The 62,941-nt window shown below is 38.4% G+C and overlaps 3 protein-coding genes, 1 long non-coding RNA gene and 1 pseudogene across 6 annotated transcripts in view; 3 read left to right on the top strand and 2 right to left on the bottom strand.

Annotated features, from left to right (window-relative positions):
• The first annotated feature begins 3,648 nt into the window (after positions 1-3,648).
• Positions 3,649-14,849, top strand: LOC131797877 (tetratricopeptide repeat protein 28-like). The gene is made up of 8 exons (XM_066167686.1): positions 3,649-3,696; positions 4,683-4,750; positions 6,505-6,570; positions 9,211-9,279; positions 9,516-9,581; positions 9,938-10,249; positions 12,776-14,331; positions 14,627-14,849. The coding sequence occupies exons 4-8, from the start codon at positions 9,213-9,215 to the stop codon at positions 14,636-14,638; spliced, it is 2,013 nt and encodes a 670-aa protein (XP_066023783.1). The 5' UTR covers positions 3,649-3,696; positions 4,683-4,750; positions 6,505-6,570; positions 9,211-9,212; the 3' UTR covers positions 14,639-14,849.
• Positions 14,850-19,251: 4,402 nt separating this feature from the next.
• LOC131797873 (uncharacterized) lies at positions 19,252-23,336 on the bottom strand. Its single transcript, XR_009341245.2, has 4 exons — positions 23,181-23,336; positions 22,286-22,356; positions 20,209-20,316; positions 19,252-19,654 (listed from the first exon to the last, which is right to left on the bottom strand). It is a non-coding gene; the product is annotated as an uncharacterized lncRNA (long non-coding RNA).
• A 6,305-nt stretch (positions 23,337-29,641) lies between these two features.
• Positions 29,642-45,549, bottom strand: LOC131793007 (uncharacterized). Of its 3 annotated transcripts, XM_066167628.1 has the most exons (13): positions 45,405-45,478; positions 44,699-44,800; positions 40,413-41,355; positions 38,819-39,300; positions 37,760-38,456; positions 36,241-36,340; positions 35,546-35,795; positions 34,263-35,063; positions 32,733-33,966; positions 32,518-32,613; positions 31,453-31,709; positions 30,552-30,819; positions 29,642-30,270 (listed from the first exon to the last, which is right to left on the bottom strand). In XM_066167628.1, the coding sequence occupies exons 3-13, from the start codon at positions 41,338-41,340 to the stop codon at positions 30,266-30,268; spliced, it is 5,118 nt and encodes a 1,705-aa protein (XP_066023725.1). In that variant the 5' UTR covers positions 41,341-41,355; positions 44,699-44,800; positions 45,405-45,478; the 3' UTR covers positions 29,642-30,265. The 3 variants fall into 3 exon arrangements, with proteins under 3 accessions (XP_066023725.1, XP_066023726.1, XP_066023724.1); XM_066167629.1 differs by lacking the exon at positions 44,699-44,800 and having other exon boundaries at positions 36,241-36,337; positions 45,405-45,549; XM_066167627.1 differs by lacking the exon at positions 44,699-44,800 and having other exon boundaries at positions 45,405-45,548.
• Positions 45,550-48,379: 2,830 nt separating this feature from the next.
• LOC136280798 (uncharacterized) overlaps positions 48,380-62,941 on the top strand; it is a 24,399-nt pseudogene continuing 9,837 nt past the window's right edge.
• LOC131769149 (pro-epidermal growth factor-like) overlaps positions 55,827-62,941 on the top strand; it is a 7,573-nt gene continuing 458 nt past the window's right edge. The window contains exons 1-6 of the mRNA XM_066167314.1: positions 55,827-55,921; positions 57,218-57,480; positions 58,345-58,459; positions 59,590-59,715; positions 60,120-60,245; positions 62,617-62,714. Of these exons, the coding sequence (XP_066023411.1) occupies positions 55,849-55,921; positions 57,218-57,480; positions 58,345-58,459; positions 59,590-59,715; positions 60,120-60,245; positions 62,617-62,714 (801 nt within the window). The 5' untranslated portion in view covers positions 55,827-55,848. The remainder of the gene's footprint in view (positions 55,922-57,217; positions 57,481-58,344; positions 58,460-59,589; positions 59,716-60,119; positions 60,246-62,616; positions 62,715-62,941) is intronic.

Below are 62,941 nucleotides of genomic sequence, written 5' to 3'. Positions count from 1 at the left end.
GCAGGAGAAGGGAACCATATACCAAATAAAAGTATAAAGGAATAAAACATTTAATGAAATAAGAGTCAATGATTATTTCATTTTGGTTGGGTAAGTCTGGGTATTCTTTGCATCTTATGAATAAGCTCACAATAAAGAAAAACATTCACCTTAGCGGTGCATAGCCTTACAGGCATTTAAAATACGACGAGGCTGCTTCTTAAAACTGAACGTAATTATTGATCCACAGGACTAAATTTATACAAAAAAATGTGACAAATTACTTGACATAAATTAAGTGATAATACACAACGATATAAACATCAACTTCAAGTACACAATGTAACTAATAAAACATACAAACATTCACGGGTAATTAAAACCTAAACGCGATACACACGAGAAATGGTATGACAATAGTTTCACAGTAATGATAGTGATAATATTGGTAACAATGATAGTGACAATAGTGTTTGGATCGACTTAAATAAGGTTGATCTTTAGCTATATGTATCACTAAGAAGCATCGATCTTCCGGAGGTCAATTCGCGGTTAAGTAGTCTTGTGATACCGAAAATTTGATTAAATCGTCCCTCTTGATGTGAAATGTCATACCGGAAGCCGATTTTCAAGAAGTAGAAAATGTTCTTCAACCTGCTACGAGGCAGGGTTGAAAATGTCGTCGAATCGACTCGATTCGAGAGGAATCGGACGATTCACCTCTTCTAAAGTCATACTCTAATGCTGTTTGCCAAAGATTTAAACAATAATTTAGATAACAATTGAGTGCCAGGATAGGCTCTCAGATGGACCAAGTGATACAACGGGGCCATATCTACCAGTTTATTTATTTATTTATTTTATTTTTTCATCGGGACTTTTTAAAATAACGTAAATGTTGAGCAGTAAGCTTCTATCATTTATTATTTTTATTTACTGAGAAACACTTACACTTCACTGCACGTGATATTTGTAGAAATGAAGTCCAGTTATGAAATAGCCACTAAATTGTCTCACTGACTGATACAATTCCTCTGTAGTGCACCAGTAAAGAGGATCATACAACATCACTTGCAAAGATAAATTTCTATTCGCTATAGAAAATTGAATTCCACAAACTCAGTATCGAAGGAAAAATCTTCGTTTTGGGGCTGGGCAAAACATCAGATTCGCGGAAAGGATTAAAAAACAAAAAAAATATATATGTACTAGACTTAATCATTATTCATAATCCCTCGATAAGGTTCAATAGAAATGGTTTGAATCAATAATAAATATTTATGTAATATAAGAGGTGAAGAGGAACTGGGTTCCAGTCCTCAGGAAATTACCCGCCTGTGACTCAATTGGGCAATTGACTGCCAGCTTGGCTATAGGTCTTACAACCGGCAGCCATATTGTGTTAATTATTCAAACAACAATATATTTTTCACAAATTTGTCTTTAATTCACAAACTTGATCACTTTTTTTATTGTTATTATTTGTCTTTATTTCACTAAAGCACATTATTTTCTTTCAGATAAAATACATATATAAGGCTCACGACTCACTCTTCTGAATCATTACCCGCCCTAATCTCTAAAAAATGAAGAGAAATTTTCAGTGAAGCATCTAAAGTCAGACGAAAATATCTGAGATAGTATGAGATGAAAAAAAAATGCTAGCTTCTGCAGTTGTAAGTCAAATTATTTCACGTTACTTGTAAAAGAAAAAACTACTAACCGGCTGACAGCTCATAGCAACTTGTTCTTCCATCCCCTACGTAAACAAGGTTACAAGAACAGTTGTATGAACTAATAGTGTTAATGGCTGTTCCTCTAAGGCAAGTATGAACACTAACTGTGCATTCATCTACATCTGTAAAACATAAGAAGGAGACAAAATCTTCCTTGAGAAGAAAGTATGGCTTTGGGTTGTTACACTATTGTATCGTCAGCCTTTTATATCAAAACTGCTCGATGCCTTTTCAACTAAAAGTAAAAAAGGGACACTACTGTAGATGATGAAAGTCATATGTCCAAAATGAAGAGCTGACTAGGAAAATATGACAAAAGAGATATAATTGGGCAGATAATCTCCCAGATCAAATTTTTAGTTCTCCTTGCTGCCAACAATACCATTCTTATGATGTTGGTTCAGATAATTTAGTATTGGATCAACTAATTATCCCCAAATTGATATTTTTCTTTATTCTCATCTCTTATCTGGTTGATATTGTATTGATAGTTGAATCACAGAGGGGTTTTTTAGTTGGCTTGACCGAGTATTTCATGTCCACCGCAATCTCATCGTCGTTTTGGCTTTGTTTTGTTTAGTTTTTACTTAAATTATTGATTTTTTCTTGTTTTGTTAAAAGTCGTCCTCGGGCCCGTGCATTCCGGTTACCACGCATTTCACACCAGGCGATCAACCAGCGCTGGTTCCTTGCTGTCACGCTCTTTCAAAATCTCTCTCTCGTCAAATATTGCGGTGTGCCAGAGAAGCCAAAAAAAATGTTCTGTTTCTCTGGAAGATGCAAACCATGGATCCGCTACAGCGATCTGATCTAAATAATTTTTTTCAAATCAATTCACCCAGTAATAAAATCAGAACTGCCAGCTGAAGTAACAATTCGAAGGGTTATTAACCTAACTCGCCTCAATCTTCTATTCCAAAACTTTCAACTCTGTTGTAGTCTTGTATGAGAGGTTCACATCTACCTATAGTGTCATATATAGGTAGCAGTTTATAACGGCGTGAAAATGCACCTGGTTATTACTGCCGTATTACAATTCTTTATTTTTTTTTGTTCCTCGCCAAAAACGGTGAACCCTCTCCTCCCTTGTCCGATTAACCCTTTAACTCCTATGAGTGACCAAAACAGAACTTCTCCTTACAATATCAACACCGAATCAAGCAGACAAGTTGGGAGAATAAAGGAGAAAACTAAATTAGGGGACTACAAGTTGATCCATTACCAAATTCTCCAAATTGAAATCATGAGTATTTTATGGCAGACCGTAGGGAGAATTACTAATGAGATCTTGGGAGTTATTGGGTTAAACCCCCTTCCCACTTGTACTCCTGATCGAAGTTCTAAGGTGATCGATCGATATTTTTACGATGTTCTTTTTAACTGGCTGTAAAAGGACTCTCAGTTTGGCCAAAGAACTCTCAGCTGTGGCACGTTGTATGAATGATTAAATTACAGAGGAGTACTGTGAGTTGTCTGAAGTTGTTAAACGGAATAAAGTTGTGGTCGTTATTTCTAGTACTGAATATTTCGTATTCTCTTTTGTCTCTAATCGTTTCCGTTCAGTCATTCTTTTTGTGTGGTGTACTCTGAAATTCGCACAATATCTTCCCACATCCAGTCTTAGGCTTGAACCCTCGACCTCCCACAAGGCAGTTAGGCGACATACAACCCAAAGAGGCGGCAGTTTAACGACACACCACACCAGCGGAAAAAAATTTGGAAGTTTAGATCATTGTGCGATACTCTGGATTAATGAAAATGAAAAACTAAGAAATGTTATGTGACGCCCAGTCCCAACTTGGCGTTCTAATAGTGAAATAGCATAGCTCCAAAATCAAATCGTGTATCACGAAATAAACAAATGATTTTCTGTTTCGAGTGCGATGAGCTCATATTCAGCTTCTTTAATACTGCTGGTGTTACCAAGTGCACCGTTTTGTTACACACGTGTGGGGCAAGTCACATTTTCACAGGAGTTAAGGTGAGCACAGAATAAGTTAATAGCGACCTAATGCAATTAATTAGATAAACGGGTATTGACTAAAGATACAAATAGAAATAATTTGAAACATGAGTCTAAAGAATGAAAGAAATATCGATCTTATTTACTCATCACGAACGTGGGAGAGAGAATGAATTCACTCGAGAATTCAAATCTTTGACCTTCGGATTTTACGATCTGAAAGTTTGACCTCAGAGCCTTACAGCTCTCGTTAATGAGCCAGGACGTACGCTCTGTTTATATACGCACTCTGCTAAGATCTGAAATGTAGTTAAGTGTCATGTTTGAAAATAGATAAAGAAAGTGAACTTTGAGCTCCATTGTCGCATGAAAAATATTCAAAAATCTAAATCTGTAGGTCTAGACATAAATTCCTCCGAACAGGCTAGATTTTTTCTCTTTTACACACTCGTGAAAATAATCAAAATCGTTCTTTCTCCGACGACCGAGAAAAAAAATTAATCAGTTTAAACTACAAAATTATTTCTCAATGCTGACATATAGATTATCATCATGAAGAGGTCTTAAGGTAGTTTATTTACATACCCATGAAGAATCTATGAAACTAAAAATTACCACGAGTTTATCAACTGATATTCTATTGATATTACTGATTCCAATACCATGTGTGCCGTTTGTCACACATGCACCTCAGTAAATAGACTCAGTTAATAGCCTCAGTTAATGAATTCGAACGCGTCAGAAAATGCTGGGCTTAGAGAAAGAGAGCTAGAGACTCACATTTCTCTTCCACGGTTCCAACCTACGGAAAACTGATTAAAAACATTTAATTCATAAAATTTCTGTAATATGCACTGAGGTTTTCTATGCACAGAGATGCATGGAATTTCCAGGTAGAGAATACTTGTATAACTTCAGCGGATATTTCTCTAGGAAGAGTACATATGGTATTCTGAGTTTAATGTAATCAAAACCCGAAACGATTTGACTCTCTTCTTCGTTAGTTACGACGAGAAGTCGAGTATCCGTCCTGGAAAAGAGCTTTCTTGGAATTTAATGCGGCATTCTTAAGGTAAGGAAAGCTAATGAAATAATGAATAGCATATTGTAATCGAAAGAAGGGGAAAATTGTGAAAAAAATATTCAAGACTACTGTATTATTTATGGCATTTCTTTAAATTTATATCTGCCTCCGCTTATGAACAATGATATGCCACTTGTTCTCATAAAGTAGATTTCAATGCAATATTCAGCCAAAAAAAATTATAATCGTTCAGAACAGAAAAATGTATCTCATAACAGGAAGTATCTTGATGTAAGCAAAATATTTTCTACATGTGAGAGGCAGTTAATGAATGATACATCAGGAAGACGGGTGTCCTTTTAATCTTGTTGGGACTCAACTGCCTGTGAAATCAAATGCAAATCAGGATCTGTTTCTTGGAAGGAAGGAACACATTTTATTGTTTGAAAAATAATCGTATTGGGATGAGATCTATATAGCACCATCATATTTGACTAGAGATTTTTTTCACATTTGACTGCAAACATCCTAAGTGCAGAATTGGCGGGAAGAAGGAATAGGTTCACAGTTCTTATTTTTAGTAACTTTACGAAGTTGTCACGGCAAAAGCGGAAAATGAAAATTGGAGAAAATCGTAACGCTTTTTTCAAGGATAGTTGATAAAAAAAACATTTGTCATATAAACTGCAGTGATTTATATCGCCAATCAGCTGCTTACACGTCACTTGTCTTTCGCGCCACTTTGTCAGGGGGATGAAGGAATATCAAATTCTCATTTTTTAGTATAGTCCACTTTTTTTGCAAGTAAAGGACTATAGTGTTTGTCTAATAAACAAAATAATTCATGGTTTCTTGTAAATATGGAGCTACCCTTCCCGTTATGACCTCGATATCTCGCGACTGAGCTCGGCAAACCAGTAAGATTCGAGGTGATCACTCGAAGAAAAATGATATTGGTACGATATGTAACTCACGGTTTGAAATCATTCTTTTTGATCCAGTAATGGCAGAGAGTGTCCTGCTCTGAGGAGAAAAAGGAATTGCGAGTGTTTTCCACTGAGAGGGAAATAGCTGAATTTTAATCACGGAATGAAATAGTCGTCACGCAGAAACATTTAAACAAATAGTAATAAAAAATAAAAACAAACAAACAACTTTCCTGAAATGGAAAAGGAACTTTTACTCACGACACTGGGCATGGAAAGAGACTAGTAAATGTTTTAAACGAGTGAATATAGAATATTTCATGTTTCTAAGGTGATCGATCGATATTTTTACGATGTTCTTTTTAACTGGCTGTAAAAGGACTCTCAGTTTGGCCAAAGAACTCTCAGCTGTGGCACGTTGTATGAATGATTAAATTACAGAGGAGTACTGTGAGTTGTCTGAAGTTGTTAAACGGAATAAAGTTGTGGTCGTTATTTCTAGTACTGAATATTTCGTATTCTCTTTTGTCTCTAATCGTTTCCGTTCAGTCATTCTTTTTGTGTGGTGTACTCTGAAAGTAATGGCAGAGAGTGTCCTGCTCTGAGGAGAAAAAGGAATTGCGAGTGTTTTCCACTGAGAGGGAAATAGCTGAATTTTAATCACGGAATGAAATAGTCGTCACGCAGAAACATTTAAACAAATAGTAATAAAAAATAAAAACAAACAAACAACTTTCCTGAAATGGAAAAGGAACTTTTACTCACGACACTGGGCATGGAAAGAGACTAGTAAATGTTTTAAACGAGTGAATATAGAATATTTCATGTTTTCATCGATATTGTTGTAAAACAAAACATTGTTCTTGGTATTTTCAGGGATTTAGAAATAACAAAAAGCATCGTTTGGAGAATAGGGAGCTTCAGAGGAAGACAGTTTAACAGGTACGATTCAATTTTTTAAATTCCAGTTTATGACAGCTGTTTAGAGCTCATGTTTTTCAAAATGAAAGCGCGTAATCTAATGTTCCTTGCGCCTGGAAACAATTAGGTTTAATTTCAATCGAGTTTTCTTGATTTACTGCTGTCAGATATGAAATATTTCACTTACATCACGTTAAAAAATTCCATTGATTTCTCTCATATGATTAATAATGGTAATAGGATTGAGTGGAGTCCTATTCGGTCTGTAATCTCACAAAATCGGACGACTGCGATGCGAGAGTCAGATTTGTCAATCACGAGTATGATCTTGGGAGTTAAAAAGTTAACAGTGTGTGATCGCACGTGATGAGAGCGTGACAGAGCTGGATGACCTGTTGTACTTATAGCTCTTGTCAATGTCGAAACCAGCCAATATTTCTCGAAAACGAAACGAAGTAAAATAAAACAAAACAAAGCAAACAAACAAAAATGCAATGCATTTCCATGAAAAAGATCTTTAGATCGCGGCAGCAATTTTTATGTCGCAAAATTCGCTATTTATTGTAACTGTGATAGTATTATAGATTCGCATGGAACAAAAAAATTACATCTATACTGCACGTGTCATTTACATGTACGTCTTCACATGTTAAGATATCAACGTCATGATAATCGGATTTATAAACATTACGGTAATACTTTCCGAAACTGCTTTTATCTACGAACGTTTCTAAGATTGAATTCAACTTTAAATAAAGAGAAGTATTTCTTGTAACAAGATTTTGTCAAATTTTAATGTCCGAATTAGAGGTAGCTTTTCGGCGAGGTGAGTTTCAGTGCGGTAGATCTCTCCCGCGCTGTTCGGTGCTTTTAAAATGTGTTTCAAAATTATATATGTTTCAAGTTTAATCTCGATATCTATATATATCATAAATAGGATGATACATATTCACTGCTTGGGAAAAAATTTATCTATGATCTTCTTGAGTTTTAATATTTCATCGAAAGAGTGAGCGATATCATCAACACTCGATGGTAAATTTCGTATCCTCGCGCGGGTATGTAAAACCCCAATAGATATGTGCATTACTGACTAAGCATGAGATAGAGATGGCCAAGTTTCTTCTCTGCATTCTTAAGGACCTTGAGAATAAGAAATTGTTACATGGGAAAAAAAAAGTATTACATGCAACACAAGATGCTCCTCGAACTGTTCTTTGTTTTGACCAAAGACGTATCTTTGACTCCGGTGTAGCCAAACCGCCGGAAAAATCCGACTCTTCACTCGTGTGACAAAAATAAATGGTCTATGTCGGTGTACGGGATATATTTAATCGGCTTCAATCGTTTTGTTTTGTTTTGTTTTTTTTTTGTGGGATGTTAGCGGGAATTAAAAAACAACACATTTCGCACTCTTGGGTCGAGAAATTTGGAGTATCGTGATAAAAAGCTAAAAAAAGTGAAATTTTAAGGATAGAACCACCATGACAACCAATTCTTTATTACGTATGAAAGCGGAACCTCGCCGACGTCGCTATTAATTATTTTAGTTCTTAGAAGTCCTGCGAACATTATTCGACCTCCTCCGCAAAACTTGTAGACATTCATAGGGAACTAAATATTTGTCTTCGACTATTCAAACTACATATCCACAAGGTGGTTACTCATACGAATTATTGAACATGTACGAAAACGAAACCTCGCCAACGTCACGGTTAATTATTTTGGATTCTTGAAAGCTTGGGAGCATCATTCGACTTCCTCTTCGAAAATTGGCACAATAAAAACATAGACCTTGACTGGAAGTAAATTTTTTTGGTCTTGAGTAATTAAAGTTACGTATCCTCTTGGTGGTTAGTCGTGTTATTTCTAGCCGATTTTCGGTCAGAAATCGGTTTTAGTAGATATTTCCCGAATATCCCCTTCAAAATCGTACAGGAACAGACTATTTATTATTTACTTTCTCCGACATAATTGTTTATGGGCCAGCCACTTTCAGTTTTTCATATTTTATAAGCGCCTTCAAAAGAAAATTTATGAAATCTTCTGTAGCTTTGTGGAAATTGTTACACATGCGCTTTATGAAGTAACTGAAACCTTTGGTGGATAGGTGTGTCTGAGTGACGGTATATGAAAGCAGTTCTTTACGTAATAGGCCGGGGGGGAAGGGTGTTGAAAGAATTCGTGACGGTTACGCAAAACCTCGCTTGTGTTTGCCTTAATGATTCAGTAGTGAGTACTTGGACCCTTGACAGTTAATGCCAACTTTATACTTAAAACGAACTTTTAGGTTAAAAGAGCCTAGTGGTTCGCAAAAAAAAAAAACTTTAATGATGATAATAAAATAAAAAAAAAAGGTTATCCATGCATTATGTTTAAGTAAAATATACTAACTGTAAGGAGTCTTAGGTGTCTTTAATCATCACCAGTTTGAGTTTATCGGTTGAAATATTGGTCGAAAGGCTTTCCTTCTACGTCCAATTAAGTCAAAACAGCGGAACGTGACTCGAGCTGTCACGCCATCACGATAGTGTGACAGAGGAAACTTTGGGACTTTTATTTTTTCTCGACGTTCTCTTTAGATTACCTTCATTTCAGTCTCCTTCTTTGATTTGTAACCATGATTTATAGCGCATTAAAATCGACTCCATTTATCTCCAGCTATGGCAGAAAGTAATCTCCTAACAACGGGGGAAGAACTGGACTTGAACAATGAGCCTCCAGTCACAGGTGAGAGAAGAAGACCGTTATATGATAGTTTTGAAGTGGTTGTTAGGCCTTTTGGTCGAATAGTTAAGTATATCTTTAATCATGTGCACTTATCTTTGAAACAGTTACACTTAAAGGTATTACGGAATCTATTAAATAGGTTGGTATTCTGGGTGACGAGGATACTGTGCATGTTGGAATTGCTCATAGTTGTGATCACTGAAAAGATCGATATATTTTCCGCTTGGTAATTTCAGCGACAGAGAAAAGCCAATTTACGTCAAGTGATTCAAAACTGGAGATATACGATGACCCTTCAAGAGGTGAGACAAAAAGGGGAAATAATTTTTTTAAGGCGACCCAGTGTAGTTTTTGAAATAGTTATATAAAAAATTTCTACCGCTCTGGGAATAACTTGCTGAGAGTCAATAAGTTTATCTTTGCAAGTAGAGCACTCATGGTCGAACATAAACCAAGGTGATTTGGTCACCACAAAAATGTTAATTGCAAGGGACGTGAAAACCAAAACTTTTTACCGAATTTAATTGTTCTGCCTAATATTCTAATCATTGTTGAAACACACATTTTCGTTCCATTTTTGTACATTTAATCATGTTTCCTATATTCTTGACAAGTTTTGAGATTGATAAGAATAGTAAAGGTCTGCTTCGTTATCTAGAAATTGCTAAAGAACTGAGAAACCAGGCCGGAGAAGGAAGACGTTATGGCAATCTCGGCAACGCTTATCATGGTCTTGGACAACTCAAAGCAGCAATCGAGTACCACCAACGTCATCTAGAAATTGCTAAAGAAGTGGGAGACAAGACCGGAGCAGGAATCACTTATGGTAATCTTGGCAACGCTTATCAAAGTCTAGGAAAATTAAAAACAGCAATCGAGTACCACAAACGTCGTCTTGAATTTGCTAAAGAAGTGGGAGACAAAGCCAGGGAGGGAAGAAGTTATGGCAATCTCGGCAACGCTTTTCAAGGTCTGGGACAGTTCAAAACAGCAATCGAGTACCACAACCGTTGTTTAAGAATTGCAAAAGAAGTGGGGGACAAGGCCGGAGAGGGACAAAGTTATGGCAATCTCGGCAAGGCTTATCAAGGTCTACGGCAGTTCAGAACAGCAATCAAGTACCATCAACATTCTCTGGAAATTACTAAGAAACAAGGAGACAAGGCTGGAGAGGGACGAAGTTATGGCAGTCTTGGCAACGCCTATCATGGTCTAGGACAGTTCCAAATAGCAATCGAGTACCACAACCGTTATCTAGGAATTGCTAAAGAAGTTGGAGACAAGGCCGGAGAGGGACGAAGTTATGGTAATCTCGGCAACGCCTATCATGGTCTAGGACAGTTCAAAACAGCAATCGAGTACCAGCAACGTCATCTAGAGATTGCTAAAGAAGTGGGAGATAGGGCCGGAGAGGGACAAAGTTATGGCAATCTCGGCAACGCCCATCAAGGTCTAAGACAGCTCAAAACAGCAATCGAGTACCATCAGCATTCTCTGGAAATTTCTAAGAAAGAGAGAGACAAGGCTGGAGAGGGACGAAGTTATGGCAATCTCGGCAACGCCTATCATGGTCTAGGACAGTTCAAAACAGCAATCAAGTACCAGAAACATTATCTAGAAATTGCTAAAGAGGTGGGAGACAAGGCTGGAGAGGGACAAAGTTATGGCAATCTCGGCAATGCTTATCGAGGTCTAGGACAGTTCGAAACAGCAATCGAGTACCACAACCGTCATCTTGAAATTGCGAAAGAAGTGGGAGACAAGGCTGGAGAGGGACAAAGTTCTAGCAATCTCGGCAATGCTTATCAAGGTCTAGGAAAGTTCCAAACAGCAATCGAGTACCACAACCGTCATCTAGAAATTGCGAAAAAAGTGGGAGACAAGGCTGAAGAGGGACAAATTTATGGCAATCTCGGCAACGCTTATCAAGGTCTAGGACAATTTGAAACAGCAATCGAGTACCATCAACGTCATCTTGAAATTGCTAAAGAAATGGGAGACAACGCCGGAGAGGGAATCAGTTATGGCAGTCTCGGCAACGCTTATCAAGATCTGGGACTGTTCAAAACAGCCATCAAGTGCCATCAGCATTCTCTGGAAATTGCTAAAAAAGAGGGAGACAAGTCTGGAGAGAGACGAAGTTATGGCAATCTCGGCAACGCCTATCATGGTCTAGGACAGTTCAAAACGGCAATCGAGATCCAGCAACGTCATTTAGAGATTGCCAAAGAACTGGAAGACAAGGCCGGACAGGGAATCAGTTATGGCAATCTTGGCAACGCTTATCATGGTCTAGGAGAGTTCAAAACAGCAATCGAGTACCACAACCGTTATCTAGAAATTGCTGAAGAGGTGGGAGACAAAGTCGGAGAGGGAAAAAGTTATGGCAATCTCGGCAACGCTTATCAAGGACTAGGACTGTTCAAAACAGCCATGAAGTGCCATCAGCATTCTCTAGAAATTGCTAAGAAAGAGAGAGACAAGGCTGGAGAGGGAATCAGTTATGGCAGTCTTGGCAACGCTTATCAAGGTCTGGGACTGTTCAAAACAGCCATCAAGTGCCATCAGCATTCTCTAGAAATTGCTAAGAAAGAGAGAGACAAGGCTGGAGAGGGACGAAGTTATGGCAATCTCGGCAACGCCTATCAAGGTCTAGGACAGTTCAAAACAGCAATCGAGTACCAGCAACGTCATTTAGAGATTGCTAAAGAACTGGAAGACAAGGCCGGACAGGGAATCAGTTATGGCAATCTTGGCAATGCTTATCATGGTCTAGGAGAGTTTGAAACAGCAATCGAGTACCACAACCGTTATCTAGAAATTGCTAAAGAGGTGGGAGACAAGGTCGGAGAGGGAAAAAGCTATGGCAATCTCGGCAACGCTTATCAAGGTCTAGGACAGTTCAAAACGGCAATCGAGTACCAGGAACGTCATCTAGAAATTGCTAAAGAAGTAGGAGACAAGGCTGGAGAGGGACAAAGTTATGGCAATCTCGGCAATGCTTATCAAGGTCTAGGACAGTTCGAAACAGCAATCGAGTACCATCAACGTCATCTGGAAATTGCTAAAGATGTGGGAGACAATGCTGGAGAGGGAATCAGTTATGGCAATCTTGGCAACGCTTATCAATGTCTAGGAGAGTTCAAAACAGCAATCGAGTATCACAACCGTTATCTAGAAATTGCAAAAGAAGTGGGAGACAAGGCCGGAGTGGGAAGAAGCTATGGCAATCTCGGCAACGCTTATCAAGGTCTAGGACAGTTCAAAATAGCAATCGAGTACCAGGAACGTCATCTAGAAATTGCTAAAGATGTGGGAGACAAGGCCGGAGAGGGAATCAGCTATGGCAATCTCGGCATCGCTTATCAAGGTCTAGGGAAGTTTAAAACAGCAATCGAGTATCAGCAACGTCATCTAGAAATTGTGAAAGAAGTGGGAGACAAGGCTGGAGAGGGAATCAGTTATTGCCATCTCGGCAGAATTCTTCTCGGTCAAGGAGAGTTTAAAAGGGCAATTGAGTCGTACCAACGTCACCTAGAAATATCCAAAGAAGTAGGAGACAAGGCTGGAGAGGCATGCTCACTCGGTTCCCTCGGTATAAGTTTCGAGTGCCAAGGAGATCCCATGAGGGCCTTTACCTACTATTACTCGAGTGTAGAGGTGTATGATGATATCAGGGCCGGTCTTCAATTTCAAGATGCGTGGAAGATTTGCTATCGTAATCAGCACCAAAGTGCATACAAAGGTTTGTGGCGTATAAGCCTCATTCAAGGTAAAGTTGTGAACGCTCTTCTTGCCGCAGAAAAAGGACGTGCTCAAGCTCTGAGAGATCTCATGGACGCAAGATATCAGCCTGAAGATACTTCCAGGAGGAGCGGTTCGTACCTTTCCCTGAGTTCTGTTCCATCAAGCACAGTTTTCATAGCTATCAGTGGACCGTGCGTTTACTTCTGGGTTTGCCTCAGTGAAGATAATATCCAAATGAGAAAGATTCACGTGAACAATTATAAGTGTGAGGAAGAATTGGAATCTTTCATCCAGCTACTGAACAAAACTGCCCTTATAGAAAATTTTAGGGGAGATGCTGTCACACGCGGAAATCCTTCAGCTGATTCGCCAAAAGAGGATCAAGTGGCCAAAGATATGATCCCAGATGATGTGAGGTACTCACAATCAAGTGCTCTGCAGAAGCTTCGTGACATCATCGTTAGTCCTATCGCTGATCTTATCGAAGGCAACGAGCTAACTGTCGTTCCAGAGGGGCCATTTTGCCTTGTACCTTATGCCGCATTGGAGGACTCGAGGTCATCGTGTCTAAATGATTCTTTCACAATTCGTGTGCTTCCGTCCTTGACGACCTTACAACAAATACATGATTGCCCAGCTGACTTCCACGCGAAGAGTGGTGCATTGCTGGTTGGCGACCCATGTTTCAGAGATATCATCTACCAGGGAAGACGTTTAGTGCAACTTCCGGGAGCAAGAAAAGAAGTGGAGATGATTGGACGCATCCTCAATCATTCCCCTCTCATTGGAGAAAAGGCTACAAAAGATGAGGTGTTAAAACGAATGTCATCAGTGGCGTTAGTGCACATTGCAGCGCACGGTAAAATGGAAACTGGGGAAGTCATCTTGGCACCAAACACTACAAGGAAGAACTCTCAGCCAGAAGAAAAAGACTATCTACTGACGATGGAAGATGTCCTAGAAGCTGGGCTGCGGGCTCGACTGGTTGTACTGAGTTGTCCTCACAGTGCTCGTGGGGAGGTCATGGCCGAGGGTGTGGTCGGCATCGCACGAGCATTTTTGGGTGCCGGTGCCAGATCTGTTGTGGCAACCTTATGGGCAATTGATGACGAGGGAACCCTGGAGTTCATGAGTTTCTTCTACGATGCACTTGCTAAGGGCAAGAAGGCAAGCGAAGCTCTCCAGCAGGCCATGAAGTGTATGAGAGAAATCGAAAAGTACGAGGAGGTGAAGTACTGGGCACCATTTGTTCTCATTGGTGATGACGTCAACCTGGATTTCAAGGAAATTCAGACTCTGAACCATGTAATTACTCTGTTTATAACATTTTTTCAATACCAAGTGACATAAATCAAAATTATAGTTGTTGTATGTTGTTTTTCTTTCAATGGAGTTAGGAATTTTTGGTTGCTCGAGCAAATTGAGATGAAATGCAGTCGCTGCAACATTTACGATGATAACCATGATAAGAATGAAAAAAAGATAAGATTTTCTCTATAACTATCCAGTTTTCCGGTGTATTGTTTAATTTTGCATAGCCAAGGAAAACACTCGATGGCAACTCAACGATCCTTCCTAAATTTTTACTCTTACTTTTCAGCTGAGGCAGTGAGCATTGCAACTATATCAGAACAAGGACCAAACCCGAGGAAGTTAACGATGATATTTGGATCAGAAAGCAGTAAGCTACTGATGAAAACTTTGTCAAGAGTCTTCTTTTTAAAGCAGGGAGAGTCGACAGATGGCCAAAGACAAAATCAACGAGAGTCCTTAACGATCTCTATTGTTTCAAAACTTGACTTGTCACCCGTCTGAACTGTTCTTACGAGCTTGAAGGATTTTGGATACTCTAAAGGAAAAGAACTTTCAAATGTTTTGATCCTTAATATCTTACTCAAACTGATTTTCGTGTAATTTTTCTTTTAATGAGATGTCTTGAAATTATCATGACCAGCAATATAGAAAGTTATATTTTTAATCTAACATGGACGTTAATGTGGGCGTCACATTAACGTCAAAGTTGAGACTCTTTAAGGTGATTTCCAGAGGATTTTTTTTACAGATTTTCTCTCGATCGGTTTTTGCCAGATGACTGATATAAAGCTATTACAACCATATCCATAGACCTTTGAGAATAATAGGTTGTCTGATTGCTCGAGTATGTTAGTTAGTTTTCTGTCATAAACTTTTTTGAGGATTTTTACTTAGGCATTGCTTATCAAAGCTCTTTTTTTTGTATCGGAAACATTGTTTTTCAGGACTTAAATAACAGATTTTTACCTTTATGGCCCGGATTTAATCTTTCTCTCACCAATATCTAGACTAAGTTTTCCTTTACGTTTGAATGCGATAAGTTATGCTCATTGTTCAAGCATCACGATGCATTTTAGATATACTGTTAAAATTAATAGCACAACAGCGAAACGAGGATTTAAAAAGGGTTATGTTTCCATCTATTGGCCGATTTCACAATTGTGCATTATACAAGGCATCGATAGAAGTTCAAACTGTGCGAGAAAGCTGAAGCCTAGTGATGTACTTAGTCACTCCTAATTAGTTGTTTACCTATTTCGTAAGTTCAATAAAGAAGCATTTGAATGTCAAAAATGAGGCAAGTCATTTGACATTTTGTTGGAAGGGAGGAGTAAGTCAATGACAAAATTAAGAGAATTTCTGGCGACGATCACTTTGAATAGCGCGCGCTTACGTGTTATTCGTTAACCTTTTCACTTCCAAGATCTTATAAGTAATTCTCCTTTCTGTCTCCCAGTCAATTCCTTTGGTGTTAGTTAGGACAATTCGGGTTTGGATCAACCTATAATCCCTAATTAAAACTTTTCTTTATTCTCCTCACTTGTCTTCTTGATATTGTCTTGATATTGTGAGGAGAAATTCTGTCTTGGTCACTCATGGAAGTTATGCCTGAACCCAAGGCTATCTGTGACAGAAGACTGAACTTTTCGTTAAACTCATGGACCGACTTATAATGAGGTGACATGCAAGATTTGGAATCTAAACAGTTTTTAGAAGGTGGCGCTTTAAAGGGTAAAAAGAAAAAAAACCGACAAAACACGACGTAGAAAAATAAGTGAACCAAGGATGAACCTGGAAGAGACATGTGTAAGGACAGCGCTGTCGCTTGGATTTTAAGCGATTTTAAATCTACCTGCAGAACAGGCGTATCTCAGTTGCGTTTTGCAGTCGACCAGAGGCAAGCGCGCGAGGCAGTGCGAAGTGCGAGTCCTTTGCTTTTAAAAGGCAGTTAACCAGACCCGAAAAGTCAGGAAACTTTAATTTTAAAGATATTGGAGCCAAAAGTAATAATTTCCCTAGTTTATGGCTAGACTAAGTTTTCTTCCCCGTTTTCTCAGACATTTTCGGCGTATCAAAAAATTTGACTTGATCTACCCACCGTAGAATAGCTTATATCGATGTCATTTAACCACTTATATTTTTGATGAAAAATTGAGTGCGAAGAGGTTACAAACAAAAAGGTTGTTTTATGAAATATAATCTGTTTAGTTCTTAAAGTCTACTTAAGTATCGTATGGTTTTGCTCACAATCATCGCTTCAGCTTCAAATGTTTGCATGCGGCTGGAGCCTTGCAAATTTGCGGACACGTTTTAATAAGAAAAAATGCCTGTGCGCAAGACATTTTTCCTCGAAATTTCGATGATACGACGTGTCATGTATTTGAGGTGAAAGTTTTTTGCGTGCGATGGCTGTGCGCTAACAGTATATTAGGTACATCGAAAAAGTACTGCAGCATGTGTTTACGTGTATCCAGCCAACACGCTGTGTTTATCGGAAATTGACTCTTAAACAGGATGCGAGATGTCACTCATTAGTCTATTGAATAGTGTCTTTTCTTAGCTGGAGGAGAAGCGAATTCTCAACGCGCGGGAAATTGGCGCACGGTCGACAAGAACTTATCCTCTCGCGCATACCCGTCGACTGTAGTGCTGGTTTGAATACGTAGTTTATCACCGCTGACCAACTTGATCTCTTTCACCCACTCTCCCATCCTCCAAGCTCTTTGCGATGCAACAAACGAACAGCAGGAGAAAAGCTTCTCAAAGCAAGATTATTAACCCTTTACCTCCCATGAGCGACCAAGAGAGAAATTCTCCTTACAATATCAATACAATAACAAGCAAGATATTGAGCATGAGAATAAACTAAAATATTAATTAAGGGATTATTAGTTGATCTGGTACCAAATTCTCCAAATTGACATTATGAGAAATGTATGAAAGATAGTAAAGAGAATTAATAATGAGATCTTGGGAGTTTAAGGGTTAAGGTCCTAAAAAAAAACCTGGGAATCAACGACATTATTTTTACCAATAAATCCAATGGAGAGAAAAAAAAAAGGACAACAAAATAAAAACAGAAAAAATAAAACAACAACGTGAGCGGCGCCATTAACAATTGGTTCATACGTCAGCGTGCGTTCATCGAGATATGAAGCACGCGGGAAGTTTGGAGAGCACGAAAGATGCGTAAGAGTTGCTCGAGGCGTAGCCGAGAGCAACTCTAGCTTCTTGAGTGCTCTCCAAACTTCCCAAGTGCTTCATATCTCGATGAACGCACAGTTGACGAATGAAACAATTTTTTTATAACATTATCAACCCGATGGAAAATCTTCTTCTCGAGGGATTTGTTTGCTGACGTCATGAACGTGCACAATAGGAATATGAAGCACGCTCGCGCAATTGAATTTGATTACGCAAATTTACTAGCTATGTTATAAAAAGATTTGTTTCATTCCTTTCGTTCGACTGTTCATAAGCTAGCATGTTCTGTTCCATGGGAACAAAAACAACAGAAGTAGAAGGCTAGGAACTTTATTTTTCTCCTCAAATGCAACAAACACCACTCACAAAACACAGCTTTCAAAAGCTTCTTCGCTTTAAGATCAGTGTTAATTTGCCATTCTTTTTTCTTATTCTTAAATTGATTTTGCGTTATTATAATAGGCTTTAAATAACATAAAAAGACAAAATATCATGTGCAATGACAATTTCAGTTTAACAGTCCAAGGTCACTGGATTCCACTGGTTCAGAATAGAGCAAGTTTCCTTTCATCATCGTTGCCTTAACGATGACTCGTATTCCAACACCGCCACTGCCTTTGAAGACATCGGGCCCACATAACTCAGAAGTACAGGAAGAAACAAGAGACCATGCTACGCGCCGATCAAAACAACGCCGAGATGCACGCGAAATTTGAATACCTAAGCGGAAAAAGGTTAAAGTTACGGCTAAAATTTATTTTACATTGATACTCAGTTACGCCTTTATTAAAGGCGTGCGCTCAGAAACGGCCGTGTGATCTGACGAAGTCGCTGTGGGAGGAATTTTTCGGGGAGCTGGGCCAACGTAACTTAGCAAAACAGGAAGGAGTAACAGCCCGTGAAGAGCACCCAGTATTACAATGCCAACATACATACGGAAGTAGAAAACCTGAAAAAATACTAAATAAAAAGGAGAATTGATTCAATTCAATTCAATATTAAAATGTACCATTCACGATTGAGGCATCTCGCGGTCACATCGAGGCAATGCACAGATAAGAAACTCAGTCTGGTTACTAACTCACTGGGTTACTAACTAATTATTTCAGCTTCACCACGTACTCTTACAAAGTGGGTCTCATTAAGACTCTCGTTGATAGGGCCTACAAGATTAATAACACCTGGTTAGGGTTTCACGAGGACATTAACAAACTTATTGATGTTCTAAAAATGGATCTTTTCCCTGCCCATTTAATTGAGAAGATTATAAACCGTTACATCACTGGGACCCAAAGCAATCATCATCCCCGGGGTTCTCTTCCTACCACTTCACCTTCGTTTTACTTTAAGCTACCCTAAATGGGCCACTTTTCTGCTATCAATCAAAAAAAAGATTTGCCATTTTATTAAGCGCCATTGCAATGACTTGGATATTAAACTGGTTTTATCTTCCTTCCAAACCGGCTTCTGCCTGATACGTCGGTGAAACCTGCCGGCATTTTTCCACAAGTGTTAGAGAGCACTTAGTCAGTGACAGGGCCTCTCACATTTTCAAGCATCTGAAAGATTCTGCACGTTGTCGCGCTTTGTGTTCAGCAGATAACTTTCATGTTTTAGATCACGCCTCTACCGGTTTTCAACTCAAGATAAAAGAGGTTATTCATATTCAAAGAGAACAACCATCCCTGAATCAACAATTACACCATGTAAATCTAAAACTATCCTTTTAATTCTCACACTTTCATACTTTACCTCTTTTATTGTTGTCACTATTTATCATAATTAGCATTGTTCTACGCACTACATAATTCAACTTCCAACACTTCGTACATTAATTAACTGAAGATGACAGAAGTTTCTGTCGAAACATGTTTTACAGACTTAAAAGTATTATCGCTTTCTTTAAATTCTTGACATAAAATAGTACAAAAAGATGAATATGAGCTCTGAGTGGCTACTCAAACGCTGAATATCCTTTGCCAGCCACTTCCCAGCCATTAGCGCTGGATTTGCCCCCGAGCATATTGTAATCGTTGCAGGAATGTTATTATCAACCACTAGCCAGCTCCACTTTGTTGAATAGTTGTTTTAAGCTTGATTCCATGAGGTACTTTCAATTGGATGAAGAAAGGAAAAAACAAAATAGTGAAAAAGTGTTCAGAAAAAAAAAAGAGCCCACAATTTTTTCCTGAGCATTGCTCTTATTAATCGTACCCCTGACAAATCACCTAATCGGAAAGTTATTTGAAACCTAGATTTAAAGAATAATATCATAAATGAAAGAATAAGGCACGTGAGGTTTAATTTGTTAATTTATTTTTAATAAAGCTCACATAATACTCCCAATTTCCAAAGGCTTTTTCCCTCGGTAGAATAGCGATCATATGTAGTTGCTGCTTTAAATGAATTCTTCAGGACAAATTTGTCTTCAGATTATTATTTTTTTTATGTTAATTTGTCTCCTTTTGTTTCGTATTTTCTCCAGCATGACGCAACATATGATTAAATCAAATGTAGAATGGGTTGTTTGGTGCATGAATTAAAAAGAAAAAAAAAGAAAAAAATCTAGTGGTCAGGAAAAAAATGGATAGGCAAGTCAAACATGTCTGTGATGACAACTTATCAAATGATCAAAGTGTAATAAAGGTGTGATGAAAGTCTTACCAGAGATCAGCCGCATGTCAGCTGTCGCAGCACTATGGTGGTGTGATCTGCTGTAATATTTCTGTTAGACTCTAAGAGCTCCATTCAAAGGGGTGCTCAGAATGTAGCCTGAAAAGAGAAGTATAGAACTCAACAACCAAAGATTTCTATTTTTCTGCCAGCCCTTAAAGAATTAGTGGTGAAAATATACAACAGTAATTGTTTGCTGCTGCACTTTGGGATTACAGAGAGTAAACTTAACTGTTCAAGGATTGTCTTCTGCTGAATCAAAAATTTGGCAATGGGCACCCTTTTGCCCTTAGTGTGATTTACTGAAAATAAAAATACAAAATAAAAAAAAAAACTTAAAGAAATAAATTAAAAGTACTGTTAGGACTGTGATACTCCCTAATCTCAAAATGTGCATTTGTTTGTTTCTATTTTTCATTTGTCATTTTCAAACCACAACCAAGACCAAGCTGCTAAAACTTAGCAATATTAGATTAATTAATGCTCAATCAAAACTATAAATAGTGCTGTCCATGACTAGTAAAAATATCACCATGTTCAAATTCCCAGCTTGTCTTCTCTAACAGCCAACTACATTGAATCATGGTGCAGCCTTTTGATTCCCAGGATCACAGAGCTGACTGATCACTCAACTGACAACCCTACAGTTTGTTCTTTAGTAGTACTGAGAATATGCTTAAGATTGTTTTAATGCTCAACCAAAAATCATTGTCAAGTTGTCTTATTTAAGCCATGCCAAAATACTTGCTAATATTGAGAACCTCAAAGAGAGCAAGCAGTCTTTATTTCTGTTGACCAGAATAACATTTGAGATTCCAGAGAATGAACCACTGGCATATGAAAATTTGGATTATTTTTTTCATAAAAGAGATGTGGACAAGAAAAATCGTAAAAAAGAGAAGGGGTGGAAGAATTGAAATGGCAAATTAAATTGTCAACAACTGACATTGCAATAAACTAGGCTAACATTTGTTTTAAATGTCATTTTCCACAAAATTCAGAAAATCTTAAATTTATCATGCATGAGAAAAAAGAAATTAAATTTTAGAAACAATATGGGGCCCAAGAAATATTTTTCAATCAGTAACAAATAGAGATTATTCCATAGAAAGTGTGCACAAATGAGTTTTATTGCATTAAAAACGAAAATAAATAAATGGGTGAGTGCAGTGAACTAACGAGTTTTTTTTAAATCAATGCAACAAATGGATAAAAATTGTTCAAGCACTTTCCTTGGTATGTTTTAATTTCATACAATAACTAAGTATTTTACTCACTGTCCAACAGAGACTGAAAGCTAACAACTGTGAAAATACATTGTTCATTCAATGAGAGCCAAAAATGATACTACCTAACAAATGAATGTAAATCCGTATTTGCATTAAAACAAATGCCATTTCTTAACAATTCTCAAATAGAAAAGATTAAGATTATTTCTCAAAGATTGAAAGGTGAGAAGAAAAAGAAAGGCAATACTTTATGATTATTTTAGACTGCTGACAAAGAAATTAAAATGTAATATAGATCAAATAAAAAAAACCCTTGAAGGTCCATTGCAACGGTTTCCAATACATAAACATATACAACAACTATTTTATGTCAATTACGAAAAAAGCTGCCGTATGCAGGCATTGTAGGAAAGATAAAAATCTATGATAATACAAACAGGGATTTTAGGGTAACAGGTTTATTAATTTAGATCTTGTGAGTATAGTTGTCAGTTGGGTAACATCTCCTTGTAAGAGCATTTTCCTATAGCAACTTTTAATCAAATAATTATTTTTTCTTTTAATTTTCTCTCCAAGAAATAAAAAATGTTTCAACTGTGTAGAGAGAGGCCACTCTTACAAGGAGTGTGCCTCTCTCTACAGAAGAGGAGGAGGCAAGGGAGAAGGAAGAGGGGAACATAGTGGCAGTGGCCAGGGCAGTGGACGTGGTGGCCATGCCCACCACGTCATCTTAAATTTTTATTTAAAACATCAAAATGAAATCAACTGTCTTTCATTAATTTTATAACTGTCATTGCAGCAGATGAATTCACCTATAACTGCAAATAATTACTTCTTACCAAGCCTGAGGGCTGTACTAGAGAACTTTTTCCTGAGGTCCTTACAAAAACAACTGATGACCAATATTCCTCTGTAGAACAAGAGTAAGTAATGTTAGCAAGTGGTTTACTGTATTGCACTTGGACTAAACTTTTTAATTTTAGTAATTTGGTCTCTTTCAAAACAGAAATGCATGGGTTATGGTTGTTTTAGTGGAAACCACCATCTGTATGGAAAACTACCAAACAAGTAAGAACCAAATCAGTATTTACCTCAAGCCTACCTTGACATAGTGTAACCAAAGTTGATTTTCCTAACTGTTCAAAAAATGGTATAGCCCCCAGTATGGAGGATATAACCCATTACAAAACCCGATGTTTTTGCAGAATTGTGAGAGTATTAGAGCAAACAATTGATATTTAATTCAGTCAGTTATCCTAAATCTTTCACCTAAAAGAACAAGCTTGGATAAATTTCAATAGGATTGAAAACCATAAATCATCATACACATGTTTAGTGATAATGCCTGTGGACATTCCACCACATGGGCTGATTTATGCATCGGTGCCACTGACTCGTAGGGTAGCGTGTGTATTGTACTGCCCAACAGCTCCCCTCAAAACGGCTATCTCACAGTTTCCACAATAACTCTGTTCTTTATTGAATTGTTAGAAGCCCTCGATAGCGAAAACATGGAACGATTACTTTAAGACAGTTCCGAGGATGAACATACAAATAAGTATCGAAAGCAAATCATTTAAAAGTGAATTTTGTCATCGTCATTAACAGTTTTTATCAATACGCGTCAGTAACAAAAACAAACGAGAAGCGAGAGAGGCTAATTGACCAAGGCAACGAAGGAATAATTTACATACGACTCCTCGCTGACCAAGCTGCGAACTACTTTGCACTTACCTCTTCTGAATGAGTTAAAAACGGTCGTAAAGACTTGCAAGAAAAAACTCCACCCTACGCAAGGCTAGCACACGATCTCCAATACAAAATAGACCTTATACGGTTAATAGAAGAAGAAATACAAAGCATACGCGGTTTACATGCAAACTTTGGAGTAAAAATGAACTTCTGGCTAGATGATTGCCCGGGCATTCTGGGAAAGCTAAACGCAAACTCTCATTGGAGCAATAAAGAGGAGTGACGGAGGTGTGTCCATAACCATGGCTACGAAAATGAATTCTTCCAACCTTCGCGGCGGAATACTGCAGGAGGGAAGATAGTTACTCGTGTATTTACTTCGCCTGCAACTGATGGATAAACATATGATGCGTATATATTGCAACAGCATCACATGGATAAACATTTTTATCTCCGGAGCGTAATTTATTGGCACCACCACTGTAAGTTAAGAAAATGTTCACAATTCTTTACCAAGTATCAACTCGCCTAAACCAGGGCGCAAAATTTGAGACCTCCATCTCTTCCTAGTTTCTTAAAGTAAAGGAATATTGACATGTGTTGTCTCAGGAAATATTGAGGTCACCCTGTGGCAGCCAGGCTGTGAATGGTGTATACATGTATCCTAATACACAGTACAAGAATGAAAACCAAGGGCAAGGAGTTAGTTAAGATTATCGATATAAGCGACAGTTGTGCACTCGAGATTTTTCCAGTTGCAGTCAATATCAATATCTGCTGGAACAACACAATTCAAAATATTTTGAGGTCAAACAAAAAACTATACATTAGTATGTCATTCCAAAGTTACACATGTCACAATTTTTCCATTTAAACTCTTTATTCAATAACGCAACAGCTACTACATGACAACATGGGCGAAATCAAAATGGCGGGTCCGATACCACGTTTTTTCCCACAGGTCCGATGGGAGCGCGTGGTATGACGTAATATGACATCCCCCTTTCTACCGATGTAATAATAATAATAACGACAAAAAAAAAATGGAACTTATCATATCTCCAGAACATTACAATACTGGTTGAAAGGATATCCCTCCTGTGCTTATACTTATAAGTCTATTCTTTAGTGTCTCTACTGTTATAGATCCAGCCTTTGTGCAGGTGTCACAGTCCTCCCAGATCTGGTCACATATCCTCCAGCTATGTCTGAGGGTCCCTGGGGGATGTTGTTCAGTGGCACTGTTTCGCCAGATCCTGGTCTGGGGGCTGCACCGTTTTTGTGCGATGTCTGTGTGTGACTGACTGGGGCAAGACTAGTTGTCTGCTGAGGTATCTCAGAACCTTGGTATACTGGGGTTTCCACCCGCTGGCATTGTGTTCCCCTCACTGCAGTTGTGTCTGGTTTCAGTTGGGCCCGTGTTCTTCGATAGGTGGTACCTGTACTGCTGGATCTGATGATGTAAGATCTTGGCTGTTTGGCGGGTTTTACAATAATGCCAGGTTCCCAGGTTTGTGAGTGGTGGTTGTACGTGCGGATGGGTTGGTCAGCTTCGAATGGCTTTTTGGGTGGTCCTGAATGCTGGTTGTAATAGTGGGCTTGTTTCTCCTGACGGGCTATGAGCTTACTTTTCATGACCTCATGGTGAGAGTGGTTGAGGAGGACTCTATGGCATGCTGGTAATCTAGTTTTAAATTTTCTGTTGGTGAGCAGTTCTGCTGGGGATTTCAGCTGGTGATCCAAGGGAGTGGCCCGGTATGATAGGAGAGCAAGGTAAGGGTCCTCTTTATTTTCATCGCACTTTTGGAGAATGTTTTCCACGGTCTGGACCATTCGCTCAGCAAACCCGTTGGATTGGGGGTATAGGGGGGAGCTAGTAATGTGTTCTACCCCGTAGGCGTTCATAAAATGCTTGAATTCTGCCGAACTGTACTGCGGTCCGTTGTCGGTCGTCAACTGCGTAGGGATGCCGTGTTCTGCAAAGATGCTCTTCAGATGGTTGATAACTGCAGATGACGTGGTGCTTGTTAGTCTCCTGATGACAGGAAATCTGCTGTATTGATCTGTCAACAGGAGGTATTGCTGCCCTCTAAATTCGAACAAGTCCGAACTGAGTCTTTCCCATGGTCGGTGTGGCGGTTCTGGCTGTAGTATTGGCTCTTTCCTTGCTTTATTTTGGTATTTCTGGCAGGGTTCGCACTGGTTAACTTGGTTGATGATTTCCTTTGTAATTCCAGGCCAGAAAACGGATGTACGTGCTCGTAAAAGGCATTTCTCTTGCCCTAGGTGGCCTTGGTGTATGATGTTCAGGATTTCAGGTCTGAGAGTAGGAGGTATCACGATGCGGTCTCCTTTTAGTACTAAGCCGTCCTCGATGGTCAGCTCTTCTCTGAAATTCCAATAGCCATGTAGCAGTTGGGGGCACTCTTCTCTTTTCTGTGGCCATCCTTCAAAGACCATTTCTTTTAACAGAGACAACACAGGATCCCTCCCTGTTTCGTCACGGATCTGTTGTAGCTTTGTTGGAGTTGCAGGGAGATGTTGTGTGACGTGGTGGACATATATCTCTGAAAGTTGACTGCTGCTAGGGGTAGGCTGGGGGCTGACTCTTGAGAGAGCGTCGGCTATTGGTACATCAGGACCTTTTACGTAGTTGACCGTAACGTCGTATTTCAGGGCTCTCATCAAGAACCTCTGTAATCTAGGTGGGCAACTGGACAGTCGCTTCTTGAAAATCGCCTCAAGAGGTTTATGGTCAGTGTTTACTGTACAGTGCTTCCCAAAAATGTAGTAGTTAAATCTCTCTAGGCCCCATACTACACCAAGTGTTTCTCTCTCAATGTTGCTGTAGTTTTTTTCTGTGTCTGTAAGTGCTTTGGAGGCATAGCATACAGGTTGCCCCTGCTGCAAAAGGACGGCGCCTACTCCCTTCTGGGAAGCGTCAGTTTGAATGACAGACTCGATGTTTGGGTCAAAGTATCTGAGGACTCCCATTGATGTGATTTCCTGTTTGACTTGGTTGAATGAGTCGTCGTGTTCAGGTCCCCATACATATGCGGTGTCCTTCTTGGTAAGTTCTCGCAGTGGTGCTGTGAGGCTAGCCAATCGCCCTGAGTATCTTGTAAGGTAGTTTACGAGGCCTAAGAAGCTTTGGAGGTCTTTGCGGTTCTCAGGTGGGGTCATCTTCTGGATTGCAGATATCTTACTGTCATCTGGTTTGATTCCATCCTGGGTCCATTTGTGGCCGAAAAAGCTGACTTCCTGACATTTGAGCTGTACTTTGTCTTTGTTGAATTTGATTCCCCTTTTCCTGGATCTGATCATGAGGTTTACCATGTTCGCATCGTGCTCTTCCTCTGTAGCTCCGTATATGAATGTATCGTCTGCAATGCCGGTGACTCCTTTCAGGCCCTCCAGTGCTGAATCTAAGTGTTTCTGGAACACATCTTGTGATACAATAAGGCCAAAGGGGAGCCGGGTGAAACGGTATCTCCCGAACGGGGTGTTGAAAGTAGTCAGGTAGGAGCTGGCTTCGTCTAATGGTACATGCCAGTAGCCCTTTTTGGCATCAACTACACTAAAGAATTTGGCACCACTAAGCTGTGTGACTACCTCATCAATTGTTTTGGTGTAGTAGTGTTCGCGTTTTATTGCCTTATTTAGGTCACGTGGATCGAGGCAGACTCTGATTTTGGTGACTTCTCCTTTGCCGTTGGTTGTTTCAGAGAGGACGATGCTATTAACCCAGTCTGTGGGTTCGCTTACGGGTATGAGCACTCCAAGTTCTACCATGGTGTTGATTTCCTTTCTAAACATGTCTCGAAGGTGTACTGGTACGGTACGTGGTGCGTGGATGACAGGTTCAGCATTGGAGTCTAGGGTGATGTGATAAGGTTTCATATTGAAGGTTCCCAGGGCTTCAAAGCAGTCTCCGAAGTTGTTGAAGAAGGTTATCCTGTCCAGTGGGGGGTATGTTTCAGTGTCTAGACGGCTAGGGTATCTGCTGGTCCTTTGGTGCGGTTTGCATGGTCTGTGTTCTTTAAGGCGGGTCTCTTTGTCTTCTTTGGAGGTTTCTAGGCTGCAATTAAATTTTACCAGCTCAAGTTCCTCGCAGGTTTTACAGCCAAGCATTGTAGGTCCTGGTACGTCAGTAACATTGAAAACGACTTCTTTAATGCTGCCATTTTGATGGACGTATAGTGGACAGGTTCCAAGGGTCTTGATGGCGTGGCCTCCATACGCAGTAATCCTGTGGTGTGTTGGGCCAAGGGGTATCTGCTGGGAACTGCGGTTGAGTCTGTCATAGTCGTCTTTGGAGATGACATTAACTTCTGCACCAGTGTCGACCTTGCAGATAATAGGTATCAGGTGTGTATCATGGGGGTCTACCGTGACTTGTATTTCAGTCATGACTTTGGTGCGTTGTTTTTCTTTTTGTTCAATGCTTGCGATCATTGAGGTACTGGGGCTGTCTCGGGCTTCTAGTGTTCCCAGGAAGACTTTGTCGTAGCTTGTGCATTCACTTGTTACACCATCAGGTTGTTCTTTTTGTAGGGTCATCACATCTGACCTTGTTTTAGACTTGCAAACTTTGCTAAAATGACCGCGTTTGTTGCAGTTGAAGCATTCTACTCCAGTGGCTGGGCACTGCTGGTCTTTGGTGTGTGGTGTGTCTCCACATCTGTAGCACTGTCTTAGGTTGTTGTCACGTCGTCTGTTTCCTCTACCACTGGTGTACCTTTGGTGGGGCTGGTTTCTGGGCTTGTTTCCTCTGCTGATTGCATTGACTTCCCCTTCTTCTTGCTTTGGGTTTGTAGTGTCACTCATTGCTTTTAATTGCATCTGGGTAGCCTCATCAGTTCGTGCAATTTCTTTTGCCCTTGCAAAGGTTAATTCATTACCGCGGGCAATGCATTTTCGTCTGACCTCTTCCGAATCGGTGCCGAAAACTAATGTGTCACGCATGAGTTCGTCATGTAAGTCAGGTGGGTAACCTGAGCTCTGTATGAGTAGCCTTGCTTCAGTCAGGAAGGTGGCTAGGGGACGATTATTCTGTTTCAGACCTCGTAGATAATATCTGTTCAAGATATGGTTTGCTTGTGGTTTAACATGGTCTTCGAATCTTTTCCAGTATTCTTTCAGGTCTTTTTGTTGGTCTTCGGTTAGCGACCAAGTGTTAAATAAGTCTATTCCGTAATCGCCTGACCATAGTAGCACATATTTGCATTTTTGAGTGCCGTCTCGAGCTTTTAACGGTCCATCAAGTAGCAGTTCACACTTTTGGCGGAATCTCTTGAATCTAGTTAATAAATCTGGGCCAGGGGTCCAGTCCATTTTTGGTACTTCAAACCCAACCAAGTCGCTCATTTTTGGCTAAATTGCACGATAAGACAGGACTTTGTAGTAAACACTGTAAAATCGTACGTACCGGTTTTCTTGGTTGTTCTAGCGGTGAGAATTCCTCTATTGGTGTAAATCTATCCCACTTCCGACATCCATGTCACAATTTTTCCATTTAAACTCTTTATTCAATAACGCAACAGCTACTACATGACAACATGGGCGAAATCAAAATGGCGGGTCCGATACCACGTTTTTTCCCACAGGTCCGATGGGAGCGCGTGGTATGACGTAATATGACAACACAGTTCTTAGGTCATGAATGAGAGTCAACAAAAGAAGTACATTGGGTTTTAGAACCCTTCATATTTAGAGATAGCCAAAAACTTATTAAAATACAATGCGGCTGCGGCGCATATGTAAACAGACTACATTGCAGATTTTAGATATATGAAAATTTCACATATTTGCACTGCGGTGGAGAGATGAAATTAGGAGATCCTCGCAGCTAAGAACACTACTGAAACGAGTAGTTGTAAATAGGACCTGAAAAAAATTCAGGCCCGTACGGGATTTGAACCCATGACCTCTGCGATACCGGTGCAGCGCTCTACCAATTGAGCTAACAAGCCAACTGGGAGCTGGACAATGAATTGGGTACAAATAAATATCCAAGTGAATGAAGATATATCTAAAATCTTCATTCACTTGGATGTTTATTTGTACCCAATCCATCGACCAGCTCCCAGTTGGCTTGTTAGCTCAATTGGTAGAGCGCTGCAGAACAGACTTTGTAGACATATTTATTTTTGCTAACTTCCATTTTTACAATATTTTGTCTTGAAGTAACACTAGTAAGGAGATCTCAAGTATTTCATACCACTAGATGATTTAAAAATATGTATATCTGATATGTTGATCTACTAATGCCTAAGTAACAGATAATGATATCACCAATTTTAATAGGAGGAGGGAGGGGTCAATTGTAGGAAAGCTTAAAAGTATCAATAAATTGCTTTTTTCTTGGCAAATTTCATCATGAATATTGCAGTGATCACATGCATTCAGTTATTATTAAAGCTGATTTTCTGTGCTCATATAAGGTGACAGATGATTAAAAACTATAAGGAATCACTGTGGTTAAATTTAAGAATTTTGCAAAGTTTCAGTGCAAAATACAGATTTCATTACAATCCATCATTATATATATTCATAAACAACTACCCTTTGCAAAAACATTTCCTACTACACTAAAACAATTACAATAAATGGAGAGTCTTACGATTTTACCCTAATATACAATTTAATGTAAGATCATCAATTAGCACTGATCCATTGCCTATCTGTGGCAGTTAAAAAGGTGAGAGGTAGATTCAAAGTTGTACATACAAATGGTATGTAGCAATAAATATTTTTGTTGGTCCATTAAAATTAAGAGTAACTGAGTTCATGTTTCAAATCCCCTAAATAAAATTTCATATTGGTGATAGTGTTTTGTTTCCTGTAAACACTTTTGTATAGTTACAATAACTTTAAACAGTATGATGTCGTTTCTTTGCATCCCTTGTCATTTGGATTGTTTTTCTTTTCATATGATACATTTGAAAACTAATATTATAGAACCTCTAAAACCAAATCTAAAGTTTTGAAGTTTACATTGGATAAATCAGGATGAAGAATGCTCTAGTTGTCCAATTTGCATCAATAGTCTGCATGCTTATAAAGTCATTCTGCTAGGCCACACTCTTCACAAGGGCCAATCAAAGTGACTGTAGGGGCCTGCCACTTTAACCTGTAAACACAATAATCAGAACACTGTGATTAAATGGCGAGGGAGAACAATAGAGTGCATGAATTGTGTTTGATTTTTGTGATGGGAGCCAGTGATGAAGCATGACATTATGAAAACCACAAATTTCATGATGTGTGTTAAATGAGCAAAGTCACAAATCAAACAACAAAAAGGTTGACTGTTGTCAACTCAGTCTTAAAATGAAAAATGAGCATCCTAACTAACTAATATGACTGTAAAACAGAAATTACATTACATTGGAGTGATGTAATGAGCAGTACCTTGCATGGGTTGAAGGCTCACATAGTGCACCTCATGAATATGTCCCAGCACAAGAGGTTTCCTTTCGTCAACTGCACAATGTGGCATTATGATTACATCATTTCTATGGGATAGACTGCTGACCACACGAATGCATGTTTCAAAGTAGTTTGCTGTGGTACACAGAATCACATGATCACCCCAAGCACCATCTCTTTCCATGTGTACTAGGTATTCACTCCATGTTTGATGTCCATGGACAAAGTGAAACAGATCTGTTCCATCTGGCTGTAATAAAGATCAGTTAAAGAAAGAAACATAAAAAGGATTGTTGATAGAAACTTGAGTGCATAGAGTACAAGTCAGGGAGTAATCTTATGAGAATTGTTTGAGATGACCTTTAAATGGCAATTTACTTCATACTACAGATTTTGTTGCTTTTTCAAAACATCTGTGTAAGTTCCAAAATGCTTTGCAAACAGCAGGAAAACAGGAAGAAAGATCCATCATTAAGAGAATGACTAGAATTCTGTCATCTGATGGAAGTCTAAAGGGAAAGTTTTTTAAAACTGAAATATTCAAATGACTAAAACTGTGGTGGCCTGCTTCTTCACACCCCACATTAAGTAACATATGAATTTAACTGTAAACAACATCACCATATGGCTTCTTAAATAATAAAGTTAAATATTTCAGGTTCCTTTCTGCACCAGGGGTACAAGCCGGTATAACAGCTCCTGAAAAAAAAGACCATCATTCCATACAGGAAGAGTAACAGTACTCCTGGTCACTTCCCGCTGTGAACACTGGGATGGTTCTGGTGGTGTTGGCCAAGTGGTCTGTGTTATCTCTTAACCTTTATCATACTCTTTAAATAACATCACATGACATACTATGTTAGACATACTAACATCAACTTACAAGTTTTGGGTTATCCCTGAGGTACTGAACTAAGATTTGTCTTAATTCACCGTGTGGGATTTTGATTCCCTTAACAACTTCCAGTTGTTCAGACAAGGCATGGAACATGCAATTTCCTAATCCTTGATTGTCAGATATTCTGAAGCCCCTGTCTGATGCAATATTCCTCAGCCCCAATGATAGATCTGTTCTACTCTTGACTTTGCTTGCATCCAGCTGCATCTGCTGAAGTTCCTGGATGATTTGTTCAAGAAAACCTAAAAAATAAAAGGTCTTTATTAATCTAACTGCATGGAAAAAGCAAAACAATTGTCTGCTGGAAATTAACAATTCTCAGTCTAGTAAGAGAAACTTTTAGGGTAAAAAAGAAAAGAGCCTCAACCACCAGACTTCCGCTGTTTTTTCCAACAACTTAGCCTTAAAAAGGAAGTTGCAGCTGTCAATTAAGTTACTTTTTAGCTTCGATTTCTGCCTGTGAATGAATGCACCAATAATCAAGAGAGGAAGAAGCAGAGAAGAAAAATTAACGATGAGGTCTACACTCTGACATATCTGTGTAACTGGAAAGAGGAATCCTGGAAAAAAAGTACAGGCTTCAAAAATATACTGACATATTTCTTCTACAGTTTGAATATGTGATTACTTCAATACTGTTTCAACAGACAACTGTATCATGAATAGAACATAAACTGATTTTGATAGAGACAGTAAGAGCTCCCCATGTCTCCTTGTTTCAGGCCTGGTTTCAGAAAATTCATGGTAGTTTCCAATTGGGTGAAAACTTCAAATGACTCAAAGAAATAAATACCACTAAGCCATCCGTCCAGATTCGGAAGTGAAAGAAAATCAAATTTTTTTGTTCATGTCTTATGTTTGTGACTGAAGAGTGCAGGGGTATAAGTAAAAACATGTCTCAAAAGTAAAAAGTACCTTGCTAAGTTTTTACAAAACATAGCTTGCCTGAAGTCAAGAGTCAAGGAAAGAAAATCACAGGATCTCCTTGTAACCTGTCTGTACTTCTTTGGGGATATCAATTATTATGTGTTATTAAATTCTTTTACTCACTTGGAGTCAGTAATGAATCCACTGTTCGTTGTTTGGTTGACATGTTAATAACTTCGACCTGCCCAGCTTTAGAACTTGTGTCTCGTCTTTCCGAAGCTAAAAAGATAGAGAGAAACTTCTATTTTAATAACACAGTGATCATCACAGTTAATTTGAGACTGAAAGCCGAGTAGCCCCCTAAAACACTTTTTGAAGGATATTCAAAACACTCTCACCATGAACTATGTCCCACATCTTTTCCACAAGACTGTCGCACTGCTTCTCCCAGCTAAACTTCTCTTCATAGGAACTCCTCAGTTGTTGAATATCTTGAAGTCGATCTGATCTTTTCTTCTGTCGGACACCAGCAATTGCCTTTGCCCACTCCTCAGGGTCCTCGGACTCCACCACAAATGATTTCCCTGATGGTACAGTGCACAGTGCTTCACCAAATCCTGAGTTTCTACTGACAAGAATGGGAAGACCAGCAGAGAACGCTTCTAACGCTGTCAAACCAAAACCCTCTGTTCTGGAGGGCATGATGCAAAGATCAGCTTCACAAAATAATTCTCTCAATCCCTCTTTGCTATGCATGAACTTCCTCACGGTCAGCTGCTTTTTATCAATTCCACTCTCCAGTAAATTTTTGGCCACCTCATCCTGTTTACCGTCAGGTGCACCCACGAAAATCAGATGGTAAGACCTGTCTTCCAGTTCAACTATTGCTCTGGCAGAGATATCGTAGCCCTTCAAGCTGAAGTCCTCTGGGTCACCACGGCCAAACGTTAGAACCTTAAAGTTGTCCATGTCAACTGCAGCTTGTTTAATGTCGGAAAACTCTCTAAACGTGCTTGGTGTTAGTTGAATTATATCTTGGTGCTTCTCACATGAGCGCAGGTAAGAAGAGTAAGCCTTCGTCAACTTTGGTCCAACTGCTAGCACAGCATTTGCCAGCTTACACAACGCCACTTCAGTTAAATTCTTCTCCTGACCCTTGGAAATAGCCTTGGGATAGTTTTTGTACATTGCAAGTTCTTCTGGTGCAGTGTGCACCACCTGAATCCACTTGCAATTGTGATACTTTCTGATAACTTGGGCTTGCTTACCAAGCTTTGCACCATGACCCAGCACAAAGTCAATGTCAAGGTCTCTTGGTGGGAAACTCAACCATTCAAGAGGATCACCGAAGCCTTCAAGTTTCTCAGCTTCCAAGATGGTAACATTGTGACTAGATGCCATTCTCTTCTCTTCTTCTGAACAGGAAAACTGTGGGACAAGGAGAGTAATGTCCACTTCAGAGTGTTTGGCCAACAGAATGGCAAGCTGTCTATTGATGGTGGACAAGCCTCCCATAGACGAACTCCACTCACTGCCCAGAAGAGTCACCTTCAATGCTGTAGCAGACTTCATTGGATTGATTTCACTTGCTTCATCATGTGATCTTTTAGCTGCATTTGATGAGGACAAACCCTGAAGAAAAAAGGGTCCTATAAGATAATGATAATTTCATAAAAAAACTTTGGATGTGGTCATACAAATTTTAATTGATCAATACTTTACCATGGTAAAACGAAAAAGTATAGAATTCAATTTTGTTACAAATTCTCTGGCTTATATTTAAAACTGAAGACAACCTATCAGGGCTCCCTTTCTCAACACTGATAACAGCCCAATTGATATTCACATGAGGTAAATTAGAGGAGCAAAGCAAACATGAAACTGAGGCCAGAAATCTTTGCTTGAAAGATCATTACAGTCAATTATACCTGGCTTCTTCTTTTCAAGAACCATTTCTTCAATCCACAAACTGGTTCTACTATATCCCAAGGTTTTCGCTTACAGATGTCTGGCTGACCTTCATTTGCATCAATGAGGTGGAGGCAGTCCTTGTGTGTGCAAGTGGTTTTCATGTGGTCTGAGCATGCACGGCGCATTTCTTCTGTACCTTGATGGCAGTTAGGACATGCAACACACAGCCTATACTGCATTCCCCTCAGGTATGGCATTTCTTGTGACAAATTCTTTAGGGTGTCTTCAAGAAATTCACGAATAAGAGTTGCTAATTTGACAGAGTTCTGTCCTACAACCTGATGACTTTGTGCTTTTTTTCTCAAGATTACCTTCACAAACCCTGTTTTGCATATGAGGACAAAATCATGAATATCTTTTCCAATGATGAACCATGCTCCATTTTGGTACAGAGTGGGTTGATGTGTGGCCCATGTCTTTGAACACCAATGAATGGATCGTGAGACAAGCTGCAAGAAAAGACCATGAGGGACAAAGCCATGGACAAAGAGGAGATACAATGGACATGGATCAGTTGATGATGGTTCCATCTTACAGAGTTCTACAGGTGATGACTTCAACTGAGCTGGTACAAAGTACTTCTCATCATTTGGGGAGACAGAGAACTTAGCAATCAAACCAAATTGCTCCATCATGTCCAGGATGTCTTCTCTAATGATTCCTGGCCCAATAAAGCTGGAGAACACATAATCAACATGTTCCATGCTAAGGATGCCACTTTCTTCAAGTTCCCGCCAGTAATTAGCATATCGAGCATTCTACAAAATAAGTGACAGTAATTCCAGATGAGAGAAGTCCACTAAATGTTCCTTTTGTATGTTTTCAACATGTATGTACAAGAACTAGAAAATAATGATATCGAAATGGTTGGAAATTACACTCTTAATGTGCAATTTTGTATCTTAGGCTCCTCAGAGGTGATTATTAGTTGTTATTCACCACCGCAGAAGCCATTTAGCGTAAGCAAAAAGAACTGTTCATTTGTGTGACTACAATTATTGTTAGTGGTAGCAAGTTAGTACAAGTCTCATGTAAAGTAAAAAGGGTAAATCAGTTTATGACTTGAAAAGCTGCAAAAGGTACATGAAATAACTTGAGGTCCAACAATTGTAAAGATCAAAGAGTTACAGCTGTTGCATTAGTTGCTGATTTATTAAGAAAAAGTATCACTCATTTTCTGTTGGTCTAAATTATTGAACATTTCTAAGTTGTCCTTTCAAAAATGAAATTTTTTTTGTACCTGTTTATTGAAAGGTGGAATGGTTATCAGCTGTTTGAACAGATCAATCAACCACTGAGCCTTCAGTACAACTGTACTGCGGTGCTTGATTATCATCCCCAGGCCATGGTAAAAACTGATCATGGACTCAAACTCTTTTGCATCTTTCATGAAACAATCTTTCTTTGCATAGTGCTCAAGTTGTTGCAGATTTCTGTGATAAATCTGTTTAGCCACCAAAGCTTCAATCACCTTTTCAAACAAAAACCATCTAGAAGGCAACAGAATAATTAAGATGTTTTAGGGTTTAAAATTGGATATTAACTTCAGTCAGACATGTGCTTATTTGTAGTCTTCCTGTGTTAACTCATCTATTTCCTTGGTCTAGCTTTCTCCACACATTAGGAGAATTCAATCATTATATTTTTCACATAAACAATCTCAATTCAAAGAGCTGTGCCTTCTCAAATATCCATCAGACATTCACACCTTTCTAAAAAACACAATATTGTCATGATGTCATGAATAAGAGTTTTAATTGTTTGCACTTATATGACTGCTGTGCATGTATTCGTATTTTTGTGTTCATATACATTAATAATAAAAACACTGACTGCTCTTCAAAAAACTTTTCATAACCACTTGAATACATGAATAACATTAATCCCAAAGTCCACGAATTGAGGTTTGCCAAATAAAATGTTACTTTCGTTTACCTGACAGGTATTTTTTCCCCCATATAAGGCTCCTGCCTCAACACCTCCAGGATTTTGTTCTGCAATTCTTTTATTCCATCTGCTTTTCCTTCTTCCTCTGCTGGATATGTTTAGAAAATGAATGCAGAACATAATGTAACACAGAAACATGTGTTTACCATGAGAATAGTTTGTATCATACATTTGTGATTGCTGATATTTCATTGCTGACAACATAGCTAAGATGATAAACTCTTCAATTCCCCAAATCATCTTCTGTTCCTTATTTCAAACTCTGAAATTAACAGATCTGTCAGCAAAAATGTATATGACCTAGTATGGTGATGCTGGTACATAAAGTAACTGAAAGCTAAGAAGACTGCAGCTAATAAAAAAATTAAACAACTCTAACTTAAGCTTGCACTATAAGCCTGAAGTCATTCAACCAAGACGGTATCCTTCCCTTAATTACCACTCCCTCTTAAACATTCTGCGTGTCTACCAACCTTTTAAAATTATGACACACAACACAACTGCTGGATGACATGTAAATGTAAGTCAAATAATAATTATTGCATGCTCAATGCTTGCCAACAATCTACATCAATCTATAAAGATTGATATCAATTTACCACAACAAAATAGCTTTCCAGTTGCTGAGAATTTGTAATAATTGTTAAGCCTGCTAAATAGACAGGGTAGATGAACTGACATTAAGAAACAATAGCTTTTTCATAAGAGTTCCTCCTCCTTCTCCTTTTCCAAATATGTAAACAAAGATCAGGTGCACTGTTCTGATCAAACAAGATTGATGGCAGTATCATAGTCAAATGAATGGCTTCATTGGCTCTTGATGCTCTACGTTTCTACAACCGGATATTTTAACTCGTTTGTCCAAGAATGGGACAATGATCATAGAAAGTGAGTAATTATTACTCACTTTCTATGATCATGGAAAAGATAAAACCAAAATAAGATATGGTCATCCTGCATTTCAAGAACTGGCAAGTATCAACCAAACGTGGGATTGATACTTCAAACTGCTCATAACAGAATGGTAAACAAACAGTTTAAAGTTTCTCTGGAACGTTGAACGGATAGATTTTTTTTTAAAACAGACAACTGAAGGAAACTGTTTAAACGTTTTTGCTACAGTGTTAAACAGATGCAATTTTTTTAAACGGACGCAAAATTTCTTAAACGGACGCAAAATTTCTTAAATGGACTTCTTAAATGTTTTAGCAAAAGGGTTAGACGAATGCAAATTTTTTTAAATGGATGAGCAAATTGTTTTAACACTTTCATGAACCATTTAAATGGATTTAAGCAGATAGTAAACGGTTTTGCAGTTTAAATGAAAAGCATTAATGTCCATTTTCCCATGGAAGGTCAGAAAAGGGGTCTTTGATTAAACAAAAAAATGGTCACAATTAAGTGTTCCAAGAATTGATGCAAAGACAAGCTAGTCACCAATTATTAAACCATCAATTACTGCAAGTAACACATTGTCAAGGATACAATATGACATCAAATATCTTACCTGTTTTATGTTTTACTCTCAGCTTTCGAAACTTCTGGATAAATTTCTTGATCAAGTTTGGTCTCTGAGTGTTGTCAATGCAGAATAAGGGTCTGACCACATGCTTCTCATATTCCATACCAGAAATTCTCTCCTGTATTTGTTTCTTTATTATTGCTATGTCTTCAACTGGTTTGTCAGCATGTGTTCCAACAATAAACACTGGGGGGCGAAGGTAGGGCAGCTTATGTTGTGCATGATCATCTGGGTCATCAGTTGCCAGGGCAACACTGTGTACTGTAGCCAGCCATGACAGCAAATTCTCCATGTTTGTTTCATTGTTAGGGTTTTCCAATTTCACATCATTACTACCTTGTCTCATGCAGGGCTCAGCTGTAGCATCCAAAGGCTTCCTGAGATTGTGCACCAATATGTACAGTGCTCGCTGTGATAAGAAGATAGGATGGCTGGCATAGTACAGGTGCTGCCCTGCAAAGTCCCATAAATCCATTGTGTAATAGGATTCTTCTTGGAATAAACCACTTTTGATGTCTTTGCCTTTGAGATACTCCAACCACTGATGAACATGCTTCTCAGTATCAGGGGGTTGAGCAACATCAATAATTACCTCGGGCTCCTCTAAAATGCAGTCCATCGGGTGTTCAATGCTAATTTTGTCCATAGCATCTATTGATGGGTAATCTCCTTTATCCTCAACCTAAAGAAAAGTATCAAATAAGGGGAAATTATTTACTCTCAGTACCACACTGATGCAGTCTCACCAGCAAACTCATTACACATCTCAAATAACTGTGTCAAAGTTTGATGTAAATTAGATAAAATGAGAGTACATGTACTGGGAGGGAAACTATTGTTTAGACTTCAAGCAGTTCCCTGTTTTTTGGCTAAGACCACTGCAAAGTAAAAAAAAATCAGTTAAAAAAATTGAACAATTTTAATTTTTGCTTCACTTTAAGGCTCACATAATCTTCATTTGACATTAAATATTTAAAACTATACTGTCATAAAAAGCTGCCTTAAACATGTGTGTGAAGAACATTTTTAAAATTCTGATATTACCTTTTTTTTGCCATGTTTGTAACTACCTAAAGATCCCTTTTCAAAATCTGCAGGTGATATGTGGGCTGAATCTTTTTCAAAATCTTCTTTTGAACTTTTATCTGAGTCTTTTTGTCTCAGCTTTTCTTGCTGCATAGACATTTTTCTAGCCTGATGATCTTCTTGAGTAAAAAGTTTCTCTGCAACAATCTTTGCCACATCTTTAGAACATTCCAATAGTCCTGGTTTATTCTCACCAATGGACTGCCAGTTCCTTGCAGCTTGGTCAACATCAATTTCACACTTTGAAGGATCCACTTCAATCCCCTCAGTGCTCTGTTCTTCAGAGTCAAATGGAAGGCCTAGCAGATTCTTCTTTAAACTGGTTTTACCTGCTCGATCCTGACCAATGAGTAATATTCTGCCACGGTAAACCATGACATATCCATCTTGCAAAGCCCTTTCATAAGCCAGCTGTGCTTTAAGTCTCTCTCTCATTGGGCCTAATAAGAAAGAGTTTTAACAACACAAAGAAAAAGGTAGTTTGCGCATTGATAAATCTCTAAAAATTAATTGAAAAAGAAAGCAAACTAAAGGTAAAGGTTGACAAATCAACAACTATAAATGCCTATCATGAATAATGTTGGAGTCAAAGGCGGGTATATATAAACTTAACCATCAAAATTGTTTATTTTTTTCTGATCTTAATGCATTTATTCCACTATTACATAAAAGTTACACATAATAATTCTTCTGGCATAAAATGTAGTGATGAGTTTGAGAACATGCACACCAAATCTAAACTGACTCAATGTTTCAGAACAATAAGAATTAGAACCACTTGTGACTGATCACACAAGAGAGAGGCAAGGACTTAAATCAATTCTGCCAAGTAGTAAGGAGTCAATAACCAATTAATTGATTGTGTACGAAAAAAAAAGCACATATTTCCAAAGGGTAACAACTGTAAGTTTAAAAATAATTACACAAAAAACACCTGCAGTGTAAATTCTATGGAAATAATAATCAGGATTCAGTCATGCTAATAACAAATTCAAGCTATATGCCTATAACTTAATTCACAAAATTTAATCACATTAGTTTATGAATTGTGTTTGATAAGCCACAAGTAACTAAATTTTTAAACACTTCAAATTAACCAAATGGAAAGCAAAAATAAAAAAAAAAATTCCTAACAGTGAATTAACTTGGGATACATTTTATCATTTCGTAATTCCATTCCAATAGAAAGAAAACTCAAAACAATAATTCCTAACTGCGTAGAATGATTTGTAACAACATTTACTCTCTTGATTCCACATCAAATCATATTTCCTTATTGATGAACTTAAATTTCAATGTCAGCCAAATTGTTAAAATAAAGCTTTTCAATATTAGAACAAAAACTTCCATTACAAATGTCATGTATTTCTCAAGTGATGCCAACTTTGTTAAACCACACAAAAACTGTGACAGTATTTACAGTTTAACTATCGCCAGCTACCTGTAATAATCAGTAATAAACAGAATAACCACTTGCAAGTCAATCATTAGAACCAATTTAGTAAATGCACACGTCACAACAATAATGTGAACAGAAATTTCCTTTACTCACCTTGGAGATCTGGATATACTCGGTCAATTATTCCTCTATCTTCTAGCTCCGCAACACTTCTCATTCCTTCAACTGTAAAAGGATTCCCATTTACAAACAACGTTTTGAGTTTCTTCAGCTGTTTTATGGCTGGATTTAACACAGTCAACTGGTTGTAACTCAGATCCAGTACCTCCAGTGCCGCCATCTCACCAATAGCATCAGAGATGGTGGTTAGTTTGTTATGTGAGATGAGCAGCACTTTGAGTTTCTTCAGCTGTTTTATAGCTGGACTCAACACAGTCAACTGGTTGTTACTCAGTACCAGTCCCTCCAGTGCCACCATCTCACCAATAGCATCAGAGATGGTGGTTAGTTTGTTATGTGAGATGTTCAGCCATCTGAGTTTCTTCAGCTGTGTTATAGCTGGACTCAACACAGTCAACTGGTTGTAACTCAGATCCAGTCCCTCCAGTGCCACCATCTCACCAATAGCATCAGAGATGGTGGTTAGTTTGTTATGCTCGATGTACAGCCATTCGAGTTTCTTCAGCTGTTTTATAGCTGGACTCAACACAGTCAACTGGTTGTAACTCAGTACCAGTCCCCACAGTTCCACCATCTCACCAATGGCATCAGAGATGGTGGTTAGTTTGTTATGTGAAATGTTCAGCCGTCTGAGTTTCTTCAGCTGTGTCAAACTTGCTGGGAATATGGACAGCTGGTTTCCCCTTACATCAAGGACCATAATATTATTTAGTTTTCCAACATTTTCAGGTATTGTTTTAAGTTTATTCCCTGACAGGTCAAGTTCCTCCAACTCAGTTAATTCCAGCACCGCTTCAGGCAATTCAAGCAAATCCCACTTTGACAGATCTAATGTTTTTCTTCCGAGAACACCTGTTACAATCTTACTTCTCAGCTTTTCTTTAGAAATATGGGAATCCATGTCTTAGTAATGTAACTGTCAGAACGAAAAAAACAAGCTGTCATTAAAGGTGAGTAACTTGAACTAACTTTCTTGTGGCATTTATAATAACAATCGAACCAAAAATTGGCAAGAATGAGGTTTATAATTTAACATTTACTGAACCAAGGTAATGATTTATTCCTCGTAATACATTATCTTTGGAAACCATCCACCCTTCAGTGTTCTTTTAAACATTTTGAGTAAAGGACCGGATGCTTATGAGTAAAGGGTTTGAGTTATTTATTTTCATTAGAAACATTTCAACTTAAATCTAATTGTATAATTTTTGTGTTCATCAACAATTGCTTGAGTTATAAATGTTAACAAAAAGGCAATTATGAACAAGGAAGATATTTGAATTTAAATACACTGAGTTTTCCAAGCTGTTTTTCCAAAAACATACGAATTACTACTTCCATTTCAAAATTAATATCCAACAGGAAAGAAATAATTAGGGCAAATCTATGGTTGGTTTTGTTTTCATGTGATAACCTAAGACAGTTGTAAATAAACCAAAGCATGAATGATTTCTAAGCTGTTGATATCAGACCAAGTTGCTAATTTTCAGACCTGTTGTTTGATTTTATCCTCTGTAAGCTATTTTTACTTGCAATTAACAGAGTGAATTCATCAGAATATGATCCTAGTCATTTAATAAAGACTGATTGGATAAGTCCTTCTCACTGACATATTCACTGTTTTGATACAAAAATAATCAGAATGAGAGCTCTTTGTTTTGTTTGATTTTTTTTTTACAGAGTTTGTCTAGCACCATGATGGTTTTAAGATTACAATTTTCAATTGAAGACATGTTTTGCATGAAATATCATCCAAATCACCCATAGTTGCTGTACTCATTATGTTATGTATTGAATGTTGTTGATGAAATAAAAAAATAACAAAGAGTAGAGAAAACTGGTTTTATTCTCTTATTCATGTTTATCAATAAAAGCTTAACTAAGAAGGGAATGTGAAAAGAAAAAGTTTATATCAATTAACTGAGGATAGTGATTAAGAACTCACTTGGTACTAAGCAGAAAAATGAGGAATTGAAAAAAGTGTCCATAATTAGAACTGGCCACTTACGAGAGTGTCCATAAGGAGAGAGTTGACTGTAAAATAAATTAAGATCATTCATTAATTAACAAATCTCAGCAGGGACTGTCTCCAAAACTTTAAAAATTGTGCCTGGCTTCTTGAATATTTAATTTTCAGCAAAATGAATTCAAGTTAAAATTTTACAACTGCAATCATTAACCAACATCAAAACTCATGTATAACATATTTATTTAACCCTTCACCTTGCATGAGTGACCAATACAGGAATTCTCCTTACAAAATTTCAACACAACATCAAGCAGATATTGTAAGTGATGTGAACAAAGGAAAATATCAGTTAGAGGATTATTAGTTGATCCAATACCAAATTCTCCAAAGTTACATCATAAGAATGGTATGGCAAACAGTAGGGAGAATTACTGAAGAGATCTTGGGAGTGAAAGGGTCAAGGGAACGAGAGTGTTTATCTAAGAACAAAATAATTCATGTCCCCAAATGTGCACTGAATGCATTTGTTGCTTTTTCAAACAAACAAGTAATGGTTAAAAAAAATCAGGGTTGACTTGCAAAAAAAAAAATCAACAATTTTAAAAACCATGGATCTTTAATATAGGCTACCCTGTCTCAGTGCAATAAAAAATCCTTACTTCCTTTTCAGGGCTCAATAATTTGCAAATATCAGAATTAAAAAATGTTGAGGAGGAAAAACTTTCATCTGAAAATATTACTTTTCATCTGTTAATCAAAACTATCACAAAATTCTTCAACATGATTGGTTATCTCCAGCCCAATTTGAGCACCTATAGTACAGTGTGTGTCATGCTTGTAATTGGACCGTGTTATAGGACCATTAAAGGGACAATTATCATGTCATGCCTGTGGAAGGGGACAGAATGTGTGATGTGCGCACACTGTTGTCCTGCATTTTGCCAAGTTAATTGTTGTTGTTGTTTTTTTATGAAAATGTATAATGGTGTCTATAGTTTCTTTCTCAGATTTTATTATATTGTGATTAATTGATAACAGTCATCTGATTTGTTAATCAAGAGTATTATTACAAACAGAATTGGACAACAGGAAGTCCTGTGAACAACCATGGCAGAAACATGGATGACCATGGTCTATCCATGGTCTTGACACCGGAGTAATTAGCAATTATTGAATGAGGTTGAGCATGATATTAAAAAAAATAATTAAATAATCGTTTTATTATAAATTTTAGGCATTCAGCTATTTTGAGCATCTCTCTTGGTTTGCAAACTTTTGAGAACACTAAACTGTAAGGTCTTGGAAACTAGGCGGACATTGATCTTGTGAAGATAAATGCAGTATAAGCCTCAGATGTTACACTTTATCATGTTAACTAATCACACACTATTGCATATTGATTGAATGCTCTTGACCAATCAGCTTTTTTATTGTAAATCTTATTTATAATAATCAAAATTATTGAAGATGTACAGGAAATTTTTTGTTCTTTTTGCAACCAAGAGACAACTGGCCATTTAATACTGGAATTGAATTCTTTTGGCTTGAAATGCACATTACAAGTATGATGTGGTACTTATACATATTAATGAGAAAGATTGTTAATGAATCACAAAGAACTGAGTTCAAAGTTTTCCAGGAATTTGAATTCTATCTTTTCATTGTCAGAGGTTCGGACTTATACCCCTTTGTAAAACTCAGTCACATAAAAATATTTGGCCTTTTCACACATCACGAATAATATCAAAGTTTTTTCACGTTCACGCATTTGAGACATTTCACATGAAAGTAAGAGACCAAATTCCCTAACTAAATTTTCAATTTTCCTAGTCTTGAACAGTCTTAAGTGACAAATAAGGACAGAATGTCTTACATTATTTGTTCAAGGAACATTAGAGGTCTGTTTTATGACTTCTATTAATCCATGTAAAGTTCATGTCCTGTCACAACCCTGGTCAAAACTTAACCACTGCTGTTCGAGAATAATACATTTTTAAAACCATCAAAAAGCTGGGAATTCATTGTGCAATACAAAATAGTTCACGAATCACATTTAATTCAGTTCTTCATTCACGGGTCATGTTTAACTAAATAAATTACTTCACGTGGACCTAAAAAGATCTTATTATCTTTAATCACGATTCAAGAAAAGGAAAAAAATTAATTCACGATTCACGAGGAAAAAAATCGCCCAATCGTGTTTCACATAAAGAGTATACGGGACCCTCTTGTCAATCACTGAAGCAGACAGCGAGCAAGTTTAATTTATTTTATCAAATACCTGACATACCTGCATTTAGATCAAAGCAATCAAGCATCAATTTGGTTTCTTTACAGATTCAAGAGATTTTGAGTTCGTTTCTAACTTCTGTCAGATGAAATCAAGTACACTCTATGGAACTAAGCGAGTACTTTGTCATAAGTTCAAACACTTCCATTGCTGAACGCGAAAAACTGAAAACTGAATAACTATCAGACAGAAGGATTAATGATCAGAGCTGATTGTCTTCAAGACGATCAGAAACAGTTTGTCCCTTTATTCTTTCCATTCCTGAGAGAATCTTCGATCAAAACTTCCCGTTAAGCCCATCTTAACTGACAATCACTGTTTTTCTTTTCCCTGTTGCTGAGAGCGTGTAACTTTAACTCGTCTCATTCAGAAGGCTGACTGAAGGCGCCTTTGTTTAACTTTATCAAAATCGTTATGTCTTCGTGCTTTGCATTTGACGAGTGTCGCTAAAGTTGAAATTATAATAGATCAGAAACCCACAAACTCAAAATACAAAGGGAAACCAGTGAATACTGGAGATATCAGAAAGGTTTGTGTGAACTGACAGAAATGGCGGCAGAAGCACTTCAAGGGAAATGACTTCAGTTCGATCGAGCGGAGAGTGTGAGTTCTTGGCAGAATTATCTTTGTTCGCGTCGCAGAAGTCTGGCGAGGCTACACTTTACAAGTGAGCTAAATTCTTATCTATATGGAACATAATTCTTACCTCTCAGCAGTGTGAACAAATCCTGCAGTGAACAAACGAAAATCCAAATACAGTTCGCTGACAATCTAACGTCTCTGCTCAAGTGGACACTCCTTAATTCACACAATTTATTTAACCTCCTCCACAAAATATTTCAGGCTTCTCAAACGTCACGCGACCAACGGCTTGTTTACATTCAGTTGCCGTGTCGAAAATAGCACGGTAAATAAATTATGACTGATTATGCAATTGAAGCCATGTGGTTACTCAGTATTTGTCACGCAAGGTACGGCTCGCTGTTGACGCTGTCCTTCCGTTGACATACTTTGTTTGGTGCTGGATTCTTAGGTAATCTTTAGGCTACCAATCAAAAAAAAAAGTCAAAACAGCCTAAAAGCTTACATCCCCAAGTGAAACATTGCGTAAATTGAGTATTTGGGGTCTCCTAATTCTTACACTGTTTAACTCTTACTCAAGTAGCGTTATTTCAATTTAGGTAGCGACACTTTTAGTAACAGATCAAGAACAACAACAAGGTCCTATCATGAAAATGTTATTTATCGTAACAAATGGCTTTTTAATGTAATCGAAATAAGCTTTCAAGGGATAGTTAATACAAATATGAGGAAAAGATAATGCAGGAATATTCTCCAAAGTTGACAATTGTTTGAATAGGTGAAGAATGTAATAGCCGTTAAAGAAACTACTTGCGAACCTAAAAAAACTCTACCAACGATTTCTTTTTGTTTAATACCGTGTGATATCGGGATTCTGATGACTTTTCAACGCAGCAGCAATTCATATGGGGGTCCCCAAAAGAGTTCTTTAATCCCGTGACCCGACTTCAATTTTATCTCAATTCCGTAATCCCGACGGTTTATACCGGCCAATCTCGATATCCTGGTCATAGATTTTTGTTTTATTCCATCCAGCATTGATCCGTTGGAGTCTTTGGTCACCGTAAGGCGTAAGTTTATCTTTTTTCACCCGAACGATATCGTTCATTCAAGAAGTTTTCAAAGTTTTGCACGAATAACATAAGCTAGTCACTATAACGACTTCCATCCGTTTAACTTCGACCCCGGAAAAACATAGTAGTAAAGACAGCTCAGTATCAAAGAAATGAATAACAGTGTCAACAAGTGCTTCCATAACAAGAGAAACAATTAAAGAAAAATTAATTGAACACAATTCTGCTGTTAAAGCGAATACTTCTTCCGAAACAGGAAAAATCTTCCGCGGAGAAAATGAGTCTCTCGTTCCAAAGATAGGGTGACCCGGTCATCACACGCGGTCTCGTCGTCCGGAAATGACTCATGCGATTCTTCATCATTGACGGGGGAATCGTACTCTAATATCCAATATCTCATTTTCCTCTTCGGCTGGTTTTTTTTTTTTTTTTCGCTGCTCCTTAAAGTCAGCGAGTTCGAAGCTGAGCGGTTCACCCAGCTGAATTTCTCTCTGATCGGGGTACGACGGGAGAGTTTCAGCTTTTACCATCTGACGCACTGCTACACCAAATGTTTGTGCTCAGTCCCTCATCTTCTGTATGTTCTGTGGTGCTATTGGTATAGGTGATAACATTTGTATACCGGTATGGCCGACAGGATCATGGCACTTTCGGGTGCAGGATACCAAGGCTTTAGATTTGTAAAATAATAGGCCACCCACTGGGTTGTCCCCTTTGAGCCTTCTTTGGCTACATTTTCAAGGTTTCTTGCGTAATTTAACACCGTGCAAAGTGGATATATGTAATAAATGCACAAGCGAGTGAATATTCTCCACGTCTATTGTCGTAAGACTCATCAGCTTAAAACATGTTTGTGGGAAGAAGTGAAACACGATCCCATAAAAACATGGGCGTGTGAGGCTTGGCTTTTTTGGACTTTCATATAGATCAATTTCTTTGTAAATTCTCGTCAACGGACTTCTCGGTTCTTGGAGCGTTTAAGTGATCGATTCCCGAATTCCGCCTCTTGAAATTAATACCGATTCCTGTGTCCCGTTCACATTAACAATCTCGCATCTCGCTCTCTTCTTACTCTAAATTGCCGGATCCCGGCCTTCGAATAAACCCAATCCCGAATCCCGAAAAACCTATTAGGGACCCTCTCATATCGTTTCCCTTATTGGACCGACTTGGGCTGTTTAAATATAATGAGAACCCCGTCAGTTAATTGCGGGCGATCCTCTTCACATAATTTTTGTCAAAACGAGTCAGGAACTTATCAGGATGCCAGGAGAGCGCATGGAAGCTCCTCTATAATCTCCTGATATTAATTTTCTGCTTTATTGCGAGTATCACCGCGACCATATCTGCAGAGGTACCATTGCCAGACAAGGGACGTCATCATATCTTATCGTTCGAGGAGTATTCTCCACAAATCTCTTCATTCGATATGATATTCGAATCTACCCCTCACTTTTTTAACTGCCACAGATGGATGTTTTAATTTTGGAAGCAGCTCAGTGCATTTTTTCGAAATAAAAGGTGTTTAACGCCTTGTCCTCACGTAGCGCTTTGCTCATAACTATATCATTGTGACAGTAGCTTCCTCGGCGAGTACCTCCAAAATATATCTGTAAAAGGAAAATTATCGGTTTAACCGAAAGTCCGATTTTTCTCGATGAGGCGCACACATATCCCTATCGTTCTTTTGTTGTGTTTAAGTAAAGAACAACGTTTTACTGAAAAAGAACGTCAAAGAACTTTTTGGTCTGCCCTATATCTGAGCTTATTTGAGTTGCTCAAACGAGTTGTTTTCGGTGTTTGAAAAACACAAAATCTTGCAACACCTTCCAGTTATCAGAACTAACTACTGATGTCACACTCTATTCGACACGCGCAGAAAACGTTCATGTCAAGTAAGATTGACTTCAAGTCCCGCACTCTATTTTCGGCACGCTCAGAAATTAGAAAACGCACATGTTAAGGAAGATTGACCGCAAGTCTCGAACTCTACTCGGCACGCACATAAAACGCTCATAAATCTCACATGTCAAGTGAGAATGACTTATCGCAGCCTATTCGGTGCGCTCAGAAAACGCACATCTCAATTACGGTTGACAACAAGTCTCAGGGTGCGTTCTTTTGGGAGAATCCGGATCAGGATTTCTGATATGTGGCGTTCCGTTTGAGCAAATCCATTTTCAGATCAGTGATCTATCAAATCCACTTTGGATCTGACTTTGGATTTGACTTTGGACAAGGATTCATCGGATCACTAATGTGCGAGATCTAAAGACGGATCATTGGATCATTGATCCAAAGTGTTCCTTTGGGCGAAGGATCCGAAACTTATCATTTTGCCCAGCGATGCTCAATTTCAAACAAGTAGGTACTTCATATGTTGACCGGAAAGATTGTTGGCAATCGCTCAACAAATTCTGCGGTAAACACGCAAGAAACTCGATTTTGTAATGTTAAATCGATCGGCCACTGATCGCAGGCATTCGGGGTTCCTAAGTATCCATATCGTAATCAATAGTTGCTTCTGCAAGTCAATGGTAGATCTCCCCCCGTTCCTTTGTCCATGAGGCAGACCTAGGCAAGTAGCTAAGAGGCGTTCCAAACAGCTGACTGTAGTTCTTGACATCCGAAAATGACTTAAGAAATCTGAAACACTGTAGAGTGGTTTAATACGTTCAAAATAATTCTCAATGCGGACATGGCTCTGCCTCTCCCTAATCGAAAGAAAACAAATAAAAATTCTTCATCTTCACTACTTCTCGCTTCTTGTAGTATTGAATCATTAGAAAGTTCCTCTATTAACGAAACAACAGCTGCTCTATCCGCGACGGCCATCCTGTTTTCGTTTTTAAATTCAGCGCGCGATTCCGCTGACGCGCTCTACAATTTCGCGCCTGCTGTCATGGTAACTGATCTGGTGAACTAAAGCTCCGTTCCTTTGATGCACCCACAGGCGGCCCAAGCTCCGGCTGTGAGATGATCATCTTGCACAATAACAGTCATGGCGATAAGAGTTTGTATGAGAATATTTACGACCGCTCTAAGGAGTAAAACAATACGTCAAATTCTCAATGAAAATAATTCACCTTACTTTCACAGCGTATCACTTGTTATCTGACCGTTTACCTTGATGAAAAGAACCCAATTTAGCGAGTTGTCCATTTCGAGGTTTTCAACTTACATAAGAAAAGCCCAAGGCTGAACACTCCATTTCCAAACGCCCGATCCGAGAAGCGAAAAATCTCAGCGCAAAATGACCGAGCGGCCACAAATCCAACGCAGAATCCAAGCACGCTTACTTTAGTTTCATTCCAATTCACTACAAACTCAATCTTCCCCTTGCATCCGACTAAGCCGCAGTTTGCTTCAAAAATTTCCAGATTATAGGTTTCGAACAGCCCGTGTTTAGTAAACATCAACCTTGACACACGACCGTTAAAAATCAGCTTGTTAACCCTGCCTCCGTTTTAACTGAACCTCGCTGGGGAACACACCATAACTTGGCACCTGTGTTGCTTGGATTCTGCACCGTGATCTTGGATCACAAATCCTAATCTGAATCCTCCCAAAGAAACGCACCCTCATCCTCTATTCGGCACGCAGAGAAAACGCACATGTTAAGTAAGATTGACCTCAATTCTCGCACTCTATCGGGACTCGGTACAGACAGAAGATTTGTGGATTTTCTTTCCTATTTTAGAACTCTCTGGGAAGAATAAATTTCAGTCTCGCTATGGATTCGACACGTACACGTAGCTCTTTTCTCTAACAATCTGTTACTGTTGTAATACTGTTACTGTCACTCGTCAGCTTAACTGACAGCTGCGAATAATAAAGCTTGCCTTGCCTGACATGAGGTTACACGTTTTGAGGTTAAAATTCAAAGCAGGGTCGTAACGAGGTGTATGTTTTTGTGAATGATCCAGATATTTTAGGCAAAATTTTAATCCCTGATCCCAGAAGCGATGGGAATTTTGATCCCTGATCCCGCAAAAAATTGTCGATCCCACGAGATTCCCTTTTCATAATTTTCCCTCGTCATTGTATGACAAAAACGAAACCAATATTGACAACATTTGCGTCAAGATGGAACTGTTTACAATTAATTTTATTAAAAAATGTTTAAAATACAAAATACCGTTCTGCATACTTCTTTTTTATAATTATCCAAAGCATTAGATGCCTAAATGAACTCGATCTCCCACTCCTCCTGTTGGACTTCATCCATTCCAGATTTTAAGGTTTCATAATCAGCGCTTGAAAGGGACTCGTACTTGACATATATTCTTGAACTGTTCTAATTTGAAATATTATTTTTACCGCACTAAAAATCGAGACTAACTGGCGTGATACTGACTAATGTATGCACTTTTTGAAGCGGATATAAAGCGTTTTCACTATTCTAAGTAATGCTGTTATTGTGAGTTAAACCTAACCAAACCCCTTCGCGCGCCGTCCGTACCTTCCCCTTCCACCTGATTTTTTGACGCGACGATGATGATGGCTTGCCGGTGGTCGTGACCGCGACAAAAACACGCTGTCAAGCCGAGAAAACATGTAAGCATGGCGGTCGTAACTTCAATTTGCAATGGCGTGAGTAACATTTCTATTCTTTGAAAAAGGCGATACAAAGGATACCGTTTGATCACGTTTCATGGTTTGAAGGCTACACGCATAACTTCTGATGCTATCAAATTATCACTCTCATCGCTGATTCTTTGGCAATTTTTACGATCAATTTCGTGTGTCCACGTATTTTAGCGTCTTAGAACTGTCAGGATGCTCATAGCTTACAAATTCCTCGTTAAAGCACATCAAAGACTTGTATGTACCTGCTCGATGAGCCCCTCCAGCTTCGCTCGAAGCGTGTGGGCGAGCAGGAATGTGACCTGAAAAGTTTATAATTCGTAAAAATTAAATTTCGCCAGGACTATTGCAGATTTTAACAAGCCCGGAAAGCTGTAAATCAAAACTAATATCACTATACCGTCGCGGTGTAAGATCGTCCTTCTTCTTCTCCTTCTTTTTGCCATTTGAAAAGCGACGAAATTTGAAGGGAACTCTTTATCTGAAAAAAATGCGCCCACCCTCTCTTACCACCTTTAGTTGGAAGGTCAACATCCAGTTTTAGAAGCTGACAATTGGCACCGTTCGGGACGGTTATCACATCCACCTACCCGTGAAATGTCTTTAGAAGAATATCAAATCAATAGGCCTTTAGCATGAGTTGATCACGTGACCGATTTCCCCAGAGAAACGGCATGCTGACTGGCAAGTTATTCTCCGTAATGCATGACAACCAATTGTTACCTTTATATCGAAGCGTGTCTTTCAAAAGCGTTAAAAGTGATCTTAAGATCAATTCTAATCCTTCTCTTTCACAGCTATAATATCATATTGCCAATGCTCGTATTTATAATTAAGTATACTGTGATTTTTGTGAGAGTTTTGATGAATGTAAGAGAGTTTTGAAGAAGTTCTGACTTCGCGATGTGAGCACCAACAAGACAAAACTGGCGGGCTCAACAACGAGTAAGTATCGCAAGTTTTGCCGTAATCTCTCAACATTTTTTGACATATTTTATAAAGAATAGAAAAATATTATAAAACAATCCTTCTTTTAACAGCTAATGGGCGCTCTTTGATGCTAAGTTGGGACGACAAAAAGGAATGGCATTTCACAAAACAGCGTTAGGCCTCGCCAGTTTAGGAGAAAACGAGCACGTCATATTTTGTCCCACTTTTTTGTATAATGTGCAATAATCTACTCATTTGAAGCGACAAATATTAAAGAGTGTGCCAGCACTATTCATAACTTTCACGATTCAACTTCCTGCGTGCACATTCTCAAAAATTTCTTTATGGCGTGGCTGGACTCTTGCGCGGTAGATCAAATGTCGGAGTGTCGCTTTTGGGCAAAGGGGAACGTAAGCTTAGACGGCAGAACTAAAGGGGGAGGGGTCTTTAATTCAACCCTCCCCATCCCACCCCAACCATATCATGTGGAAACTATCATTTATGTAGGCTCGTTTTTTCTTCATAAATAATTATAATAAGATGCTTATTACTGAGATAACCTTGGTCTTAAAGATTTCAGTTTTGCAAACTTTTTCCGATACTTGAAAGGTAAGGGACGAGTACTCCACAATAAATCTTTGCCCATTTCTTTTGTTATTCTGAGGTGATGAAAGGGCGGCTAAAAAACATTTTCCGATGAAAGTTACAGAATTTGTTACAAAGGAAGCAAAAAAAATCACCTTCCTTTGAGGAAGTGAGCCCTTACTGAAAGTTCTTAAGTCTGAGAAAAAAGCGATTCTTGGTATCTTACTTTTTTCACAGGTATTGACCAATGCACCGCTTCTCCATCTCTGTATGGTACCAACGCCGTATGTCATAACACTCCAGGCTCTTATCGCTGTGCCTGCAAAACTGGATTTTTTGGAAATGAACAATCTTGTGAACGTAAGAATGTTTGGGTTGTGAGGGAAGGGCACATCTGTCTAAAAAAAAAGACAAACAGGCAGACAGACAGAAGGAATTATTGCTTGACTGACTGACTTTCCAACTGATTAACTTGATTTTTATTAACATTTTGATGTCAATTTACATTTTTCATTGGATCTTGTCACTCAAAGTAGCAGATCTAATTCCTTTTTTACTTCTTTTGCTGGATTTGAAACCGGTGGACGAAGAAGACTCTTTGGTAATATACAGACGTTCACTCTTACGCGGACCACCCGCTATCTCATCAAAGCCTGGAGAGCTCGACGAGGAACACGTTCACACAAATATGGATACCTTCCAGGAACATAATTTTTATGGAGGAGAGGGAGCATTTAAAGAAGGGAAGTTCATATTGAATGATGGAACTATGCTAAATATCGTGGTGGAACAAAGAGGAGGAGATTCGGTGGAGGTTGAAGGCGGACACAGTACAAGCCAGACTGCAGCTCAACTTGGAAAATCTGTGGAGGGTAATGCTGGTACTGGAGGAGGGGGAGGAAGTTTTGTTTATGCTACAGATAATTTTCTGCTACTAGCTTCCGGAGGAGGAGGAGGGGGTGCTCCGGGTGGGTATAATGGCGTGGATGATCAGGCGGGTTCAAGTGGCACAACATCAGGTTTTATTACTACGGGTACGTAGTAACTCAGCTGAATGCATATGGGTGCAAATTGTTCTAACTGGTCACGAACCGAAAAAAATTTAATGCTTACAACCTTAGCGGTCACGAAAGAAAACTGATCACCAAATCTTCTTTTTTTTCTTCTTTTATACTCAAAGAGTGCGAATTGTATATATTCTCTTGGCACTTTTTTAGTTTGCCTCGGCGATCGATACTTAAATAACGTGTAACTTTTTCCCCTGACAAATTAGTAACAGGTGTCGCTCGTGAACATATCTATTACAAAGCTGTTAAAGTTGAGATACAAAATTCGAACAATTGCTGTCTACGAAATATTTTTCAGTTTGTTCAGCTTTTTATCGCTATTACAAAGCTCTTATCAACCGAAAACACGCCTAAAGGTGTGACTCTTTCTTAAATGAAAACGAGGCCGGCTGTAAAAACAAATCACTTTTCTGAAAACGTTGATTTATTTGAAACCGATTACGAAAATTATTGCGCGAACATTCTGTTCAAACAATTTTCTTGTGGTAAAATAACGAGCACATTACGATTTGCACTGATCGTGAATCATGATTCTCCCTGATACAATATGTGATATTATCATACAACGATGAGGTTCAGCCATAACGTGCCTTGGGATATTCTTCGTACTCATTTGATTCTTACCCGGCTAAGACCATTCATGCCCAACCAGTTTGGTCGTCTAGTACTCATATATGCTGAAAAAGTATGATTTCCCTCTTAAATATGTTTAATGTATAGTTGATTTCGTCTAAGCGTCAAAAAAAAGAAGTGGAAAAAAAGGGGAAAAAAAGAAAAACAGAAAAAAATCCCACCGACCCTGCACGAGAAAGTCACAAGTATAAACAATAGGTTGTTCTATTGAAAATGTCACATTTACTTTGCTCTAGGAAATGTTGCACGCAGCAGTAGATAGCTGTTCTCCGGGGATTTTATTGCAACTGAATGATGGGACAAAATGACCGGATACCAATAATGATGGCACGCTTGATCAAAATGCCGAAATTCTGTGTTAGTCTTGGACTGACACGCATTTTAATATGTTTTCTGTGTCCTTTTCAGCTATGCACTATTCCTTTAATGACTAGAATGCCAAATTCCATCCGCTACTTTTGATCTTCTCCACACTGTGTGTGGTTCGTAACCTGATTCAACGAAAATTATCGAGGAGGCGCCTGTCCATGACCGTCTACCTAGTAAGTCATGCAAGCGTTACGATTGATCAAGGTTATGCAACGATTCAGGACAACTCAGGATCTTTTTCCTTCTAACTGTTATTAAAACTTCAAAACCCTTTATGTACAAGGTAGATAAAAGAAGTTTAAGCGGTCAAAAAGATGTCTTGGTTGATTTTCAGAATTTTGCTAAGGAGTTCTGACACTAGCGCATTGAAGGAAACACATTGATTTGCGTTGTTTTCAAGATTTTGGTAGATGAAAGCTAGAGGCTATCAGTGACCAAATTGGTGAATAAACTTTCTACTGATATGCTTTCTTAGCCTGAAGAGATGGTATCCTATGATCACACTGGTACGAATAAGATTTCAAGTAAAGTTTCCATATTTTATCTACACTCCGACTGAATAAATCCTGTGACTTGTGGCAAGAGAAAATTCCGTAAGTTATATTATTGCAGTCGCAGCGGTTTAACCAGTTTAAATCAATTTTAGCTTGTGGTGATACAGAAAAGAGAACTGGAGAACAACCAAACTACTTATGAGACATGTCTTAAAGGGTTTTCTTTTTTTATGTCCAAAAAAATAAAGGGAAAATTTTTTTCGACGGGAAGTCGAGAAGCACTCTCTTAGCGGGAGCGACACTGAACAACAGAGTTTACCTCAGTGAAGCCATGTTTTTTTATAAATGTGCCCTAGAATCTCCTGGAAAATTTGGTCAGAATACCACAGAGCTAGCAATTTTAAATCTTAAAAAAAAAGGTTTGTGGGCTTTTTTTTTGCGCTTTGCATTTTTACTGAGTTTCACAAATATTTTCTTTTCTTTTGATGCTGCCTATTATTACTGAAACGTATAAAGAAGGGTCCTCTATCGAGAAAGATGGAAATAACTGCCTGAGGAAAAAACCAACAAAATTATCTATTTTAGCATAGTTAGTAGAGGAGACTATGATTAACTATGATTTTAGTACACATAATTTAATCTAACAGCGTCTTTGTGACGGGCTGTTAGACATCTTTCATATATCCAAATGTGATTGGCTATCACGCCTTTAGGAAGTTTAGCGTTAAATTGCTGGTACATTGCAGTCAACAAGCTGCTGTTAAGCCTCTCGATTTTCTCAACAGCTACAAAACATCGAAAGGATTTCTTTTCGGCTGGTTTTTTAGAACATGGGAGTTTTTCTCCACTTGTTCTTCACCTCTGTGGCTCTCTCCTACAGACAAGTTCTATCCTGCCCAGATGGTAGGTTTCAAATCTTGCATTTGTGTATAAGAAACTTTTATTTTTCTCCTTTAACATTTTCAGCTATAAAATTTACTAAGTTAAAAAAGGAAAGGTTGATTCTCAAGAACTGAAATACTTAAATTCTCTTATATACGCGTGGGGGTCTAATCTAACCAAATGGCTACAAAATTCATAATCCAATTCAATGCATTGTCATCTTTTTATTCATTCAAAAATATTCCCGATTCCTTTTCACTACATGCAAACGTATGTTTGCAAAGCATTTTTAGTTATGACCGAACAATCTTCAGAATTTCTTAACTACTCATATTTTTCCCTGCTTATAGTCTTGAATTCTTTTGCAACACTCATATAAAAATAAACTTAAGTTTTATCGAGGCCATCTAAATGTAATGAAAAGACTTTCGCAAGAAAGATCCTACAGTTATGAAAAGTCGTGCACTTAAGGAAAGACAAATTGATGCATTAACTAGTTGGGAATGAAATGTTTTCCATTTCCTTATTTTTTAGATTCTCTTGTGGAATACGTTTCTTTCTTTTGGTACATAATTATTCGCTTGTGTTATAAAAATGTTAAAATTGTTGAAATGCAGGGAAAGCAGTTATGTTTTCAATAATGCAAACGGGTACTGAGTGCGAAAAAGCGGGGACATTAAAACTTCTGACTCGACAGGTGGCTAATTGATATGAATGACGGAGAAAAAAAACAGAACAAAAAGAAAATAAAAATCGCAATGTAAAATTAAGCATAGTTTGTTCTTAGCGTGTGCTCATCGTGAAACTGATGCTCGAGGGCAGTTTGCAGAGCACAAAAGAAGTGAGTTGCTCGAGGTGAAGCCAAGAGCAATTCTAGCTTCTCGAGCGCTCTCTAAACTTCCCGTGTGAATCCATAACACGACATACACTCACTTAGAGCACGAACCAATTATCTTATGACATAACGGATATAACATGTGCACGAAGATAAATTTCTACCGCAGTTGAGTCTTGCTTACCCGGTAATCGCTTACTACCAGAAAACTATCAATAAGAGGCAAGGCGAAAACGACAAATAAATATTTAGCTTAATTCAAAGAAGTGCCAAATTTGCTGCTTAGAAGCGGAGAACGAAAGAACTCCCTGCATTTTCGAGACTCGCTTAATCGGTTCAGCATGCTGGAATCGCATACTAGAACATGTCATAATTATCGATGTACGTACCACGTGCATCGAACAGTGAGATTAAAAATATTTGAGACCCTCAGAATTGATGACCCATTTGGTTTTTTAACTCGTACTGATTTGTATTTTTAGATCAATGCCGTATATTGGCATTTCCATCCACTTTGTTCTTCGTGGGAGAACGTCTTGTTAACCACACCATAGCAAACATCAGTGTGATTGACAGGGACACGTGTGAATATCGTTGCTACTTGGACCACAATTGCGTCAGTGTTAACTTTTATTTTGGAGAAAACGGAGTTGAAGCACACAACTGTGAACTGAATAACTCAACGGGTAAAGAGTATGATAAGGATCTGGTGAAAGCAGCGAACTATGTATACCACGGAACTAAGGTACCAGTTGTTAAATTTCAATTGCACTACATTCTCCTTCAGCAATTCATGAGAGCTAAAGGGGCACTCTTTATATTCATGTCTGAAAAACGCCTTTTATCCATTATTTGTTATTTCTATACAATTTCAGACACGTAACGGATCTTTTGCAGATAAGCACTTACAAAAAATAAAGGCCCTTTGAGTGCCTTGAGGACATCCAATTCTATTAGCAAAAGCAAGTAATTTTTCTTAGTCATTTCAGAACGTTGTTCACCGGTCTTGAGTAAACAATTGATCGCTGTTTTTCATCTAATAAAGAAAGCACAACTAAAAAACACTTAATTCATCTCAAATATTTTTCTTGGGCAAGAATAGATGGAATGGTTATTCGAAGGCATTTCTGTAAAATGTAGTTAATTTTAATTGGTTTTTTTAGGCTTGAGTATACCAGGTTTAATGATCGAAAAAACTAGATACATCCCATGGTTCAAGAGTAGTTCCGACTATGGATATAACGATACAGTTGAGCTGTGACAGGGATTACCAAGTACTGCTCTTGGTAAAGACGATTTACTCTATAACAGCCTGTCTAGAGACGCCCCTTCCCGATTTTCGAAGTGCTGGGAGTGATTTCACACAGGCTTTTGAAATTTCTCTCTCCACCAAGTTGTTCTCAGGTTCTCAGCGAAATGTCGAAGAAGGCTGTCAAGATATTAAACAGTTACTCGTGACATCCCATCCAGGGGAATCACAATTCTTCTTGTCGCCTCATGCTAAAAATGTGGTATATTTAGCTCGCGAAGTTATGCAATGCGTTTAATGCAGACTAGTTTTTTTATTATCATTTCTTTTGTTTGTTTGTTTGTTTTTTTTTCAATGAAGAATGTTTGCGCTCAAGCTCCATGCGGGAATTACGGCACCTGTCAGTCGGGATTTACAAGAAAACGATATCGATGTTTATGTGCGTCTGGATTCACCGGCCACGATTGTGAAAAAGGTAACACTTTAAATGATAGAAATCAATTTTTTTAAAATTTTAACATAATGGTCGATTTCTTCAGAGGGTTCGAGATTTAGAATCGGTTGTACTTATGACACTGGGAGGAAAAAAGGATGGGGGTGCAATTTCAGTTTTCACGCTCTTTTTCTCAACTCGGGGTATTGTGTCTTGTTTAGGATGAACAGGAAAGAACTTGAACCACCTTCCGAAGGTGTTGCATTCATTTTCTATTTCAAAGACCATCCTGCTTCTTTCAAGTTGCAGTTTCACTCTAGCCCATAATAGGCATTCAGTGCCGGGAAAAGTCGGGTGAAGAATTATCCTCTCCGCAGCCCCTCACTCGACAATGCTGACAAATAGCATAACACATCATATAATTTTAAACATGATGAGAGCGTTCAGAATTTCCACAATTGTAGCGGAAATGCTAGTTGTACAAACACCGAGGGATCTTACAATCGTTCTTGTAATCCTGGATTCAGCAGGAATGGTGTTAAGGATAATAAGTGTTAGATAAATATCAGGAAATTTCTAGATCCCTAATCATGCCAACATGCATGCCAAGGAATTTTCAAGAACATTTTAGCACACTACGGAGTCATGATGTAATACTACCAAAATAGTTGTGTTGTAAGCTTCCGGGATGTTCTAGAATACTTTGTTAATGTATATAAGGACTCGTTCGTGTAGTAATAGTTGCTGCTGTCTGGAGTTACCAAGTTACAGTGGAAGATTGTTCATTTCGAGGAACTTTGGAGACAACTGTGATAAAGACTGTAGTAGGCTTAAGTAAGGTTTATTATTGTACTTCCCTTAGGGAACCGCTCCTCATTAAGAACACTACAAGTTGTTTATGAAATCAGTTGAGTTTGTAGGATTTTAGTTTTCTTTCTGTCAGTTAGATTATACCGTAACAATATACATAAATGAAAAGATATCATCCTGAAAAACATGTTAAAAATGGAAGATTACACGTGCATTCTTTACTTCCTAAAAACGCCCATGAACCCCATGTATAATACTACTCGGTACAAAATAATTCATATACTTTCGTTATACAGACTCATCCCCTTCTCGTTGTTATTATTTATCGCCATACCTGAAACACTGTCCTGATTTGATTTCAGACATTGACGAGTGCTCTAAAAACAGCCATAACTGCAGCTATATAACCTCTACTTGCACCAATACAAAGGGATCATTCAAGTGCATTTGTAAACCTGGATTCATTGGTGATGGACACAACTGCACAGGTACTGAACATTATTTAGAGCATTATAATTTATTACATTACCGCAATAAACCTACGCGACTGGCCGAAGTAGAGTCATCGTATATACTAACCTGTTATTACTAAGACTCATGATGGTCATAAAGTGGAGCCCTCTCTCCCCTTTTCCCCTTCAGCTTAGGTATTCGTAATCATGATCATAATTACGGTCTTGGTAGAAGTTGCGTTTGATGATCCAGATTATACTTCACTCTTATTTTTCCGTTAGATACACAATTATTGTCTGTTTAACTTGATCAGCAGGCGTTGTTGTCGTTTCGACCAGTTTTTATTATTATTATTATTATTATTTATATATATAAATTTTTTTTTCATTCTCTCCCTACAATCATGGTGGCATATTTCATTGTGTTGATTTCATTGCAGACATTGATGAGTGTGCTCAGAATACCCACAACTGCAGTAGGGACAATGCCACTTGTACAAATACAGAGGGATTGTTCAACTGCTCTTGTGATCCTGGATTCAGAGGGGATGGACACAACTGTGCAGGTGTGAGAATTTTTTAAAGTATGATTGCTTTCCCGTTTGAGCAAGTAAAACATACATGGCCCGATCTTTTTGTCCACAAATATTTCAAAATTAATTCATTATTTTAAGTCCTACCCTTTTTTGGAGGGTTGTCTAATACCACGGCTTGATACCAGTCGTCTAATATATTCACGAGTCGTAGATTCATGAATATTCATTACGGAAACCATGAAAACGAAACGAGTCGAAAGTCTGTGCTGTCTACCCATGAATGTCAATAGGGAGACCTAGATATTTTTTCACTACTTTGAGAGAACTGAGCCCAGATGGTGGTGTGTCGATTCGTACGAGTCGTTCAAGTCGTCGATTCATGAATATTTATTACGGAAACCATGGAAATGTTATGCATCATTTGTTTCTGAGGCAACCATTCAAAGTTGTTCGATGCTCTAGTAATGGCGAGCGTCTTCACAGACAAGGTTGTTTTATCGAAGCTCTTGTTTGTGTTCCATTTTATCGGAGAAAGCTTTTTAAAAGTAAACGACTTCGTTAGAGTCGTGCCGTCGTGCCGTGAAGCAGTTTCGTAGTGAGGCAGAAAGCTTGTTGTTCCTTAACAGCCAGGTTTTATGTACTCGTGATAAGCTTTGCTTTAAGGAGCTTCATCAATCATCTTTAATATCCGGAGTACCTATGAGTACTATCTTTATACCTTAAAGGGAGAAATGAAAGCTTTTCCAAAAGTCTTTGATTTTGGACGGAAAGTCAACGTTGTGGTTTATCACAACGAGTTTGGAATTTGGAACGTTACGTGAATTCGATGTTTCGTCACGTGCGTTGAATTTTGCATACGATTAAAAAAAGAATTCGCCTCACTGTTATTTGTTATTTGATAAAAATAAAAATGTTTATCCTTTTCCTCTCATAAAGTGGCGTTTTCAATGGATATCCCACTTAGGTAATCTTTCACACGAACACAAAATATTCCTACTAGGCAACCGGTGTCAAAAGCCGTAGTCAGGTGCCTACGCGAAACGCTAAGGGCAAGCCTTCGAAAATTGGCCGGATCTCATTAAGGGAATTCTTGGAAAAAATCAAAAGTATCCTTTTTTCTTACCTAAACATTGCTTTAACGGTCACGTTGCATGTATGCGGTGTTCCGACACGTGCGTCGTGTTTGTCCGCTCATTAATATTGCATTGTATTGAAACAGACTTCGCATTACTTTTGGTTGTTTGATAAAAGAGATGTCTCTCCTTTTCCTTTCACAAAGTTCTGTAGAAGTTGCAAGTTACAACAAATTATAGACGACAAATTTTCTTTTACAATAAAATTATTTATGAATACCGCCAATGAAAGTCAGAAAGAAAATAATTTCATTCCCCGCCGACCCTCCGGCCCAAAGGGCTTCGAAAACACTATTCCTAATGGAAATTATTTGGTCCATATTGCGCAGTGATTTTTGCTAAGACGAGAAATGCAGTGGTTTTTTGTGCACTGCGAGCAGGGCTTTAGTTTTGGAACAAAGAGGAATAGACTTGTTATTTGTGTACTTCACGCGGTGCTTTTAGAACAAGGAATACTTTGTTTTTTGTGCACTTCGCGCGGTGCTTTTCGAACGAGGAATACTTTGTTTTCTTTGCACTCTACGCGGTCCTTTGAGAACGAGAAATACTCTTGTTGTTTGTGCACTTCGCGCAGTGTTTTTAGAACGGGGAATACTCGAGGATCTTCTTGTTTGTGCACTTTGCGCGCTGGTTTTATGGTGAAAAAATCTCCCAAATGACATTCATGGATAGATAGCACAGCCTTACGACTCGTTTCGTTTCCATGGTTTCTGTAATGAATATTTATGGCTCGACGACTCGTACGAATCGGCGCACCACCATCAGGGCTCAGTGGTGTGAGGTGAAAAACGGTTAGTCTTCCTAGTGAGGGGCACGGGTCGTACGACTCGTGAATACATTAGACGACTCGTGAATACATTAGACGACTTGTATCAAGCTGCAGTATTGGACATACTTGAACGATCGTTCTATTGGTAAATTAAGGGTATTATTACAGACAGAGTTGGAGGAAGTCCTGTGAAGAGCCATGGCAGAAACATGGATGACCATGGTCTATCCATTTTTTTGACACTAGAGTAAAAACCATCATTGGATGAGATTGAGCGTGATATAAAAAACTGAATTCAATAATTGTTTTATTATATGTTTCTAGAGGCATTCAGCTATTTTGAGCTTCTCTCTGAGTTTGCAAAAGTTTGAGAACAGTACACCGACTAAGGCCTTGGAAACTAGGCAGACATTGATCTAGAGAAGATAAATGCAGTAATATATAGATTTAGCCAAGCCTAAAGGTAGAGCTCGCATTTTTTTTTTCTGCACGTCTCAAGGGCATAACGCCTTGCCCCAGCCGGGACTAGAACCCGGGTCGTCCGACTCGGAGCCCAGTGCACTGACCACTGGACTACTGGACAAAGCCGTGCCTGCGGTACCGTTGACCACGCATGTTAAAAGTAGCACCTTGTATGGTCGTACGGTCGTACATCCAAATTTTTTCTGCTTGATGGGTCACTACTATTTTGTATAATTATGGGGCTACGCTATGCGAGCTCTGCTTTAAGCTTCAGCTTGCATTTCATCATGTCAACTTCACATAGTATTGTATATTGATTGAATACTCTTGACCAATCAGCTTTTTCATAGCGAGTCTTATGC

This window comes from Pocillopora verrucosa, chromosome 5 (assembly GCF_036669915.1).
Source record: "Pocillopora verrucosa isolate sample1 chromosome 5, ASM3666991v2, whole genome shotgun sequence".
In the NCBI taxonomy this organism is placed as follows: domain Eukaryota; kingdom Metazoa; phylum Cnidaria; class Anthozoa; order Scleractinia; family Pocilloporidae; genus Pocillopora; species Pocillopora verrucosa.
Note: the sequence above shows the minus strand (reverse complement) of the source record. Positions and strands in the feature narration are given on the sequence as shown.

What these genes read in the sequence shown, in the direction of transcription:
- LOC131797877 (XM_066167686.1), top strand. Translation starts at nt 9,213, where the DNA reads ATGGCAGAAAGTAATCTCCTAACAACGGGGGAAGAACTGGACTTGAAC. An exon ending in CAATGAGCCTCCAGTCACAG is followed by an intron (nt 9,280 to 9,515) that starts GTGAGAGAAGAA and finishes TGGTAATTTCAG; the next exon opens with CGACAGAGAAAAGCCAATTT. An exon ending in ATACGATGACCCTTCAAGAG is followed by an intron (nt 9,582 to 9,937) that starts GTGAGACAAAAA and finishes TTCGTTATCTAG; the next exon opens with AAATTGCTAAAGAACTGAGA.
- LOC131793007 (XM_066167627.1), bottom strand. Translation starts at nt 41,340, where the DNA reads ATGGATTCCCATATTTCTAAAGAAAAGCTGAGAAGTAAGATTGTAACA. An exon ending in AGTATATCCAGATCTCCAAG is followed by an intron (nt 39,301 to 40,412) that starts GTGAGTAAAGGA and finishes CTTTCTTATTAG; the next exon opens with GCCCAATGAGAGAGAGACTT. An exon ending in GAGAGTAAAACATAAAACAG is followed by an intron (nt 36,341 to 37,759) that starts GTAAGATATTTG and finishes AAACATATCCAG; the next exon opens with CAGAGGAAGAAGGAAAAGCA.